The following is a 72089-nucleotide window of genomic DNA, read 5'->3' as shown; positions in this document are numbered from 1 at the left end:
TGACTTAGGGTATGGCTGATTGTCAAATCCTATTCCCTCATTCGATTAGTACTGATGTGCAATCGGGATCCCTAAAGAATGCGTTCTTCCATATACTCACTACCATGGCCAGGAAATTTCTACTTTGTCTTCTTGACAACACAATTATCTCTATGAACTCCTTACTACATTTGATCTATGACTTATTTCAATCCCATGATTAGAGGCTTTTAAGTCATAGTCAAAATGTAGTCGTCCATCCATGAGATGTCCTTGGTGTCTTAGGTCAATAGATCACTTATACAACCATGACATGAATCAAGCTGATTGACATTTAGATATAATACCATTCAGGGATTTCATTGGGATCATTTCAGACAACTCTTTCTCGAAAGAGCATCCACTATCTTTCCTTAGTGTCACCACACTACAAACCACATGATCAAATATGCTTATTCTATAAGTAGGATCACTGCATGATATTATATTTGGATAATCTGATGTCCATCTGAACTATACATTGAATATGAATATGTAGAATACGTGTTTTAAAACTAGTTATCACTGTCTTATGATATTATCATAATTCACTATGTCATTGTATGTATTCATGAACTTGATTATAAACATTTCACTGTAATAATAATGAATATAATGTTTTATTCATTGAACTTAAATAAAATATTGTGGTGCAATTTGGCTTGACAACCACATAATATCCATCCATCAGAAATATGACAGGTAGGACAGGAGTAGGGTAGAGAACAAGTCATATATGATAATGAACAAGTGAATTGTTTGACAATGGTAAAACAAGGTTATGTGGATATATCGAGGTGGTGTGATATTAGAATGTGATTGTGGAATCAAACTGTGCTATCAATGATATCGAGAAACAATAATGTATGGTGAATATTCTTACCATGGATCCTTACGTTCCACTAGGATCACGGAAATTTGTGAGTGCCAGTAAGCTACTCCTCTTCTCTAATGCTTCTTCCCACACACCAAGAACATGCTTGATGGATCTCAAAAACTCGCCATCTTTCAAATAACACACATGAGTGGGAAAAAGTTTAAGGATGATTTTGATAGTGAACCAAGCCTCTATTTATAGATTAGAGGGGATGGAAATAGGGTGAGACAAAGCAACCTTGAAAATTTCAGCTCAATCAGACCTGTGGATCATCAGATATAGCAATTTTAATTTGGAGCAATCTTTGCCCTTGATTTTTTTCTCTGTCCTTGTCATTGGCGTTGCGGCTTCCTTTTTTTCTATTTTGGTTGCACTATCAAATTTTCAAATAATCTACATTGCCTCATCTTTCGCATTCGTGTGCTTCAAAGCTTCCACATATACTTGTCGAGAAAAAGGACAAAAGCCACTTTTTGATTAATCGATTATTCCATGATGTGGTGTCGTGTCGCAGGCCGACAGTCCATTGAATAGTCTCCTTTTTTCTCTTTTTAAGTGAATGACACGTTGACACACATCATTCTTATCATCAAAAAAGGAATAGTACCTTGTCATTGTCTGACACTGCACGTGTTTTCATGTGCTGCATCAACTTTTGTCGATTTTAATGATTTGTGGTGGTACACATGCGCGCCATGTGTATCGTCCAAATTAGATTTATTTTTTGGATTTTTGTTCTATTTTTTTCTCAGTTCTTGATTGCATTTGCTGTGATTGAAATGGCTTCCTTTTTTCATTCGTCCACATTGCCTTCTGCAAAAAAATGTGTTATCGTGTCACATTATGATTGGTACATTATGGCATTGTGATGTACGATGACATAATTGTGCCTTTTTTAAAATGATTGGTCACGATGGGATGAATAAAATGGCAATGGGTGGCTAGCATATTTTAAATCCAAAAAAATGATTAATAAATTATGTCATAAAATATATATTTTAATAAGAAAATTAAAATCTCTCTAGATATAAGTCCAAAAAATTTGGACACAAATATATTCTGAATTGTAAAATTTATTTGATTCGGAATATGATGTAGGAAAATTCCTTAAAATTTAATTAAATCTGAAAAAATTAAAATATCAATCTAAAATTAGATTTAACTGTCCTAAGCTTGATAACACACCTATTTAATTATTTTAATGCATAAAAATGTGTACATATCACAAAATGAATTATCAACCAACCTTTTGTGTGTTATCAACATGCGACCACTCAGTATCTCATATAACCATACTATTCCCAGATTGTCTCACTTTTCCTTAATGGATCTGAAGATACATTCACAACTTATGAGTGCACATATTACCTACGAAAAGACCTTTGATAACATGCATATTTAGTACTTTAATATGATCTTATTTACATGTTTATTTGCACTAAATCACTCATATTTGATGTTATCAAGCTTAAAATGATTAAATCTATTTTTAGAATGATTCTCTGAATATTCTGCATTTTAATGCATTTTTGGAGATTTTTCTAACAATAGATTCTATAAGCAAATAATTTTTGAAACAGAATATGATTATTTGGAATTTTTTACTTTAAATTTGGAAAGATATGATTTTTCTTAGTCAAAATTTATATTTATATGTATTTATGGGTTAATATGAATTTTTAAGATATTGTTTACCCCTTTATTTCACGCTGCCACGTATCACCGTTCAATTCGTCAAATGGCGATGAATTATAGCCATGATGATGATTGGTGACATCCAATCATTAACTTAGTTAATGATTGGCATCAGCCAATCATTTTACCGGGCAATCATGGTTTTGTGATTCGCAAAGCCATGATTGTATTTATGACTAACACAGATTTGCGAGTTTTTCTGGCGTAGGGTGACGTGGCCCAATCAAAAAAAGGGACGCATTTTTTGCAATAAATGCCACGTGGACCGAGGGGCACGAAGACAAAAAAACATTTTTATCCTTTCTCTCTCCTCATCAGCGACATTGATAAGGAGAGAGAAGGAAATGAAGGGCTATGCTTGGCTCAATATCAAACGGCCATAACTTTTGATCTACAACTCCGATTGAGCTGAAATTTTCTGTGTTGCTTCATCTTTCCCTTCTCTTTCTATCCCTCTGATCTATAAATAGAGTGATGTAACAGGACGGTCAGAAAGTCATGTCGTGTTACGATTGGACTGTAGACTTTAAATGTGATGAGATGACATGAAATAAGCGTATACGATTTAAGAAAATATTAACGAGAAACACGACAGTAGTCAGATGAAATGAGACGTAAATCAACAAATGACATGTGCCGGGTTTTTTTACAAGCAAGCTCCCAATGATCTGTGTGAGCAGATCGAAAGACGATGTGTGGGCAATGATCTTGTCCGAGAGTGTCCACGCCACCAACGTGAACGAGTCGGTCCGATAATTCCTATTCCTAGTACGGTGGCTAATTCCTATAACCATGTTTAGAATCTCTCGAGGCAGCAGAACAGTCAGTAATCGGCACTGAAAAAATGTAATGAAGCTATAAAGGGGTTAAGAATATGGACCTGGTATATTGAGCCAATTCACCGGACGAGTGTGATCGGAGCTGTATTTAGGGCTGGTAACAATTCTGGAAATTTCCGATCTAACTTTGGAATAGATGACCACGCACTCCAAAGGCATCTTCAAGTGTTGGCTAGAGTGTTGTAATACTCGAGTAGAACTTGGGTGCAGACACCGTGGTCAATAATATTCAAGCGAGGGGAATCAAACAAAGTGTCGACGGCCTCATAATCCAATCAGCAGCGTCGATCGGGGTGTCCGTGGCCTTATTCAAATCATTGACAAGAGAAAATCCAAATGTATGCAGTCCTCTCGACGGCAAAATCGGATGGAGGGTCATTTGCCGATGAAGTTCATCGTTGTAGATATCTATAGACAATTTTGACCATGAATCTCTAGTAACAGGCAAAGACACTTCAATGGACAACTCAAACAGTAGCAGTGGTTGACAGGGGCATTGAATTAATCAGCAGTTGGGCTCAGCAAATCTGCTTGACATCAACACTCTGATGAATTAGTGCCCAATCGAACTAGCAGTACCCAGGTGGAACAACGACAATAAGAGTTTGGATTTTCTTCATCGGTATGAAACATGGAGATAGATTGATGTCAACAATAATAAATCAGAATCAGGATGGTTGAATTTTCAATCAGCAGAACCACCAAATCAGCGGCGGAGGATCAGTGACAGATTGGATTCCCAGGGAACTCAACGTCGCTGATTTGTGCACAATGCTTAATCAGGGGAGATAATTCTTGTGTTGAAGACAAATTCGTTCGAAGATGATCCTGCTTGAAGAAGATGGACGGAGCTTGAACTTGAGGAATTATATCGCCGACTGAGTCATTCACGGTTGATCAGCTCCACAATGAAGCAGAGATTCAATTCGGCCAAATAGATTTCAAATTCCCCTTGAATTGATGAAATGTCAAAAATGGCAGTGATGGATCGAGTCTTCAGCAGATGAGTGCTGGTAGGATCTGGAGATGGTTAACACCAAGAAACAGATGAGATTTCACAACTTTTTCCTCCTCGAGGAGTTCTTCTCTTTCAGCAACAAGGTAGAGCGATGAACAAAGAAAAAATAACTACCATACAACACCAGATATGGAATTTCAAAAAACAAGTCTGAACTTCCCACGTCCACCCTTCCTCCTTATAGAGAGGACATGGTGGTTGTGGGAGGCCCAATTGGGCCCCTTTTTAAGGGGAAAGCCTGCTGTGCTTCCCCTTAAAATGAAACTTTAGGGGTGAGAAGAAGCCCAATATGGATTCCCTCCCCCTAATAATGATAGCTAAATCACAATTAAAAAATGAAAACAAATGCAAGAGGCCGGTGCTGATGCAGGAGGGGCCTCCGATAATCCACGGATAATGAAAAGAAAAAGAACACAAAGACAACTCGAGATGCTCCAAGACAATGCAAATGTTGCCTCAAACCTGATAGTGGAAGTGTTGGTTCTTCACGTCAGCTCGGGCTCCGCGTAGGGGCTGGCAACGAGTCTGGACATGATCAGCTGGATGGTCCTCCATCATAGAGGCCTGGATAATTGTGAAATTCATCTTGAACTTGCTTCCTACTTGTGTCGGCTGATTGAAAGATAGTGAGTTTTGAGATCCATCAAGTGTGTTCTTGGTGTTCTAGGTGTGTGGGGAGAAGCACTGAAGAAGAGGGGGAGCATACTAGCACTCATAAATTGTCGTGATCCTGGCAGAACGTAAGGATCTAAGGTAAGTGTCTTCGTCATACGTTGTTTCTTTTTCTGGCATCATAGTTCACTTAATTAGGGTCTTTCATCATATTTTCATTAACATTTTACTTCTTTATAACATCTCATCTCGTCTCTCCACCCTCTCCATCTTACCGTTCTTCATTCCAATACTACCATCGTCCACACACTCGACCACCATAGTGCCCCGTCACATTATCTATCTCATCCGCATATCGCTACATGAAATTCTACATTCACCTACTCTTTACTAAGTTAAAATTATGTCCTTCTACTCGATTGCTCACGCATTTTACTCTCGCCTTCATCTCTTCTAACGTTGACCATCAGTACAATAAGAAATCAATTCCTTAATCATCGTTCCCTGTGGAGACGATCCGTCCTCATCACTAACTTTCTTTAGTTGGTTAAATATATTTATATTGAATAATCTCAATTATCAATGAAAAATCAAAACCCCTAAATTTGATATTATCAGCCTTGACCCAGCCCAATTAATGCCTCAAACAACATCCTTATCGTATGCCCATCTACTATCACAAAATGCACACACATTATCTAGTACTATACATTAAATTCACGAGGGTGCCTACCTTTTGACAACCTTCGATGTCCCATCTTTCATGGCCCCATACAACATGATTATATTGATACCATGTTGGACAAACTGAGAAAGAAACTTAGAAGATGGAAATTCTGTTTTCTCTCCTTGGGGACAAATGAGACACTACTGTGTTATGGGAACTACTCTTATGATTTCTCACGGGAAAAATATCATGAGTGATTACATACGCAAAATTGGGGTACATCACATATGGCATCTAGAAATTATCACTCGTGTCTCATTCTTCCTTTGGAGATTCATGGAACACAAACTCTCCATTCATGATTGAGTGACTCGTATTGGTCACTACATCAGTTCATGATGTTTTGTTGCCTTGTCTCTCCTCAGGTTGAAACTATGGAACAGCTCTTTTCCATATTGAGATTGATGTTGAATGTTAGCACTAATTTATTCATCATTGGTGTGTAATTCTCCATACCCCTTACTACTATGACACAACCCAAGTTTTCATAAAGGATCTTCATCCCGTTAATACACTCTAAGCTTAGCACTTATCTACACATCACCATAGTCTACATACTATGGGGAATAGTGAAGGCGCAATACTATTATCACTTTTTAAGTACACCAATGAGCACATGGGATCTCATGTGACATGTCAAGCAATGGCTATGATGCACCCATCACCTAGTCCCGCCTACTGCGCGTTGCGTAGCATCTATGTATGAGTCTTTTATGGATCTAGGGCCTCCCAACCACTTTCACATACATAACCACCCGGGTACATATTGTTAATTGGCACCCCAACTGATAGACTCAATTTTGGCTCTAAATTTGCATTAGTGTTGATTTGAGTTTAATCCATAAAATTTATAAACCAACACTCATGAAATAATTCTAGCTAGTGATTCATATCTTAGGGATTTAACTATCTCTTGAAAGTGATTTGGGATAAGATAGAGAGGGATGCCTAATTACTTCTTTATATCATCCTTGACTATCTTTGATGCCTAATTCCCATGATTATGATGAATCTTATCATTCCTTTATGATAATTTCAACACTACCATGTCATTCCACTAACTCCAGTTTTTACATTAATTAAATATTAATTATATATTTTTATTCATGTTTAGCCTTTCTCAAGTCAAACTGTTTGAAATTAACCACATTGTTGAGTTTAGTTCTGTACAAGTTAAATAGATGAACAAGGATGGAAGAGACTAAGGCGAAGACTAGAAGCATCAAAGTTGTCTTAGTTTGACTTCTCGAGTCAAATTGGTGATTCCTATAAAATAATACTCTTATGTCTTATTATTTATTCCTATAAAAAATACCTTATAAATGAAAAGATACACATTTTCTGAGCTATATTATTTATTTTAGAATTCTAATAATTTTTACAACCTAAAAAGTAAATAGAAGTATAGGCAGGGTCCCATGCTAGCAAATAACATGGACACAACAATGTGGAGGCATTCTAATGAGCTAGCACAACCACACAGGCCCCATACACTGCCAAAATGGCATGGTCTGGCCCACAATGGCCCAAGAGGATTTATTTCATACTAACATGAAAGAAACAACCTTTTCTGCTCTTCTAGGAATTCCAATATTTCCATATGGGATTATTATTTGGATGTTCTATACAAGTACGCATTGAAGAATGTGAGTCATTAGATGAGGATCTTAATGATCAAGACTTGGAACCCACAGCATGCATCATGTGGCATTTCTTGTTATGCCACGTGGCTTCAACTCGGCCACCAAAGATTATTATAAAAATGGATGCCTGAGAGGTATCACACTTATATGAGTTTATTAAAGCTTCTTTTCTCCCTTAACAAGAGAGATACCTCCGAAATACTTGATCGATCAAGTGTGTAGTAGTATTTCTTTTGTCAAGAATAGAGTGACCTGCATTATTTACTTGGTGTTGCTTGTCTTGGTTAAAAAAATCTCATCAATCCACAAAACAAAATGGAGATTCATTACCGACATGCCAGAATACTCCAAAAGTAAAGAAATCAGATGATTAATGAGCTGTGAACTTGATTTAAGGCCAAATTTTAGAGAATAATGGGTTGAAAATATGTACTCTTTGTTGATTTTGATTTAGAATGAGTTTTAAAGTACACTAATATTAGAAAAAAAATGAGATTTTTTTATTGAATCTTCACCATTTTTCCTCATGTTTGTAGTGAATGCTTTTACTCTAATTGCAGACAGAATTTTCTCACTTTCTACTCAACCAGATCTTACAATTTTTTGTGGAAATAGAGCTGCCTTTGAGTATCTTTTCATTGATATACTGTAATAGAAAATATTTTGAGATTAGACTCCTAAAATTCATTTGAACATCACATCCTCATGTGAATTGCAATTTTTGGGCAATGAATTACGAGATCCATACGTGGGTGCTCGAATCTCCATCTTGCATTATTTTTTCTATCTTTGGAATCCAGTATTGATCACCTTTCCAACCATAACTCATTAAAGCCAATTTTGACATCAATAGCTTGATCAATTTATTCACTTTGATCACATGTCATGAATTGGATCATTTCCAAACCCTTGTTTTTGGAAATTGATACTAATTTTGAACCATGTTGAAAGATTCCCAAATTTGTATGATAATTATCCTTCATATATCTAGTTTCTGAAATATATTTTTTGTAAAATTATATTACCATTTTGACCTTGAGTTCACCTAAAGTGAATGGATTTGTTAATGTCAGTACTTTGAACTATAAATTTCTCCCCTGAAAATGAATCAATTCACTCAGTCAATGCATTTGTGTGAGTCAATTTTTTTATTGATTTTCAGTTAGATTGGTACCCGATTTTGATCTCCTTTGATTTAATTTGAATATAATGTGTATTGAATCTACTAGGATTTTTTTTCTTAATTCTGGCCTCCCTTTTTATCTAATTCTACCTCATTTGGTTAAGTCAACCTTTTCTTTTGTATGGGTTAGATGTGTACCCGTGGTCATACAGATGAATACACATTTGAGTAAGTTCAGAACTGTATATGTTTTTAATTTACAAAACATGAGCTAAAAGGAGTCCCTGTTTTGTTTCCATTAATGAGACAACATGAATAAGATGAGTGGAAATGAGGGAGTCAGAGAGGTGAAGATGTAATGTGAAGATGTTGGATGTAGGAGATGAGTGAGGAGATAGATGAATGAAAATAGTGGTTTAGTGTTTATGATTTAAAACTAGAGAAGATGATGATGACATAAAAGATATGGTGATGGATGAAGGTGGATGGTTCTGATTCTAATTTGTGTTTGTGATGGAGAAAAACCAATGTTACGAAAGCGGCTAACCTTAGATCCTTACGTCCCGCTGGGATCAGTGCAATTTCCTAATGCATAAAAGTGCCTCCTCTTCTCTGTTGACCTTTTCCGAATACTCAGGACACCAAGAAAACCCTTCATAGACCATCAAAACTTCACTCTCTTTCAATCTGCCTTTGTGATTTTTTTAAAAATTCAGTGGCGCAATGTATAGATACAACCATATGGATGGATAGAGGAGATATAGTTAACCTGAAAGTATCAGCTCGGCTGACCTCTTGGATTGTTGGATATTAAGCCCAAAAATTAGATAATTCCTAGCCATTGAATTAATCCAAATATTTCTCTCTCACCCTCATCAGCACCATCATGTCATTTTTTGGGTTTTGTCTTTAGCACTCCATTAAATGTAACGATTGGCTTGGATTGTCACGCGTCACACTTGATCAACAGCTCTCGTTGCCCATGTGTCACTACCTGAAACAGATGAAAGGAAGGAATGGCGGTATGCATATAAATAATAATATCAAATAAAGGGGGAGTGTGACGTGGTGGTGCATCAAGGACATGTCAATATGTTTTTTAAATACTCCAATGATAAATGGAAAAATAAATGCCACGTGTACACAACGTCCCATGTGTCCTGTGACATATCATTGGCCTTGCATATTTTTACCATTCAAACTGTATAAAAATTTATCTTTTAAAAATTCGCTGGCCTTGATATATTCGCACATTTATTACATGAAAAACTCTCCATTTTTATTCGTCCACATCAGCGTTAGCAATAAAACATAAAAAATAGTATTATTTAATGCCATAAAATTTTCATCTTAATGATTGCCATATGCCAATCATTAATGGGATTTAAAGATTCGTGGGCACCAATTATTAACAGGAATCTTCTTTGCCATTTGATGAATCAAACATTGATACAAGTTGCGGTGACTTTCAAACCTGGATTTCACACATGGAGCATCATTTTTGCTCCTTCTAACTTTTATGGTGTTCATATTAACGCTACATATGAAGTTGTATGGATACATCGATGAGTTGCTCCTTTGTGAGGAGCAGAACCTTCATAGTCCAATCATAGCATCAAAGATGTAGTTGCTAGTTGATACGTTATGTGTAGGCTAGAGCTCCTTGTGGCATCTACACAGTGTCATCTGAGTATGGCAAGACATTAGACAATGTAGAATAGACCTTATTAGTATTTGCCACCACCTGCGAGAGGGAAACCAAATGGCCAACTATGTCATGCATCCTCACACCCATTCCTTATTTACAAGTTAGTAGAACCTTCCCTGGGATGCACGAGGCAGCTATCACATTGAACGCCTCGTATTTTATGTTTTTAAAATTTTAAAATATAGAATTGTGCAATGATGGGCGCAAATCATGTGGTAATTGTAACAAATGATTTTGTACCTCACTCCAGTATAGACTATGATGATGAACACCACTCCAAAACACAAAGAGCTAGATTTAACCTTTTTAAAATTGGTTAATTGTATCAAATTAAAATAGATTAAATTTAGCAAGTATCCAAATCTAGTTAACTCAAAAAAGATAAAAATATAAATAAAAATCTATGATCGAGTAACATCTTGCCAATCTCTCTTTAATTTTTAAGAGAGAAGATTTAAAAATTTTATATCTTTAAGAATTAGGTGGTGAAAGTGTTATTAAAAGTACTTTTGTAATTTATAATGTTGAAATAAGAAGAAAACCAATTGGCAATTCAAAGCATTGACTTTAGCCAACCCATAACTTTAGGTGAATTGAGACTTCAAATTAGAGAGATAAATGATAATTATCATATAACTAAGGAATTTTTTGGGATAAGATGAAATTAATATCAAGTTTTGAATTCTATGCTTTGAAAAATACCTGATTAATGGCGTCCAGTCAAACTCAAGAAATTGACAACACAATTGATATCAGAATCAGATGAATGAGTTATGGGTGGAAAGTTTGGTAATAGAGGATTACATTAAAAAATCATGAAGGTTCCAAGTTATGGATCTAAAATGTCCATTCCCAAAATCACGACTTGCATGAGGATGTCGTGCTCAAAGAAAGATTTGGGAGCCTATTCTCAGCATAATTCGCATTATTATATATCAGTGGAAATAGGGCTAAAAATCCATGATTCTCACAAAAATTGTGAGATTTGGTTGAGTAAAAAATGAGAATTCTGTCACCAAAATTACCATAAAACTTGAAACAAATTTTAGGAAAAACAGTGTTGATTTAATCAAAATATCTAAATTTTTCTAATATAAATGAGAATATAGCTGATACTAAACAAAATTAACATAGATTACATATTTTTAAAATTAACATATATTTTCTAATATAATCAACTTCAACACTTGCTAATCACCTCATTCTTCACTTTTGGAGTGTTTTGGCATGTTGACCACGATTGTCCCTCTTCTTTTGATAGATCAACCAAGTAAATATGAATACACTCTTGACCAATTGAGGTTTTCTCAAATATCTCTAATATGACAAGAGGGAAAACCTTAAGTAGATTCATATGAATGTGAGAGATCTCGGCCTTCCATAACTTTTAATAAAATCAAACGGCCAAGATGGCACTACATGGTATCACTAGAGAAGCCAAGTCTCTTACGTATCTTGGGTCCATACTGGTTTCCTCTTCTAACAAGTCTTGATCATTAGATCATCCAATGACTCATGTCTTCCACCTGTATCTGCATAAAACTTCAAATAGTAATCTCATATGAAAGTATTTTAATTAATGAAAGAGTATAAAAGGGTGGTACTGAATATTGTTATGAAATAACTCCACTAGGCCACCTATGGGGCATCCTGTGCCACATAGGTAATGTGTTGGACCCTTGTAGTTGTGCTTGCTAGTTGGAAAGCCTCCATAGAGGTTTGCCCTGTGTCTATATTTTTTTAAGTTGTCATAGTTTTACATTAAGTCGTACTAGTGATTTCTATAAGCTAACCCTTTTGTGTCTAGTAATTTATTCCATACATATTTGAAGAAGATGAAACTTATAAACTAATGGAGAAATTTAAATTAAAAATTCCTTAGGTTATTAACTACCAAAGCCAAGAAAAGGTTCTGCAGGAAGGGTACTACGAGCCCTCATTCCCAGATTTCCTCCTTGCCAAGAAATCTAGACATTGATTCCTCTAATCTTCGACTCATCTCATTGCTTCATGGTTCATCCATTTAAGTCCTGAAAGCACAAAACCCAATAAAAATGGTTGCTTTCAAACAACTTTGAGGGATGGTACATCGCTATCAATCCAGTCACACGTCCATGATTTACATAAGTTAATGGGGAAAAAAATGTTTCTTCATTATCATTATTTCATGATATTTATGATAAAGTTTCTGAATTCATCAATGACCTAATGAGTTATGATGAGATCATTATATAAGGATCAATAGTCTTCAAGTGTGTATTCAAAATATTCATATTTATTGGATACCTGATACGGAATACATATTATATGAGTAGAATAACTCTATCTACTCCTACCAATACTATAAGTATGGCTAATCCATGCCAGGGTAGTAGGGATATTGGAGAAGGTGTTCCCTAATGATCCATGTTATGCATTAGTACTAATTGAATGGTGGATTAGGGTATGATGACTTATCATACTCCAAGTCATTCGGGAGTCTTGCGCTAACCAATGTTTATAAAGATTTAAAAACAAATGACAGTAAACTTTCCATTAGAGAGTTCTTACAATTCTTGGATCTTCTAGAGCACGAGATATATTGTGGAAAACCACGTGCCAAATAGTTAACTAATCGATAAATTGACCCTTGATTAATGGATCTAAATGTTAATATAGTTAATTGATGAGGTTAGTCAATAATGGACCTCTAAAGTGATTAAATGTTCTGATGTATTGGGTCTAGAGTGTCATGCACATAAGATTAAAGGATGTTGGAAGATATACTTTATTAATGAGGAATTTTATGGAAGTTCAAAATAAGTATAAATAAAGGGGGCATCCATTTTAGGTGACCATGCCAGACAGACCTGGCCACCCCACCCTTTCTCTCATTCTTCTCTCATTTCGCAAGTAAATCTTGGCGGTGAAGAGATTAGCAAGGTCTTCAAGAAGAGTTAGAGAAGAAGGAGAAGATATCCAACAGTCCTCTGGTCGCCATGGATATTTCTACATGCCAAGCAGGTGAACGGCTTCAAGACACTCTTCAAAGGAGCAAGCCAAAGGTGGAATGACTGGTAATGGTGAAAATATCATAAAATAACGTAAAAATTAAGACTGTGGAATGGCATCGTAATGGTGAAAATATCATAAAATAATGATAACATGCATCACGATCATCAGAATGAGGCATTACATGTATTGTATGATGATATAAATTAACATCCATCATGACCGTCAGAGAATCATTAAATTTACTGTATGATGATATAATTTAATGCATAAGATACATGTTCTCTAGAACTTTATATTGATATTCGATCTTTGGATTCTCTACCTCTCTTCAATGCACCTTCTTCTCCTTGGAAGTTTGGTATTCTCGTTTGCTTCTTCCATGCTCAGCTCTCATTTAATGATTTTAATTGGTGTACAAAAGGAAGGCAATCAAGGACTGTACCAGGAGGAAGTTGGATGCTCAAGTTATTCCTCCTACAATGCTTATGGGAGAGAGAGGATTGGAGAGATCTTTGAATACTTGTGAGAGTCTTCTCTCTTATTTTTTCTTTCTCTTGCAGGTGGCAATAGCTCGACTTAGGGTTCTTTCTTGAAGAGAGGTGCCCTAGGATGTGCCCATGATGGCCCATAAATGGGAAGAGAATGGGACAGATTAAGATGATAAATCACATTATTACTGGTGCAACTTCAATGTTTAATGCCTACGCTCATTCATTTGTGAATAAGAAGTGTATCTTTCTTATTTTCCCTGTTGGCTCCTTAATTTCATAGTTAACCATTTCATTCTGTGGCTTACCTAGAATTAAAGTATCATGTTGTACCTTTAAGACCATTCTATCTCTCACCAGGTCATAAATGTTCTGGTGACACTTCTGGTACACTTTGGAGGACCCTCTGACATCTCCAAGATGATGTCATGCCTTCCATGTTGTCAAAAAAACTTTATATAAAATGTTTAAAATATCATATTTCAATTTGCATGTAAAAATCCAATCAGTAAAGTTTCATTTGTAAACCTACACATCAAAATATGTGTCATAAAATTCCAAAATAAAATTTCTACAAAAAATTATTCAAATTTTTAAAATTTTGATTATAAGATCAGTTAACAATGTATTTGGGGTTCTAGATGTATGATAATCTATTTGGATATAATATGATTATGTTTCTAAATGTCCTAAGATTATTTTGACCATGAATTGATCATGATTTGACCACAAGTTGACCAAAGTTATGCGTGCAATTAAACTTTTGTATTTCTGCCATGAAGTGACATAAGTGGTCTTCCATCTTTGGATTAATCAAAATCACTTATTGACTTGAAGGCGATGACCCCACTTTTCATAAAAATTTCTATGTTGTATTCTTTAATGCATATATTAACTTTACAATTTTGAAATAGAAAAATAAAGGTTTCTAAGAGGATTGAAACGAGGTCAAACACATGGATATTTGATCAAATATTAACCATCTTTATGCCATTTTTTTTGGTGGGAAGATGTACAAATTTTTCAGGAATTGAACCAAACTGGGTGTTCAAAGTTTTCTAATCACCCAAAATTTAGAAAATAATAATAATAATGATTAATCTATGCGTACAAGTGGTTTTTAGTCTACATTATGATATTTATTGAGGGTAATTGAGTTAGAAAAAAAACTAACATGGATGCTGCTGGAAAATTGATGGGATGGCACGAGATCTCAACTTCCTATCAATTCCGCTAAATGGTAGAGGCCTTGATTCAATCTCGATTTAACAAATGACCAGTTCACACAAAATTGCACCCAAAAGAAAGGCATGGATCTCAGATTTCCATAAAAAATGTTTTACAAGGTTTGAATTTGTTTAAGTCTATCACGTAAGTATGAAAGGTGAGAAACGCTCTTAATGTGAAAAATGTGATTGTCTGATCAGAATTGTAAGACCCATATTTATTGCATTTGTTAAAACCCTAGACATTGTGATGTAGTCCCATACTCATGGACAACTTACCTCGTACTCTTACAATTCTGATCTAGAAATATATATGACATATAAGCCAATTACACATTCCACAACTAGTTCAATATCCATTGATGCAATATATTCATAATAATACATGTGTGATGCTAATAATTGATGTCCATGAATACACACAGTAACTTAATGAACGATGATGAGAGCATAATATGTTGATCACTTGTCTTTAAACATATGTTCTAAATATTTCCATTAAAGGATATTCAAGATGGACATCAAAATATCCAAATAGAATCATGCTATCTAATCCTCGCATATTATGAGTACGGTTGATCCTATAGTCATTTATTAATGTAGAGACACTAAGGATGAATTGTGGGTGTGCTATGTGAAAAACAATTAATTGAATTGATCTACATGAACCCTCTAATAGCTCTATACCTTACGTTAATCTGGTTGATTCCCAGGATGAGGTCTTCTATAAAAGTTTCACAAAGATTATAATAGGAGGGGGCACCCTCTTCTCATACCTATGCGAGTCATCTTAAGTGCTCCTTATTTTAAGATCAAACTTTGATTTTATACTCCACTATAAGCAAGACGATGGAGGCTGTGATTCCCTATAGTAAGTGAACCAACCGACCAATTGAAGCCTGGTTTCCATTTTTGTTGGCTGGCTTTTGAGAAACTGATCAAAATCCACATCTCCCATTGTTATCCATTTGACCCTCTCCTGCTGGCCCATTATCCAGCTTTCATTAGCCCACTAAGCATGCTTTTTTCTGGCCCAGTAAGCATCAATATGCTATCACTCCCCAACCTACTCAAGGATCTGATATGATGGTACGATTAACCTATAATTCTATAAAAAAATTGAAGAAAGTATTTATACTAATTTGATATTCATCTATATGCATAATATTTTATTATGCATTAAACTAGGACAATATAAACAAATAACAAATATTTTTTATATTTGTTATCTAAAACAATATAAACTAGGACAAAACATGTTTATGAAAGAATAAATAGAATACGTATAAAATGCTTTATTCCACTAATTCTCATTCATAATATGGTAAAAAATGAGGCACACATGCTTGATATGAGTTCTTGTGTTGTAGACATGAGAAGAGGAGACGGTAGTTCCCAATTTCTAGAAGAACTAGATTCATGTTAGGGAGATAGTGTAATAACAAGGATCTAGGATAAGATATCTTGTTTCGGATTCATATTTATCTCAAACTAAAAATATCAAGGATATGCATATCCATCTGTTGATCTCTTATCCAAGATCATTATCCTAGAATAACAAGAATCTAGGGATGGGAGAAAAAATTCCTTCCAAAGAGTATTAAGAGAATCTAGGATGTGCATTAAAACTTTGTCCCATATCCATATTTAATCCTCCACTGCATAGTACATATATATATGTACATTATAAGATAGACAAGCATTAGATCAAGTGATTATCCTCTTCATTATGGACTCTTTCTCCTTTTCATAAAAATATATAGACCCACAGTTTTAACCGATGAAACTAAGATCTCACAAGTTGGATAAGCCCAGTCAGAAATTATGATTCATTACTAATGATGATAGGGAATCTATGATATCTTATTCAACGACTTTTAATTAGGGTTATTGTATTCTAATCTTGATGGGACTGTCATCATGAAAGGGAAAGGCATGTTTCAAAAAAAGACTGCCTTTAAACTATTGGGGCTGTCTGTCTGTCTATGTCTGTTCTATGGTTCCAAGTGTCCCACTTGTCTTCCATGTGTTGTGGGGGCCCAATAATAGCCCTTATTTATGTTCAGGACAGTTTAATAGACATTTCTTTAATAATAATAGTTCAACGGTATGCGTAATAAAACCGGATATAAAAAATACTTTATTTAATCTTTATTCTGTTTTAAAAATATTATTCCCTGTTTCAAAATTCTCTGCTGGCCGGAAACTGGAACGGTAATCTAACCGCCAATCCCACGTGGCGCCACCTGGACAGATCCTGGCCGTTGGAATGATGCATTGGACGGTAGGCCCGGGTCCAACGGTGGTCCTAGCTGGCCGGCTAGCCGTCCAGCTGTCATGTGGGCCCCACATAGCACGGCGGACTTTATCCGCCGTCAGATCTAATACGCGTGATCTACGCGTCAAAACGGACGGTCCAGATTAATCGCAGATTCCCAAATTAAAAACCGAAAAACACCGTTATTACGCTAAATCAAATTTTAAATTTTCGCCAACGCAGGTCGCATGTGGTGGGACCCGCCTGAGAAATACCATAAAAAGCCAGATAAAACAATTAATAGCAAAAAAACACCAAAACGTAACTTATTAATTTAAACCACCGCCTCCAAAGAGCTTTTCAAGGGACGACGTTGAATAACTAAAATGAAAGGTAAGGAGCGCAATTAATGTGAAAAAAGAAGGGTTTCCTGAAAAATAACAGTCACATTTTCTGACAGTCTTCCTCCTCCGTCGTCTATCTCCTCTTTCAATTTTTTCTTGTCTTCTGCGGAGATCGCCGGAAGACAGTGACAGAGATAGAGAGAGAAAGAGAGAGAAGCTAGAGAGAGGTTAGAGAGAGAAGGGTAGAGAGAGAAATCGTCTTCTTCCTCGTCTTCTCTTCAATTGGGTCTCCGTCAACAGTGGCAGTCAGCGTGCAGCCCCTGTTGAAACCGCGTACTGGGAGGAAGATTTCCGGTTCCTTCTTTAAAAGGTCCAATTTTGAGCAATCGAGAGCGAATTTAGTATTGGGTTGTAGTCAGATCGAAAAAGGGTAGTAGGAAGCGAGCTTTAAAGGTTTGATTTTGATCTCGAGCTTGGTTTTAGGTTGAACTTTGTGCTCAGTTTGAAAGAGGATTGGTTTTTGAAGACCAGAGGGATTTCCATGGGAAGTTGGGAATATGGTTTCTGGGTTTATTTGAATTAGTATGGCAGTGGTTCGGTTTGGTGGAAATGACGTTTTACGTTGCTCGGGAAACTTCCAAGGTTTGTAGAATTCTGTTGTTTCATTTTATTTTAATCGAGTTTTCCTCTGATTGTTCATTTGTCGGTCTTTTTTTTTCGAATGATTAGATTTGGCGGAGGATTACGACTGAGTTGACGGTGGAACTGCAGCATCTCTCGGAGAAGTGGAAATTCATTCTTGCTGGACTCATCTTCCAGGTTTTTTTTTTGGCAAAAGTTTCCTCAAGTTTTCTTTTCTATCTGTTGGATTCGTATAAGGGAGTTGTAAACCCCATTTATCTCAATCCCTGAATTGCTCTATTTTTTGTCCTTTTTTTTATAGTAGAAATAGAAATGATTGTCTTTTCTCACATTTTCTGATGATCCTTGAATGCTGACTGTATTCCTTTGTTTATTTCATGAAAAGTTCAGCGACGTAAAGTAGTTTTGTTTTGAGGAAGAATGATCTCCGCGAAGCCTGGGATGATTATTCACTTACAGTCGATTTATTATTCATTATTCATTCTCTAAGGTCTAATTTTGGTATCCTTCAAGAGTGTACATTTTGTGCTAATAACTTTTTCTTGGATTTTAATTTTTCGTTTCTTATACAATTAATCTTTTGCTTTTATCTCTTTTTCTTATCGATGCTGAAATTTTAATCAACTGACATTTTTGTTGACCATTTTATCTTGTGATTATCTTCTTATTATGAACGCGCATTAAAATGATTGTAATATTTTCTAACCAAAAAAAATATTGCAGTATATTCATGGATTAGCTGCTCGTGGAGTTCATTATCTACACCGCCCTGGCCCCCTACTCCAAGACATCGGTTTTAAAATTTTACCGGTCCAGCAGAATTTCCATCTGTCTTCATTTAAAACTTAATCATTTTCTTGCTTAATTAGATCCTTAATTGTTCTTATGGATGTTTCAGGAACTCGGAAAAGAGAGAGGTTACATTAGTGAAAGCCTTTTCAGCTTCATTTTTTTTTCATTCTTTCTGGTAACAATCACACTTCGTTTTTTTAATTGTTGTTTCTTGATTGCCAATTTTCAATTGTGTCATCATTTCAAACTAGTTTGTTTGAAAAAACATCGAATTTTCAATTATCCATATTCTTGTTTGTATTAGGTTCTGGATTACATACCCTTATGATTCTATTTTCCACTGCAAAAATTTTATTTCCTCGTATTTTGACGAAAGCTTTATTGATTATTAATTTTGTTCTGACTCATCATTCGAAACCAAACTATTTTACAGGAAATCGATTTTTTTATACTCGTTAAATAATTTCTATTCAGCAGTGGATGAAGTGCCATGATTATTCTGTTTTTCCATTTATTTTCCGCAGCTATTGCTTTACAATGGCTTTATTGATTATGGATTTGCAAGTGACCCATCATTTGAAAGTAAATTACTTGAATGTTCTTAATTTTTCGATTATCTGTTGTTCGATATGAGTGAAGCTGTAGATTAATATCCCGATTCTCTTCTTTTCATCGCAGTGGACATTCCATCCATTTATTTTCCACAGCAAACGCTTCTATACGGTCCTCATCTGGTGCCGTGTCTTAGCGTTCCTCGTTGTAAGTCTCCCCGAAACAAATGCATTGGCTGTATTGACTCTTCTTCCAATAGCCCTGACATGTTGACACGTGTCACAGGTCTCACAGGTTCTTCGGATCTTCACCTTCTACTCCACCCAGCTTCCGGGCCCCAATTACCATTGTCGAGAGGTAAGTAATAAATTTGTTAGGTTGGCACCATTTAACGGTGGTCTTCCTTGTTTTCTTAAAAAAAAAGTAATAAATTTGTTAATATTTGTATTATCGAAATGGGCGTTGACCAATTTCTCATCGGGTCAACTTTTAGGGCTCCAAGCTTGCGGTTCTACCCCGCCCGGAGAATGTTATGGAAGTTCTCCTCATCAATTGTCAGTATCTCCCCCTCAATATTATGCATCGTAAATTTTATTATATCTGTAAATGGAGATTTATCTTCTCTTAGAGTTTTTTTAGATAATGATTTTCTTCTCATCAATTGTCAATATCTTTTCTTCAGAAATTAAATTAATTTTCTGCCATATTTTTTAAAATTTATGGAAATTTTTCTCATCAGTTGTCGGAATACTCCCCTCAAAAAGTGTATTAATAATTTTACTATCACTTTTAAAACGAGATTCATAGTCCGTTTTGGTATTCATAGTCCGTTTTAATTTTAATGGAGGTTATCCTCATCAATTTTCAGCATCTCTTCATAAAAAAAGTAATGGGACTCTTTTATCTTTGTGAAATTGAAAATTATCTATTGTTTGTGAATGTTTTAAAAATATGGTATATCTTTAATTTAAGAAGGCACTTTTTTTTCGATTATTAGTATCTCTCTTAACAAAATACAGTTAAGACAAGATAAATAATTTTAAAATTTAATTATATATTTTTGTGGTACAGTTCCTCGCGGAGTAATTTATGGGTGCGGTGACCTGATATTCTCGTCTCACATGATATTCACGTTGGTTTTCGTCCTCACCTATCAGAAATACGGTTCTAAAAGGTGAGAATAAAATCTGGGGAGACTTTGACCATCCTACGTGGCACCTTCTTAGCCGTTCGATTCGTCTATCACAGGATCATCAAACACATGGCCTGGCTGGTGGCCATCCTCCAGAGCCTCCTCATTGTCGCCTCCCGCAAGCACTACACCGTTGACGTCGTCGTTGCGTGGTACATCGACCCTCCTTGACTTTCACATCATTTTAACCGTGACGTTGACTTTGACATCGCCTAGTATGTTGACCCTCGTTGACTTTCATGTCATTATTAATGTTGACCTCGACGTTGACTTTGACGCCATTTGCCAGGTACACGGTAAATTTGGTAGTGTTCTTCGTCGATAGGAAGCTCCAAGGCGAGTTTTCTCTCTCCCAGCCTGCAGATTTTTCACTTGTAACCAAAATTGAAGATTGTTTTTGGAATTAATGGCGTGCTTGTCTTTTTCTGATTCAGAAATGCCGGACCGGAGCGTCAGTTCGCCGGGGGTGTTACTACCGGTGAGTTTGAGGGATAAGGACGAAAATCATCGAATGCTGAATGGTACATCCTTGGAGACAAACGATAGGGTACTCATTTTACTTTTGACTTTGGTCAACGATAAAAACCTTGGTAGACTCTTGAAATCTGATGCTTTTTGCGTTGACTTTGGTTGACCCAGAGGGGGAGGAGTCAGGTCAACGGGAAGACTCTGGATGATGGGGCCCACTTGGGTTCAGAACCCACTATGAATGGCAAGTAAGCTTATCATGGGGCTTGCTTATGTTGTCTTCCTGTTGCAAAATTTTTAATCTGAATTCAAATATTTTTAAATGAGTTTTTGGCTTCCCAGCTCCAAGGTTTGATCCTATATCCATCTTCCAATACATAAATAAATCAGGAAATGTGTTTGTCGCTCCCTGAAGCAATCTGCCATTCAATATTTCAATGAATCAATCAACATCTCATCTTTCCCATTTATTATTCAACAAATTGATTAATCTATACATCTACGTATACATCTAGCTGTCAATAAATGTATCTATCTAATTGGCTTCATAGTTGACTTTCTCTCGATTTCTGCATGATTATTCATTTAACCATCTTCCTAATAAATATATCAATAAATCATATTTTGCAGGCTTACATTCTGTTGTCGATGGTTATCTTTATTTTTATTCTAAACATTTTAAATGATTTTGGCTCTCGGACCCAAATTAGGATTACGTATTCATCTATTAGGGAATCAATAAATCAATCTAAAATGAAAAAAATAAGTCACGAAGTATATCTATCAAACTATCAACAACCCACTTTCTTTGTTAACCTGTCTGTCTTTGTCTGTCGCCTTTATCTTTGTTCTTTTTTTACTTTATCTTTATGCCACCTGTGTTTGGATAAGCACGAAGATAAATGTTTATCATCAATTATATTTTATTTTCCATTTATTGATAATTATAGGTATAAATAAAGAGTATCTTCATTTATCTATACACTGAGATATACTTGTCTCGTCAAACACCCAATTTTACTTGAAATTGCGCAAAAAAAAAGAAAGATTAGTTTGTTCAATATACTAAAAAAATACTTGTCCATTTTTATATTTATATGTACCAAGACTTATGTTCGTCCAGTTTCGCAATTTAGAAAGTTTCAGGGCAGTTTATAATTTTTAAGAGCCGGCAGCTAGTATCTATAGGCCCACACAAATTGTTAGCATAATCCCAGTTTGAGAAGTAGTTTGCTACAATTTGGGAGATTAAAGGGTCAAAAAGGGAAATAAACTAAAAAAATTATTAAAAGGAAAATTCGGCAACTAGTAATATAGATTTATATTTGAGACTCACTAAAACTCTGGCATAATTGCAATTTGTGAGGTAAGATTGCCACAATTTGAGGCAAGTTTCAAATAAAAAGTCAGTGGTATACACAAGTATAGTGCAGGGACGGGGACGGGACGGTTTTTTTGTCCCAGGATGAAAAAGCCGTCCCGTCCATGAGATTGGACAAAAATGGGGCGGAAATTCGTCCCAACACCTTCGAACGGGATGGTTTTCGTCCACTCGGACGAAAAGAACATCACGTCCGGAGGTTTCGGATGAAAATACCGTAATGTCTGCGTCCCTGCACTGATTCCGGACGTCGGCCTCGTAATCTTTGTCCCGTCCCGTCCATCCTCCACGTTCTGGACGATCCTGAACTATACACACAAGGCGTGAGAGGGTAGATACAAAATTTTATGTGTTACAGCCCCCACAGTGTATGTTGGGAACTATTCTAAATTAGCTGACTGTCAACTCAAAACTTCCAAATTTGTCCATAATCACAATTTATGAGAATTCAGGACAATTACAATTTATTTAGTAAATTGAATATCGGCAGCTACTATTCTACATTATATCTATCCAGACACTGAACTGAGACCAAAATTGCAATATGAGAGGTTGCATTACCACAATTTGAGAGATTTCAGGGGCTAAAAAAGAAACAAACTTCAAATAAAAACTCATTTATAATTTGAGGGAAATTTCGAATTTCCATGAGTAAATGGAATATTCGTCAGCTACTAATATACATTTATATCTAAATACAATAAACTGAGGGGTAGAATCACAATTTGAGAGATGTCAGGTGCTAAAAAGGAAAACAAGCTTCAAATAAAAACTCATTATATTACTCTGCTAATTTATACTGTTAACTATACTGCTAATTTAAACTCACTATACTGCTACTTAAATAAAAAAAGCGGCCCTCAGAGAGTAGATAAACAATTTAAGGAGTTTCAGGTGCTAGAAGTGTAGTTCGTGAACAGCATAAATAGGCAGACTGCTCATTCAAATCTTGCGAATTCCTCAATAAACACAATTTAGAAGAATTCAGGGCAATTTCGAATTTTGATGAATAACCAGCTAATTTTATACATTTAGGGCATAATCCCAATTTGAGAGGTAAGATAACCATAATTCAAATAAAAACTCATTTATATACTAGAATAATGAATTTTTATTTGGAAGGCCTGAGAGAGTATATAAACAATTTAAGGAGTTTCAGGTGCTAGAAGTGTAGTACGTTAACAGTATAACTTAGCAGACTGCTCATTCAAATCTTGCGAATTCCCCAATAAACACAATTTGGAAGAATTCAGGGCGATTTCGAATTTCGATGAATACTTTTTTATAAGGAATATCCGGCAGCTACTATTACACATTTAGGGCATATAGCCCAATTTGACAGATATCAGGGGCTAAAAAAGAAAACAAGCTTCAAATAAAAACTCATTTCTATACTAGAATAATGAGTTTTTATTTGGAAGGCCTGACAGAGTATATAACCAATTTAAGGAGTTTCAGGTGCTAGAAGTGTAGTTTAAGAACAGTATAAATACGGATCCGTAGTTAATTCAAAATCTTGGGAAGTCGGCGATGGGGGGAGGAGCGGCGGCGAAGGCGGCGGCCGGCGCCGGTCGGGCGGCGTGGTTCGATCGCGCGGCGGCGATGGTGGCGGGGAGCAGATTTCCAAGGCCGACGGCTGCTGCGATCTCTGCGGGAGGACAGATCGGGGAGGGATCGGTTACGTCTTCTGCGGTGGCCGATCATGCCCCTGCGACGGAGAAGAAGGGGAAGGTTGAGCTCGGGGAGTGGGAATTGGCTGGCATCGCCGATGATCGAGTAATTTTCGGGCCGGTGCCGACTTTGGATGAGGCCAGAGAGGCGACCGCGGATTTGAAGAACGCTTTTGAAATGTTTGTGCCTTTTTTTTATTTAATTTGCGGCGTTTTGTTTTTTTATTTGTGTTTTTCTCTTTAATCGTGGATTAGGTACGGATTTTTCCTATTTTTCTATGAAATTTCTATCGATTTCTGCTTAATTTTCGTTCTTGAGCTTCGAGTTTATCCGCTGTATGAAGCGGTGATGCACGGAACACACCTGCAAGAGTGTTTTGTTCTCCGATTTGAAACCGCTTCTACGTACGCTTGTTTTTCGTCTTTTTATGCTCATTCCATCCTTGTTATGGTGGCGAGCAGTCAACACGTGGCTTTGGGAGTGGAAATTGGCTAGCGTCGCCGATGATCGAGTGGTTTTCGAGCCGGTGCCGACTTTGATGAGGCCAGAGAGGCGACCGCGGATTTGAAGAACGCTTTTGAAACGTTTGTGCGTTTTTTTTCATTTGCGACGTGTTATTTTTTTTATTTTCTTGTGTTTTTCTCCCTATTTTATGGATCTGGTACGGTTTTTTTGTATTTTTTATTATTTTTTCTATCGGTTTCTGTTTAATTTTCGTTATTGAGCTTTGAGATTATCCGCTGTATGTTGCGGTGAAACAAAGAACATATCTCCAAGAGTGTTTTTTATTCTGATTTCAAGCCGCTTCTTTATATAGGCCTGTATTTTCTGTTTTTACGCCATTTTTGTACTTGATATAGTGGCGAGAAATCAACACGTGGGTTTGGGCTTAAATCAGGGGAAACTTGAATCTCTTTGGGATTTTTTCTTCCAGAAACTTTTTCACAAAGATTTTTTTTTTTTTCAAATATGCTTCGTGATCCTCGATTTGAAGTTTGCTCTGTTAGAAAGTTGGCTAAATTTTCTGAATATGCTTTGTGAGCATAATTCACAGATATTAATTTATTCTGGTCCTTAACAATTGTGATCCTTGATCATCTTTCAACAAAAAATGATTGTGGTCCTTGATTCAAACTTTAATCTAGGAAAAAGTTGAATACATTCTTGAATATTCTATGACTATGCTTTTTGATCCTTGATTTGAACTTAAATCAGTGGAAAAGTTCAATAAATTGTGATTATGTTTCGTGAACAATCTTCCCAAAAACATTATTTTTTTCTCATTTTTTCTGGCAAAGTATGCTACATGATCCTTGATTTGTACTTAAATCAAAGGAAAACTTGAATAAATGTCTGAATATGCATTGAGAACAGTTTCCCCAAATTTATTTATTTTCTTTCTTCTGGACAAATATGTTTAGTGATCCTCGATTTTGGTTCTCTCAGAGCGTACCTCACTCCGGCTGCCGGTTATAATGGCTCAGCAGATTGTACTGTGGTTTCTTCCGTGGATACCGGCTGCTTGGAGAATTCAAATTCTGGAAAGGAATTAATTGGGATCTTGCCTTCCTACCCTAAGCACGTCTTTCAGGCATTTTCAATGCTCCAGGAAAACCCTAAAGCTCAGGTTAAAGACTGACCTATGCAAACCATGAATAAATTTGAGGTTTTTTAACGTAATTATATTTCTGGAAAATTCTCGGTCTAATTCTCTTACAGGATTTCCCGTGTCATGGGCATTTTTATTCCTGTATTTTCAGATTTCGGTTAAATAAGATTATTTTTCGAAGAAAATGTTCCTATTTTTGGAAAATAATGGGCGTGATCGAGTTTGAATAAAACAAGAGAAATCCGTACTTTTTCTAAATCAATTTATAGTTTTTGCTTTTTTCTTTCCTCCACAAAAATCAAAATCTGTTGATTTGGGCGGATCTGGGGTAACTAGTGTTCACCAACAATGAATGGTTCATCATTTTACAAGGAACAATGACGAGAACAAGTCATCGCTGTCATCATCTGAAATAGTAAAAATAGAAAAAGTGATAAGAATATTTACGAGTTATCATCGTCCTCTCGTCCTTGTCCCCGTGATGGAGAACCCTTATTACTAACCATGAATAATTTTTTAGATTTAACCTGGTGGTTTTACCAGGTAATTCTTGGTCCGCATTACAATGTTGCATTTTGCTTGAATTCCAGATAATTCTTGGCACTGTGCTCTTATGCATTCTCATTTTGAGAACTCAAAAAGTTTTGATTTAATCTTTATGGTTTTCTTTTTCTCGTCATAAATTCAATGCATAAAAGTATCGAGATCGTATCAGCTCGCCAGGCCAACAGTTTTTCCCCAGTGAAAAAAAAACTTTTCACCGACTTCTATCGATATGTTTTTGACATATTTTCTCTTTTTTCCTTTTTTTTTCATTTTTATCATTTCTTTCCCTTATTTCTTCTTTTATCACTTTCTTTCTCTCCGTGTTTTTTTCTTAGAACTTTAAGTTTCTTTATGGTATAGTCGTTCGTTGATTTTCGTGTTCATATCTAATTTATTTTGTTGTTTTCCTGTCATTTTTTTTTCTTTTTATTGTTTTTACATGGTCATTGACAGTCAGTGTCCGATGCAGGAAGTTGTTGCCTCTCTCGCTTGTGATAAGAACGTCTGGGATGCTGTGATGAAAAATGAGATGGTTGTAGAATTCTACAAGACCCACCGCATTGGTGAGCAGCTTCGTCTTTTCTGTTATCTCTCTTACATCTCTCACTCTCTCTCTCTCGTCCTCGTCTCTCTTTTCTGCCTCTCTCCTCTTTTCGACTCTTACCCTTCTCCTTCTCTCTCTTCTTCTTCAGTCTCTCTTTTCTGTCTCTCTCCTCTTTTTTACTCTTACCCTTTTCCCTCTCTCTCTTCTTCCTGCCTCACTCGCCACTCTCCACTATGTCTCTATTTCTCTCTCTTCTTGACACTCTCTATCATCTCCCTCCCCCACCATTCCTCTCTCTTTGGACTGCTCACTTGTTCCCTGTCTTCTGCCTCAAATCCTATTCCTCTCTCTATCTTCTTTTCCTTTTTCTATCCATTTATTCCGTTCTCTCTCCTCTCTCTGACCCTATATCTTTCTCGCTCTTCTCGTGTCTAGAACACTATTCCTCTCTCTCCCTCCTCACTCTATACTCTCGTGCCATTGCCCTCTCTCTCTCTTCTCAAACCCACTGCACTCTTCTCAATTTCTCTTTCTATCTCCTCATCTGTATACATCTCTCCTTTTCTCCTATATCCTCATACATCTCAACCAATTCTTCCCCCCCCCCTCTCTCTCTCTGTGCTCGCGCTATGCGCACTCTTCTTGATTTCTCTTTCTATCTCATCATTTGTATACATCTCTCTTTATTTCAAAAAAAATCTGTATACATCTCTCCTTTTTTTTATATTCTCATAACTCTTAGCCTACTCTTCAATCTCTCTCTCATCTATCATAAATCTGACATTAAGCCCCATTGTTTCACAGAGGCTTCTCCAGAAGAACCCGAAACCCCGAAAACAGGTACGCACTCGAAAAGAATCAACAATCTGATTTTAAGTATCACTCACCTGATCTCTAATCTTTTTCTCTCTCCTGCAGAGACCACTCTCAACACCCCAGAACCCACAATTAAAACTCAAAACCCCGAAGAAAATAACCTAAATGAGGAAAAAATACAAAACCCGGGGGACGCCCGTGCCCCCGGGTTGATGGGTTTCGTAGAGTTCATTAGGGTTAAGTTTGAGGAGATGGCTGATAAGCTATCTGGGTTTGTGAAGGATATCATGGGTGGGTCCCACCCTAACAGCCCAGCTGTTAGTTCCCTCAGTGGTAGTGCTGCTGCTGCTGAGTTCTCTCTGGGGGCTTCCTTCATTGCTCTGGCCATTGCCACCATATTAACCATCCTCTTCAAGAGGGGTTAATGAGGGGGATTATGCTTGTTTATAGCTTAATGTTGTAATATATTCTAAGGCAGATGATGGACAGCTTGTCTCAGCCAATGTTTAGAAGAACGTATTGTTTTTAGTATAGTAGCCTTGAGAAAAACTAGATCTGAGAAATGGAGATTCATTGAGATGTAATCTGATTTCTTGGGTATTGAACAAGGATAATGTATTATATGTGTTGGAGGATTTTTAAAAGTGTTTGTGTTGGTATTGTTTCTTTGATTTAGGGTGATATTGTAAACTAATGCTGTAATATATTCAAAGGCAGATGATGGACAGCTTGTCTCAGACTGTATTTAGAAGAACATATTGTTTTTAGTATAGTAGCCTTGAGAAAAACTAGCTCTGAGAAATGGAGATTCATTGAGATGTAATCTGATTTCTAGGGTATTACATGTGGGAGGATTTTTAAAAGTATTTGTGTTGGTATAGTTTCTTTGATTTAGTGGTGATATTAAAGTATGACTTTAGAAGAACATGCTACTTATAGTATAGTAGCTCCTCAGCCTAGAGAAAAACTAGATATGAGCTGTGTCGAAATCATTCACAAATAATGTGGCATTTCATCCTAAAAGAAGCTCAGTAATGGAGGATTTTTAAAAGTATTCGTGTTCCAGTTTATCATTCCCATGGTTTGCACCAGGATATTTCATACATATTGGAGGATTTTTTAAGGTATGCTTTGGTATATTTTCTATGAATTTTTGGTGACATTAAAGGATGAATTTAGAAAAATATTAAGGTATTTATGGTTGTGCTTGATATGAAAGTATTTATGTTTGTCTGCTTTATTTGAATATGTGATGATATTAAGGGATGAATTTGTTTTCATTTAATACTGAAGTTGAGGATAAAGTATGGTTGATGAATTGTTGGGCTGATTCACCTTTTGAACTATTGATGGCATGGATAAAATTATCACAATTAACATGAGCAAACTGATTAATAATTTTGAAATAAATTTATCACTGTTGGTGCAGCATGAGTTGTAAAGTAAATGTTTAAAACTTAGGGAGATTGGAGATGTACCCATTATATTGTTGAAATTTTGTCCTGTGTCAAAAAAAGCAATTATTCTCCAACTTAAAAATCGAAAATTCTTTTGCCAAATCAGGTTGGGATCCACAAGAAAGTGGGGTTAACTTTCATATCTCACTTAGAAAAAATGTGATGGAATTCAGTGAATCTTGTATGATAAAATGAAGAGAAATAGAGGAAAAGAGACAGATATGAAGGTTAATCAAACCATATACAGTGATTAATTGGAAGATAAACAATTGATTAAAATGAAATTTAAGAATTTGAGGGGAGTTGCATCAACATTTAAAATTAACCTAATAGTTTCATAGCATAACCTAAGTTTATATCAGAAATGAGCATAGGTACTAGCAGATGATTATCAGTGGAAGGATCTTATGTGGCATATTATTAAGGCTTGTGTCAATTATTCTGGCTAGTACTGTCCTTTGTATTCAAGCTGCTATCCTTGTGAATGATAAATTCAGAAGGCTGAGTTTATCAAGGTATATTTGAAATTGTCTCTGAAGGAGAGGAAGGGTGTGAAAATAGAGGAAAAATGAAATAAAGGAAGATTTTTTCCCAGGTGTTGAATATGGCCTAACTGATGATCAATCTTCCAATAGGGGACAAAAACATCTTCTACATATGTGATGCATTTGGGCTCATGCATGGCATCAACATCAAGTAGCACATGTTATTTTTCTGTTCTGACAAAGGTATAGCATGGCTAATGCATTAGAGTAAGCAAAGTTGGATTTTTCCTTTTTATGCTAGGAAAAAGGGAATGAGAGTCTACGGAGAAATACATGATTTTGATTTTTGGTATTTCATTTTTATATGTATATTTTGCCTTGATGCGTCTATCCATGATTTGTTTTATTATTAAGTTTCTGCCTTTCTCTCCAATTATTTCTACTATTATTTGTACTATTTTTCTGTGATATACAAGAGACTTGATGTTTCATTGGTGCTTTTATCAATAAGGGGTTTTCATATTTAAGCTACCATGGGATTGTTTGATAAATACCATGGATTTATATTAATTATGACAATGTTATTGATTTCACGAAATTGTCACAACGTGAATCAGCCCAACATCAAAACTTTCGCATCAAGTCATCAAAGAAATTATAGCAACAAGTACATACCTTAAAATATTTTGCATTATGTTTATGATGTTATTCTGCATTTTATGGCTTTTCCTGTGACACCATAATAGTCTTCATTGTCTGTGTTGTTATAATTATCTTTTTTATCTAACCCACTGATATTGTTGTAACATTTTTTTTTCCATAAGCCTAGATTTTTCTAGGGAATGGTAAGGTGACTTCATATTCTCACTTACCCAGTAATTATCAAGTACAACCTCTTAAGTAAGTCTTTAAAATTTGAAACCCCTATCTTTTAGAGATTCACTAAGTCATCAAAACCTATAAATAAATTTTCTTCATTGTGAAACGTTTGGAAACTGTGCACAGCTTTTTATTAGAGAGAAAGCTGAGCAGTATGGAAATCATCCACTAGTAGACCCATTGCATTATTAATATATCCCAATTTACCCTGAAAGAAGCTTGGTAATAAAGAAGCAGGGATATGGAATCCAATTGTGATCCCACTACACCTGAATAATATTGCAAACATATTAGAGAAAAATTTAAAGAATGTATTTTGGTAATTTATTTTATTTGTGGGTGATTTTAAGAGATGAAATCATTTTCATTTAATTCTGGAGTTAAAACTAATGTCTGGTTGATGAACTGGTGTGAAAGTTTTAATGGTTTGGGATGATTCACCTTTTTGAACTCTTGATTAAATGGATAATATTAACACAATTACATGTTGGATTCTAGGACTATAGTTTTAATGTATGAAAACTGAGTTTCACTAGCAGGAGTAAAAACATTTCGTAAATGATCTATTAAAACATGTAATAGAATGATTACCTTGTTTCCACCCTTGAGTTGCTCCTAGGGAGATTTTCTACAAGGCGATCAGTTGCTGAACCTCCAATAGTATCCATGAGTCTAGAAGGTTTCTGGATCTCCTCTACTTTTTTGCCACTCCATGAAGATCTTGCGATTCTTCTCACCATCAAAGAGACTTGAGGAATTGATAACCCAGAAAAGAGTACAAGTCATCATTAATTCTTGGATTAAAAAACAAATATATAATGCTTCCTTACTAAGTATAGATTTGAGTAAGGGTCAAACCACAGAGAACCAGAAATTAATGAGAATATTTTTCATGTGATTATATTATAGTTTTTTAGATAAAAACAAAAACTGACTCTAAGAGAAGCAATAGTTTTCTTTTTTTTAAAGAAAATGCAATGAAGGAAAACCTAAATAATGTTGAGAATAATGTCAAAGATAAACTTTATTTGAATCTTATAATATTAATAAATCAAAGAATAAAGTATTTTTTCGCAGAGGGCACCAGGGTTTCTCACAAGAGCACATTGGACTTGGTGTGATGGCGTCGAAAAATGTGTGGCGGATCTCCAGTTTTTAAATTCATTAAAAATACAATAACTTGAGCTGTAGGACATTTTTTAGCACCTTTTGCAGCATTGGAAAGCCTTGGGTATTGGCTATCGTGTCATAACCAACCAGAAAAAATTGAGTGTGGGAGGAAGGAACCTCCAAGAATGCACGAACCTCTGGTGTCACTCCCATTCAGGCCAAGGATGCATTCTTCTTCATTTTCTTCCAAAATTGACATGTGATTCCTTTATTCGCTCAACCTGACACTCAAAAAGAGTGGATCAAAGAAACACTACTATTCTAATCTGTCATAATAGATTTTGGGACAAAAATTCAAGAATAGTTACAATGTGGAAGAAAAGGGGTATACATAAGGATCCTATATTCTCAATGTGAGAAACCTTGAATGTGTGGTGAAAATTTGACAATTTGGACAGTCAATTACGTGCCGCCCTTTATATAAAAGAAACAACAACCACCCACTTAAATTTCTCCTTAAAAATAGGCCTCTCTTTTGATTGAGCTTAAGCTCCTTTTGGGATACGGATTGGGCCTGCTCCATAGCGGGCTTCATTGTGCTTTAGGCCCCTCTCTTCTCCACCATTAATATTCCAATTAACTAAGTCATGTTATAAATGAAGCTCCGAGGAAATCATGAGAAAAATATACCACTTGATTCAAGGTAATCAAGTGGGGTTAGTTCATGATTCGCTGAACCATATTAGTTAGAACAAATTACAAAACTGAATATTAATTTCATTTTTGACATCAAATGAGTGATAGTTTTTGTGCATATTATTGGTATAAGTAGTAATACAAATCATGAAAACACATATCACTACATATTTGATGTCATGAAATGCCCCCCAACTTAAATAATTGCTAGTCCCTTATCAATGTGCCTTAATTATACTTGAGAATCCAAACTATTCTTGTACGCAAGAAAGGTATGAGTGAAGTAGTGTAAATATCATCACCATCTTAATGTGTGGTACCTTTGAGTACTTAACTCATTCAAGGCATGTAAGTCAACTCCTCTAACTTTGGGGAGCGCTCAAGGTGTTGATATGGGGAAATCTACTTGTATTTGTGGGGTATGATAGTATGGGCAGATGTTATCTCACAAAACTCATTCAAATATGGGCCTCACTGCTTAGTAGAATCTTGCTCTCAAGGCACGATACTTAGCACTAGACATCTCCACTATCTGTCATCCTAGGTGAATGTAGGGTCATACAATTTTCCTTTCCTGTATTAGTACAAAATACCAAATTGCTTATCAAACAAATAGAAGTGTTCCCCACCTACCTAATCTAAGGGTAAAGATAGAAGAGAATGGAAGGACGACCTAACGGAATGTGTGATGGTAGATATATGATAAATTTTTGGAAATAAATTTCTACTACTAATAGACTACACAAATATTTTTGAACGAAGTCGAGGATGGTAGAAGTAGAGACAAAAGAAAGATGCGCTCAACATAATTTTCAAGAAAGAACGAATAAAATGATAATAGAAAAAAAGCAAAGCAGTCTCATCATTTTATTTTTATTACTTTTATTTTTTACTTTTCTCTTATTTTCTTGTTTTTTGCTCCTCGGATTTTTTTCCTTGATGTTGAGGACAACCATATTTTTATGGGGTAGAATTATTGTACATCGAGACTAAATTGAAGAAAAAGATGTGAAACATGATAAGGTGAGAATATGATAAGATGTTGAGAAAATAAAGTGTAGTAGATAGAAGAATAAGATTAGGAGATGAAGAGTGAAAACTTAATTGATCAAAGAAAAGAGGATTGACATCATAAGAGAGTCACAAATAGGGAGATATATGGAGTTGGGATGTAGGCATACTAGTAGTTATAAGGGCAGGTATAGAAGTTTCCTCTCGTGCATACACAGAAATAGGATAAAGGGTGAAGGGAAGGTGTTAGATAGTTGAGTGTAGAGGATACATAAACAAAAGTGCTCAACAATATATATTTATGTCGCCAAAGAGAATAAGAATTTTGAACTTTTTCATGCCCCTACCCCACTTTGGATTCCATTCAATTAAAGAGCTAAATACATAAGCAGGATCGGATATCCACCATTTGACTGTAAAATGGTTCTTATCTAATTCACTCACAATCGTCACTTTCCACCCATACCACCCTATCCTTCAAAAAATTTTCAGCCCCCAAATCGAACCATTAGATATCCTGGTTATGTGGAGAATCCTACTCAAGGAGTACTATGCAACAATAAGATGTGAGAGGCTGCACTCTAAATATCCTAGTTTTGGTGTTTATCTTTGGAATGTTCATCATTAATTAATTTTATTGATCTTGATTTTATTTAATTCTCTCAGCAAAGTTGTACATTTTTCAACTTTGGCATGTCCTTGACAAATTTTTTTTTTCATATTTAATTGATATTGCTCTGGCCAGGGCGACCTCATATTTAAGCTACTAGGGTTGTGTTGATAGATTTCTCACATTTACTTGGTCAGAGAAGACTTGAATAGGCCTATTCATGCTCAATTTGAAGACTTGAATAAAATAGTATTTAATAAATAAGTAATGTGACTTAATTTATCCTTGTTGGGAATAAACCTCCAGAATATAATTTTTTTCTAAAGGCTTGAATATAAGGGTCCACTCGTAAACTCTCGCCTGTTGTTGGACCTTTCTTGCAGAATAGTGTTTGCTCCTTAAGTCGCTCCCATAAGAACCTTAACTTACTGCTTAAAGGTGGAATAGTTAATTGAGGCACCTACCAACTTTATTCACTATGTCAATAGAGGACCATAATAGGCCTATTCTTCCACCTCACTTATTAATATTTTAACTCTTCTATTTTCAATAAACTACGAGTTGAGTTCACTGGCACTCTGCACATTCATATAATAATGAGTCGTGTTTACTTTATCTCCCTTTATTTTTTGCTAATATGAGTATAAGAAAGCAAGAAGATTTGAAATTTGATATCTTCATTTGTTATTGGGTGGAATATTGGATACATGTTGAAGAAAAAAATAAGGTATTCAATAATATAGGTACAATAAATGTCAATAAAAAATGAGGTCCTAGGATACATTATTAAAAATTCAAGAAAAAGTTTTACGGGGAGGTGGTAATTTTATATTGGGGGATGTAGATAGCGCATGAGGTTTATCCCATCTAGATTTTAACTTCTCTCAAAGGAGTCTCAGGATTAAGTTATATATCATATTTGTATTCTCTTAAAATCATGAGAATCTCAAAACAAAGTGGAGAAAACCAATCCACTCTGAATCACCTTGAATGCAGTAATTTTAGAGTTGAAAAATACCAAAATAAGACGAATATTAATACTCTAGAATAATACTGTGTCTATATGTCTCTATCTTAATCTCTATTTGTGTCTCGCTTTCTATCTTAATCTCTTTCCTGTCTCTTTTTATTACCATATCTACTATGTTTCTTTTTCTCTCTCTATCTATACCTCTGTCTCTCTCCCTCTCTTGATCTCTATCTCTATCGATATCTCTATCTATCTGTATCACTATCTCTATCTCTACCTCTGTCTCTACCCCTTTCTCTATCTCTATCCTATCTCTATCTCTACCTCTACCTCTGTCTCTATCCCTCTCTCTGTCTTTATCTCTATCTCTATCTCTACTTCTGTCTCTATCCCTCTCTCTATCTCTATCTCTACCTCTGTCTCTATCCCTCTCTCTATCTCTATCTCTACTTCTGTCTCTATCCCTCTCTCTATCTCTATCTCTACCTCTCTCTCTATCCCTCTCTCTATCTATATCTCTATCCCTCTCTCTGTCTATATCTCTATACCTCTTTCTGTCTCTATCCCTCTCTATATCTCTATCTCTATTCTCTCTCTATCTCTACTTCTGTCTCTATCTATCTTTGTTTCTATTTCTATCTCTGTCTCTATCTCCATCTCCATCTCCATCGATATCTCTATCTCTGTTATTAAAGTTTAACCATAAGTGAGACTAATCATGCACCTAACAGCTCAACTTAACATAATTCAAACAAAACGCAAGTATACCGCATACGCCTACATGATATAGGAACCGGAATTCGCCATAAAAGCCAGCACAAACTCTACGAGAAAGCGAAAGTTCACGAAAGCTCGAACAGAGATATTTCATTTTATTTTTTTTTATTTCTATTTCATGAAGAACACGTAAAACAAGCTACTGCAATGGCAAAGCAGATGAAACTCCGATTAAGGCAATTCAGGCGGCGCTCTTGAGCTTCTTAGCTATGGTGGCAATGTACTTACCTTGGTGGAAGGCCTGGGCGAGTTCGAGCTCTGTAGGGGCCCTCGAGCCGTCCCCCGCGTAGGTTCCGGCTCCGTACGGGCTTCCGCCCTTCACCTGCTCCATCTCAAACATCCCCGCCCCGAAGGTGTATCCGATGGGGACGTAGATCATCCCATGATGTGCAAGTTGCGTGATTGCCGTCAACCTGCTCGTTCAATGGAGAGACGAAAAGTCAACGGTCTGGTGAAGTTTCATAATTAGAATAATTGAAAACTAATAAAAAATCAATTAATAAACAAGGACTGAGCAGAAAGACGAGACAACAAGTATTAGAATAGTTCGTAATTAAAAGTCGAGGCATCACGGGTGACGAGAATTCATTCGATGGAGAGACGAAAAGTCAATGGTCTGATCGAGTTTCATAATTAGAATAATTTAAAAATAATGAAAATCAATTAATAAAAAAGGAGTGAGCAGAAAGACGAGACAACAAGTATTAGAATAGTTCGAAATTAAAAGTCGAGGCATCACGGATGACGAGAAATCATTCGATGGAGAGACAAAAAGTCAACGGTCTGGTGAAGTTTCATAATTAGAATAATTGAAAACTAATAAAAAATCAATTAATAAACAAGGACTGAGCAGAAAGACGAGACAACAAGTATTAGAATAGTTCGTAATTAAAAGTCGAGGCATCACGGGTGACGAGAATTCATTCGATGGAGAGACGAAAAGTCATAGGTCTGATCGAGTTTCATAATTAGAATAATTTAAAAATAATGAAAATCAATTAATAAAAAAGGAGTGAGCAGAAAGACGAGACAACAAGTATTAGAATAGTTCGAAATTAAAAGTCGAGGCATCACGGACGACGGTAAATGGCGAAAGACGAAATCAAATAATGTCAGCTAACAGTCAATGTTATCATACAAAAACTGAGCAGTGGAAAAGTGTAAACTAATTATGAAAAGTCATTGCCTCTGAAGGAACGGTCAACGCCTCTGAGGGGAAAAGTCAACAGCCAAGACATACGATGAAGACGCATGAGAGGAAAAGTCAATGGAGAAAAGATGAAAATAAGTAAAAGTAAGTAATGAAAGAAGAACAGAAAAGAGATGTAAGAAGAAAAGTCAAGAGAAAGTCAAGAGAACAGATTACGAGCAATCGGATCAATGGAGACCAACTATAAGAGAACAAGTGGGCAAATGGGGTGATTCAGATAAGCTATAGAGAAGGAAAGCAAGATAGTATAAGACCGTAGCACGGAGAAAAAAGGCGTGGTCAACGAGGATAGAAAAGTCAACGGAGGGAGCCAACGAGGATTGAAAAGCAGAGTCAATGAAGAACGGTGAACGGTCAACGCCTCCGAGGGAAAAAGTCAACAGCCAAGAGGTACGAAGAACACGCAGGAGAAAGTAAATGAGAGGCCCAAGGCAAAGGCACGACGAACAAGGAAAAGTCAACAGAGTAAAGAGGAAAGCCAAGGGACAATAGGTAAAAGTCAGCAATGAAAGAAAAACAGAAAAGAGATAAAAGAGGAAAATCAAAAGAAATAAGAGATGGATTTAGAGCAATCAGATCAACGGAGACGGACTACAAGAGAACAAGCTAGAGAAGGAGAGCAAGATAGTATAAGACCGTAGCACGGAGAAAAAAGGTGCGGTCAACGAGGATAGAAAAGTCAACGGTGCTTACGCGGTGGTCTCCTGGCCGCCGCCCTGCGAGCCAGTGCAGTAGAAGATGCCGGCGGGCTTGCCGGCGAGCTCCTGGGTGCGCCAGAGGCCGCCAGTGCTGTCGAAAAATGCCTTAAACTGCGCCGCCATCATACCAAATCGTGTTGGGAACCCGAAAATGAGCCCGTCCGCTTCCGCCAGCTCAGCCGGACTGATCACCGGCACCTCGCTCTTCGGCGGCGCCCCCATCTTGCCCAGGATCTCCGCTGGCAACGTCTCAGGCACCTGCCCGTCTCCAATTTGAGAAAATTTTTTTTGAACTATTGTTTTTTTTTAACTTTTTGCTCAATTGGCTAACATTCACAAGCCCTGGGAGGCTATTTTAAGAGATCTCCGCTTCTGGCTAAAATCAATTTATGATAGGTGCAATCAAAGGAAAAAAATACTCATCAATTTCGGAAATTCAAACAAAAAATTGGCTAATTTCAACATTTATTATTATTTTTAAAACTTTTTGCCGTGTACTTTGATCAGTTGGCTAACATCCACAAGCCCTGGGAGACTATTTTAAGAGATCTCCGCTGGGTAAAATCAATTTATGATAGGTTCAATCAAAGGAAAAAATACTCTTCAATTTCGAAAATTCAAACAAAAAAAAACTAATTTCAACATGTATTATTTGTTTAGAACGAACAACAAATGTAGAATAACTCCTGCATCCTAGTTCATGATGCAACTTATATAGAATAAACATTACCGGTAAACAAAGAGTGATAAAGTTTTAAGGAATTGGACAATTTTTCAAAGTTCTATCAAAACTTTTCTAATTACTTTCTCGAGAGATTATTTAGAAAGGATTAGTTATACATTTAATTGGCTTGAAAATATCAGCGGTGGATAATGTATATAAATGAATCATAATTTAGAAATGGTTTCAACTAAGAGTTGGCTGACCTGCCACAGCTTGGCTTCCACCCCTTCAACAGAGGCTGCGCCCTTTTTGATCTCCTCGGCGAGCTTCTCTACGTGACCGTACGTAGAATAGTACCTGACAATAGGCAGCACAAGACCAACTTATTAATTAAAAAACTTCCCTGAGTTTTCAGTAAATGGCTAGATTTCTATGTCTACTACGAAATTAAAATATTTCAAGAGGGTGTTCTAAAGTTCTGATTGTGTTTTCTTATATTATAGGGCAAAAATCATTTACAAAATTGTATCTATCAAGCAAGATGACGGATGAATAAATCTATGGAGTTTCTGGTTATCCATGAATGGACTTGTATTTTTTCCAAGATAATACGCCAATCATATTTTTCTTGCACATATATGCTATGGCAGGACGCCATTTTGACTCTTGGATTAAATGACACCGAATTACCGTGTTCCCAAGGCCTCGTAATTTAGGAAGTTTATATACCCCGCATGGCTTTAAATAATCCATGAAGAAATGGCTCAATAAACATAAAAGTCAGAATGTAGACATTTCCTCAAAGATTAGGTACTTAATTCAAAAGTTTTCAGACTAAATCATTGACCCATATGTTCTCCTTCTTGAAGTTATTTCTAAATTTTCTAAAGTACACGAACGAGCTCAAAGACTCCTTTCCCAGAGAAATATCGTTTACATATTTTGATTTCTAATCAGTGCTGCGAACTAATAACTCAAAAAATGTCATTTTCATTAGAGAGTAAAAAATGCTCTGAAATTTGATCCGAAGTTGAACACCACTTTCCCCCACAAAAAAAGAGGAAAAACTTTACGCCGGGCTCAACATTTCATGTGAGAGGAATTTCAGGCCTTAAACGCTAGGAGCGTAATGTAATGTAATAATGCGAAAGATTTGATTCTTCAAGACCAACAATTACTGCGGCGAATTAACAATTCAGAAAATCAAAATTTCTATTCGAGAATAAAATAATACTCTGAAATTGATCCGAAAAGATCAATTTGAATTCCAAAAAACGAATCAGCACATAAAATGTCCCAAAATAGAGGAAAATCTTTACGCCGGGCTCAACCTTCAAGGTGAGACATATTTCAAGCCATAATCTCTACGAGCGTAATTTAATCCAATAATGCGCAAGAATCAGAACGGCGAACTCAATTCTTCAAGACGAAGAATTACTCCGCCGCAGTAACAACTCGAAAATAGAACTCTGAAGTTGATCCGAAAAGATCAATTTAAATTCCATGAGACGAATAAGCATATAAAATGTCCCAAAAAAGAGGAAAATCTTTACGCCGGGCTCAACTTGTAAGGTGAGACATATTTCAGATCATAATCACCAGCAACTAATGCAATGAAATCTAACGATGCGAAAGAATGACAACGGCAGGTGTGATTCCTCAAGCCAAGATCGCATTTCTATAGAAACAGCTTCGTAGATTACACGAAGAACAAACAAACAAACACATCGGCAAAGATCACATACACTATGTAAACCTTCGTCGCCATTGCAAGACGCGACAATCGAGATCTGCACAGGAAATGACGTTATCTTCTCGAACTGAATCCCCAAGAACTGAATACACGAAGTCTGAGTCTCCATTTCCCGTATTTATAGCCACTTACCACGTGAAATCGCGCTTCCACGTGGCCGTCTCCGAGCCGTCCGATCAGGATTTTCAAACTTTCCGCCCATCCGAGTTAAAGTCAACAGCGGGCCGTTTTAAACCGCTGACGTCATTAATGACGTGATATCCTTACGTGGACCAATGATAGAGCGAGGGGAGGACAGCTGTTTGGGTATGACGTAGAAAAGTCAACGGATTTGTTTTGGCGGTAGCTTAGACTCTCTCGTCAGCTTTGCGTGGCATAGACGTCAGCATTTTAAAATGGCCTACCGGTTCGGCCCAGTTTCAAATAATAGAGGGATCAGGCCCATTAAGATGGGTCCATCCAATCGACGGCTATATTTTCCTTCAGTATCTCGATCACTCAAATCGGACGGTGGAAAATTATTGCAGCCCATTAAGACGGTTCCATCCAATCGACGGCTATATTTTCCTTTATCGTCTTGATCATTGTAATCGGACGGTGGAACAATGAACTTCCCATCTCTAAGGGACGGTGGAAATCAGGGCAGTACACTGTCCTGGTCCCACCGGTATTAACATCACAAAAACCAAAAATAATGTAAGCATGATGTAATCTATGCATTGAATCACTAAGGAATCACACCATTGGGACCATCTACACATGTCAAAAATGTATTGACCTGGGAGTTCGAGGTAAGGAGAGCAATATACTTTGAGAGTGGGAGGGAATAATATTTATCATTTACGTCAAAGGACATATCAAATCAAATGATGGAATGGCAAAGATGACGAAATCGACATGGATGACGATGAGGATGAAGTGTCAGTGGCCATTATAGTTCCGGACGTGGACGATGGACGGAACGGGACAAAGATTGTCCCGTCTGACATCCGGATATTTCAACTTCGTCCAAACCGTCCCATCCAGGGATTCCTCCATTGAAGAAAAAAATCGCCCACGTCCCGACTTTGCCAGATTCGTCCCGTCCGGAGAAAAGCTGTCCTGTCCCATCCCTTGTCCTGGACGAAAAAAAATCACTTTTAAAAATTTTAATATACTTTTCCAAGTTTTTGGGAAATATGGAGGGAGAAAACAGAGGGACATGTGTAAAATTACTTTTGGGCGGCGTCAGTGTGCGCGCATGACAAAAAGCAGGGACTTTGATGCAAAATGTCGAGGAATTAATTAAGCGAAACCATGTGGCAAGATCTCAACCGTCAGTAGAGAATCCAACGGAGTTTCGTCCATCCCATACTGCCCGTCGTCTGAGACCTCCGGACGGGATGGTTCTTTCGTCCGACGATAGGAAAACCGTCCCGTCCGTTCGTCCCTGGACGAATTTCCGTCCCCGTTTTGTCCAATCTCGCAGATGGGATAACGGCCATTCAGTCTCATCCCGTCCGTGTCCCTGCACTAAAACGGCCATTCAGTCTCATCCCATTGTCCCATCGTCCCTCACCGTCATTCGTCATCCCTCCGCTATCCCTACCTACCACGCTGGCAGCTTGTACCGGATAATTGTATAAAATCACTTAAAAAGAATTTTAATTTCATAAACTACCTCTAGTCGGTCTAAATACCTAAATAATCCATCAGAAAGGGTTCATCTAATCGACGGCTATAAACGCTTCAATCGTCTCATTCCATGTAATCGTACGGTAGACACAATCTGTATCACATGACGTCAGCATCCAGCTGCATCGAGCCTTTAGATATGAACACGTGTCAAGTATTTTTATTTTGTCACCTATTCGTTCACAAAGCTAATTAATTTATAACTGAAGGGAAAATGTTAATTACCGTTGCCAGAACGCATCCCGAGGGCGACCTTTGTCCACGTCATCCTACCCGGTAACCTTACCGCGCTATTTATACCGACCATATGAATACAGGGATATTTCCGGTGTTTCCTCTTCGTCCTTTCTCAGGCGACTGAAGTCTGAGGGAAGAACTAGAGAGAGAAATAGGGAAGAACTAGAGAGAGAAATAGCGAAGACGTAGAGAGAGAAAGGGGAAGAACTAGAGAGAGAAAGGGGGGGAGATGGAGTACCCAGACGATTTCCGGTGCCCGATCTCGCTGGAAGTGATGGCAGATCCTGTAATCCTCTCTTCGGGGCACACGTTCGATCGAGCTTCGATTCAGCAATGGCTGGATTCCGGAAATCGGACGTGCCCCGTAACGAAGATCGTTCTTCCCGAGAAGCCCTCGCTCATCCCCAATCACGCCCTCCGCAGCCTGATTGATCGAGTTCGAGGCACTTATACTTCGAATCGATCGAAAACCGCGGCGGAATCGCTCGATTTGGTCGCCGGATTGACCTATCCGGCCGATCCTCGGCGTTTGGATCGAATTCGAGCTCTTACAGCGTCGGATCCGAACTTTCGCCGCCAGATTTTGGATTCCGGCAAGGCGGCGACGGTGGTGCTCCGCCACGCTGCCTCCGCTGAGTCGTGGCAGCTCCAGGAGACGGCGCTTCGCGTCGTGCTCGATCTGACCTTGCACGGCGACGACGCCAAGGTCGGCCTCGTCGCCGATGGCGCGACAGAAGCGCTCGTCGCGGCTCTTCGCGGCGGTTCCTCAAACTGCCAGGTACGTATATAATTCATACGATTATTCATGGCGATGTATGAATCACAAGTTCATATAATCTCCCAAATTCATATAATTGTCCTCTCATATGTCTCTAGTATCTTGATTCAATTCTAGTTTGCGAGGACTAGTTGCAGAAATTATCCATCTTTTTGAGACTTTACGGGGTGATATATGGATGTTGAATTCATATAATTTCCCATCTCTGGGGTGATTATTGTCGTTTCATCTGATTTAATTCTGCTTTGTTAGGATTAGGTGATGCTATTCATCCAACTTTATGTGATTACCCGTATTGAATATAGAAATTATGCAAGGTGATGGATGGATTGATGGGAAATTCTTTCGATTCCCAATCTCTGGAGTGGTTCTTTTCCTTTCATGTGTCATTACTGTCATGATTTAATTCTACTTTGTAAGGATTAGGCGCCGAGTTTTATCCAATTATGATAATTTAATAGAGACATTATGCAAGTTGGTGGACTGATGGCAAATTCATATAATTCCCAATCTTTGAGGTTATTATTGTCGTTTTATATGTCACTACTATCGTGATTAATTCTACTTTGTTAGGATTAGGTGCATATATTCATCCGACTTTATGTGGTTACCTGTATTTAATAGAGAAATTATACAAGGTGATATATGGATGGCAAGTTCATATAATTCCCAATCTGGGGTTATTTTTGTCGTTTTATATGTCACTACTATCGTGATTTAATTCTACTTTGTTAGGATTAGGTGCAGAAATTCATCCAACTTTATAGGATTGCCCGTGTTTAATAGAGAAATTATGCAAGGTGATGGATGGATGACAAATTCATATAATTTCCAATCGCTGGTGATTATCGTCGTTTCATATGTCACTACTATCGTGATTTAATTCTACTTTGTTAGGATTAGGTGCAGAAATTCATCCAACTTTATAGGATTGCCCGTGTTTATTAGAGAAATTATGCAAGGTGATGGATGGATGACAAATTCATATAATTCCCAATCGCTGGTGATTATCGTCATTTCATATGTCACTACTATCGTGATTTAATTCTACTTAGTTAGGATTAGGTGCAGAAATTCATCCAACTTTATAGGATTGCCCGTATTTAATAGAGAAATTATGCAAGGTGATGGATGGATGAAAAATTTATATAATTCCCAATTGCTGGTGATTATCGTCGTTTCATATGTCACTACTATCGTGATTTAATACTACTTTGTTAGGATTAGGTGCAGAAATTCATCCAACTTTATAGGATTGCCCGTATTTAATAGAGAAATTATGCAAGGTGATGGATGGATGACAAATTCATATAATTTCCAATCGCTGGTGATTATCGTCGTTTCATATGTCACTACTATCATGATTTAGTTCTACTTTGTAAGGATTAGGGCCAGAAATTCATGTATTTTTTGTAATTATGGATATTTATGGCTGACAAAGTCTAATGATTCTCAATCTCTCGGTGATTATTGTCATTTTATATTTTACAACTGTCTTAATTTATCTCTTCTTTTTCATCTTTTATCCATAGTACAAATAACGGTAGAATGACAAACCCTTGTAATTCCAGATTTCTTCTGGTAATTACTGTCATCTCTTATTTCAAAACCAAGATTGGATGGTACTGAGTAAGAATTAGGCCCAATAACTCATGATTTAGTGCTTCTTTACAAGGACTAGGCACAGATATTCATGCATCTCACCATCATGATTTAATGGTACTTTTCAAGCAGTAAGTGTCGGTATTCATGCATTTTACTATCATGATTTAATGCTGTTTTTTAAGAATTAGGAGACGAGATTCATGCTTTTTTACGTGATCATCGCCAGGCACTGGCGGCGACCGCGATCACCAGCCTGGCCGTGCTGCAGGTGAACAAGTGCACGATTGGCGGGCATCCCCGGGCTATTCCAGAGCTGGTGGGGGTGCTGAAGAAGGGAAAAGGGAGAGAGAGGAGGGAGGCGGCAACCGCACTGTACGTGCTCTGCACTTTCAAGGAGAACAGGGCGAGGTGCGTTCGGGCGGGGGCAGTGCCGGTGCTTGTGGAATTGGCCGGTGACGGGCTCGAGAGGGCGATCGAAGTGATGGAGCAACTTGGGAAGGGAAGGGAAGGACGAGAAGCGATGGAGAAGGCGGACGGGCTTGTCGCGGCGTTGGCGAGTGTTTTGGTTAAGGGGAGTGAGAGAGGAGTGGGTGATGCTCTCAGTCTGTTGAACTTGCTCTGCCGTAGCAGCCGGAAGGTGAGATCGGAGGCGGTTCACGCCGGGGTTTCGGAGATTTGCACGAGGATGGGGAAGAATGCTTCGGCGTTAATGGAGACATTGGAAACTGTGGATTGGAGCTGAAGAGGTAAGGTTTGATTGTCTTCTCTTCTTGTAGAAATTAAGTGTAAAAATTGATGTTGTTTCTCAGTTGGATCATGTACAGATAGGGGGGGATAAAGAGAGAAAAATCAGCAAAAAAATGAAAAATTTCTGTTCAATCTTGAGTACCCAGATCAAGGATTTGAAGTTTTGACATTTTTTTTCTTGAATTATTTTTAAGGGTTTCATTACTTTGGCTTGGGAACATGTATGAAATGTCAATACTTTCTCCTATGTTAGTTTCTAATTTTTTGGTTCCGCAGTTTAGGAACTGATATGAATGCTTGATTTATAAATATGAATTTCAGCAAATTTCATTTGCTTTGGAGAAGGCCCGGATAACAAATTAACAATTATATCTTCTATTAGTTTCAACAATTTGAAGGCTTCTGGCATAAGAAGAGATGACTCTGAATTTCATGGAAGATGTGAAATTGAGAAGGTTTTCATTACTTAGGTTTTGGAACAAATAGGAACTTTAACAATATTATCTTCCATTGTTCTTAACCATATCCTTTCTTCTACTTTGGAATTAATGTATCATTAATTTAGCGATGTTACATTTCAAGAATGTAATATCCTTTAGCATAGTAATTGATGTAATTTTTATCAATGCTCTCTACCATTTGTTTGAACCATTTCATTCCTTCGGCTTACGTATAGGTATGATATTTAAACAATTACCATCCATTTATTTTAACAGTCGAATGATATTATATTAAATTCAAATGCTTTCAAGGTATCAAATTTATACATTTTTAATTACTATCGCTCAGAAATAGATATCAAAGTCTTCTTACATTTGTTTTAACCATTATTGTCTTCGGCTAAGTGATACAAATGAAAATCTAGCTTTCAGGCACATTTATTATCATTAACAACAGTCTAGCTAACAAGATGATGATACAATTATTTTAAGCTATTTTTGAGTCATCCTATTTAAATAAAATATTGTTTTATCAATGATCTTATTTTGCATATAGAGTCATTACCTTGGTATGATTTCCAAAAGGTGAGAGGAGAAACAAACAGAACAACAACAAATAGATATATTTTTAATTATATCTACGGAATTAGAGCTCATATCATGTTCGAATATTTTTCTGGAGATCATTTCTGCCTTTGTCTAGTATGTGGCACTTAGTAATTATGCATTGGGGTATGCTTCTGATACGTCGCTTATCTCGTCGTCAAGGTTAACTGAAAATGGAAGGGAAAATTGATGTGATTCTGAGTTATAACCATTGAATAGAGGGAAGATGAAAGAAAGTGATGGACAAATCAAGAGAGAGAATACTAGTAAATTGAACCAAATATATAAACTAACACCTTGGTCTTACTCTTATTATACTTTGATTTCAGTGGTATGAGCCTTTTGCCATGTACTCCACAATCTCAAAAATGCCTTTTGCCCCTGTATCAGATACAAGGAAAATAATACGAACATCCTAGGAATTTTTTAATGAATATCTACATCACCTGATTGGAGTCAAAGTACGAAGAATATATTTGCGAAGAAATTTAATAATTCAGAGAGTTATCATGAAACACATTCTCAGGTGCTAATTATTCTATTTCATTTCTCTATTAAATCATTTTTTTACTTAATTGAGTATGAAAAAATGGGAGGTATTATTGAGATGAGTTCATATCTTTCTCGAGCGATGTGTTTATTTTTTTGTGAGTTTAGGCAAATAAAACTTCAAATGTATTTTTGGCTTTGGACACAGAGGATTGAAATAAATGTCTAATCCAATGCTTCAAAAATAATGGGAAAAAATTCATTTTTTTCCCATTATAAAATATTGGTGTCCTGTTGAAGCCAATTAATGTGGAGAATGAACTTTTATTGTGTGAGATGCAACACTCGGAATTTCCTCCTCATCTTTAAGATATGAATGAAAAAATATTAAGGCTGGTAAAACCCTTGTTAAGTTACAACAGGGTTTTGCCATTTTTTTGAAGGCTAAAGAAAATCTCAGACATTTGTTTTCTCTTGATTTTTTTAAAAATTGAGAGATACCGATTGTGAGGTATTTCAAAGTCTTTATTCCCACACTTGTATGAGAGCTGCAGGGTGACTACTCAATTCGGGTCTCTGTAGGAGTGCATACCTACTCAGATCCCTTAAGTTTGGTTTCTCGAGCTCCAAGATCTACTGGAGAGCCCATGCCCTCTACTAGGTACCTGGTATTGTCCAAGACCAACTATACAGACTATGTAACAATGCTTGAAGAGGTGTACAAGGATGGAGGTGTACACTTGTGTCTTGAATGGAGGTGATCTAAAACCTGATCGACCTGTCTGATACAAGGATTTGGAGCTAGATCATATGGATTTCAATTTAACTTTATTTAGTGGAAGCATTTAACATAATTTATTTTATGGGACAAACAGATGGCTTCATCCACAAAGGGAGAGCTGGATATGTGTTAGAGTCGAGGAAGGCTTTACATGACGGCAAACGGGGTCCACGTACATTGTATACCGAATTAGATTTCTGGCTAGCCTATCTCAAGATCCACATGAGTTCAAGTGAACATGAAATGGAAATGAGAATTTCAAATGATTATTATCTTTTGGTAAGATTGTAAGGTGACGGCCTCATAGTTAATGGAGGCCAAAATTCTCATATTGTCATCTTAAAGATAGAAAAAGAGAATTAAACTATGTTTTTTCCAGCTCCTATTTGGGGATTGAAATATCTCAAGAAGAAGCAATGATCAAGCTGATTTAGCGAGCTTATCCTTGATCATTATGGTGCTGTTGATTCAAATGATGTGCAAATACTTGTGGATGCTAGATCTATGCCTCATCTATCACATTTAGATGCCAGTTTCAGAAGTCAGATTCAGAGGGTGAAATATTTGACTCATAATCAAATTAACATGATTTATTCTGTTGGGCTGTTGAGAAGGTATATGTGAGAGATTATATCTATGACATATTTGTGAGGCATGAAGGGTATGTTGAAGTAAATCAAAGGCACAAATGATACTTGTCTCTTCTACGAGTAAGGTCAAATTTGATTAAATCTTCTAGGCTATCTGACAATGACAGTGAACTTCTTCCTAATCTCTATGGTGACTTCTTCAAGTACATAAAAGAATAAGACAATGTCTTTGTGTGAAGTTGAATAAGTTTCTGCTAGGGTATGAGTCTGTTAGGAGATGTATGAACTCAATTTATCAAGGGAGATTAGGAGTGGAAGTCCCAAATCAGTGAAGATACTCATGGAAAATAGATCTGCATTTACTCTCCATAAGAACCCTATGTTCGCCAACCATTCAAGATACATTATATTTCATCATTAGATAATGTTTGAGGTAAGAGATGGTTCAACTCAAAGATGGGAACTTGGATTATCAGGTGGCAGATACTTTCAAAAAGTCCCTTGGAATGCTTCCCTTTCTAAAGACTCAATATAAGCTGAGACTTGAAGTTATCAGTGAGGAAGACATAAACAAGGGGGAAAATGTGGATTTAACCATCTTTGAGGCTCAAATATACATTTTTATAAAGCTTTGGTTCACCTTTAATATAGATTTTTAGTCTTTTATGTTATGCATGGTGTGTCGGGATCACACAATCTTATGTATTATGCTATTCCTTTTTTAATTCCTTCCTATTTTTTTATTCCTAACATGAGAGATCTGACATCGGTGAAATAGTTCAAAGGTTCAGTGACAACACCTCTCACTGCCATTTTAATAGAGGAGCAGTTGGCTGATTATTTTTGTTAAGCTTTGGCCTATAGATAGAATATGTATACAAAGATCTAAAGGGTGGTAATAATTGTCATTTTCCATTGATCTATCAATGATAGTGATCCTGGTGTTTTTTTGGAACTTCTATGAGCAGGGGTTGTTGTGAACCGAAATGGGATAAGTCGCACCACTTAAAGATGGCCCACAGGTAGTGGCGGCACCTTCTAGCAGATCCAAAGCACCTTGAGGACCACCATAATGAAAACAAAATAAGACCTGGCTTTCTCAACATGGAAGGGTCATGTTTTTGTATTCATAAATGGTTAAATGATATTATCTCATAAATTTGATGAAGTTGGACGAGTCATTTTTCTATGTAGCCAATATTAATTTTCTGATGCCACATGTTGTATGCCCATTTGTTTAAAACAAAAATAATAAATTTGGGCCAGCTCTTTAGGTGCTTTATCTGGATAGATATAGTGAGATATGCCTTATTGGGTTAGTCTGCTTATGATGTGCCCCTAAAGAATTAATGAAATATATTCATTAATGTTCATTTAATAACTGAATGGACAAAAAATGCTGCCTTTATCTATTAATGAATATTAATGAATATGAATTGTATTAATGAATGCTAAACAAGATGTGAATTATGTGATTGGCTTGCATGCCCTATATAATTCTATCACATCTTATGAATGGATGATGGTCGTCATTTGACTAAGCATGAGGAGTCCCTAATTTCAGAATTTAAATAAGCGTAGCATGAATGTAACAACAAGCCCATCAGAGAGACTGAGTGTTCAAGATCTGATAGTCCACCTTCAATATGAAAGGAAGCATAATTATGGAATACGGAGTGAAATCTGTTCCTAAGTTAGCGCAAACATTGGAGACATAATTATCCCATAAAATTTTCATACATCAATCCTAATGCGGATAGGGTTTGATAGCTGACCATACCATAAGTTATCCTTGAGTGTTGATGAATCAAATAGTAGGTGCTACAATAACATACTTGAGTGAAATGTTTAATGACTACAAATACTTGAAATTATCATTTAAATATCATTTAGCACTTAATTCATGAAGTTGGCCTAAATTAGTAATTGAATATTTATAACTATTTTTTAGACTAACCCCACTTGACTCATAGAGTCCATTGAAATGAATCTCACTTCTCTTTTAGAGTTTTTTGACATTTTTAGATTTAGATCTCATTTGAGGGTTATTAGGTTAAAAAAAAGAGGTTTAAGAAGGCCCAACCATGTTCAGAGCTCCAGGAGTGAACCAGAGTTACAACTTGCATGACTTTAATGAGGCTTTAATCTCATTAAGGCCAAATCTTCAAAGAATGGCAAGCCAAGTGAGCAACCATAATGAGGAGCAATCAGAGGATTCAAACCTGATTGGAGGACACCCATTCACCAGGATTGGACCATTCAAGACCTTCGGAGATCCAAGGGTCATCATTTCCCTCTCTTCCCTATATAAACCCCGCACAATCCAATGTAATACTCATTCTTGTTTCAATCTAAATCCAAGATTTAGTGGCCTGTGTGCAATTATTATTGAGTCCTCTTACCTTTAGTGAGAGTTGGGTAGAGTAGGGGAGTTCTAGAGCAAGAGCTGCTAGAGAAGTCGAAGAGTCTTGATCACCTTGGGCCTTGGCAGGTGCGACAAAGAGGTTCCATCAACAATTGTACACGGTTAGTCTTGGATCAGTCTTGGAGCAGCTAGCCAACATCCACACGGTTCCAACGCCTCCAACATCCAGTCGGTTAAATTTATTTTATTTTAAATTCAAAATAATTCTGAATAAATCCTTAAAAAATTCCCAAAATCATACTTTTATCTAATTTTTCCTTTTAGGATTAATTTTAATATATAAAAAAATTTCTTAATTATATTTTTATTAAATCTAATTACTTTTATTTATAGGATATAAATTATAAGTACAAATCTACCAAAAAAATATTTTAAACTGAAAATTCACTAACTATTACTTTGCTCTCTGAGGATCAACCGTTACTCTCCCTAGGCTAGTACGTTTTATAAATATTATTATTTTAATTCAGATTACCTAAACGACTATAATTAGTGATTGTTTTATCACTGGTATACCCCAAAATCTGAGTTATCAAGTATCACGCGGCTAGAGGATTTTAAATGCACCCTGATTGGTGATAGAATAGTTTTATAAAAAAATTAATTCAACTATAGAATACCTTACATATCACAGGATACAGCGTAGCACCTTTGCTATTTGCGATCAAACCTAATGACTGAGTTAAAGGGATCCATGAGTAGTAGATCTATATATTTTTTATATTTACTATCTAAAATTACCTAATACTTTTTGCATGATGGAGCCATTAAATAAAATGCTATATGAATTTATAGGGCCATACACCTAAACCTTATTGAACTTAGGAGGAAAGACTTAAATTTAAAGGGCTAAAATGAAAAATTATAATTAATTATAAAAGGATGAAGTGCCAATAATAATATATCAATGATCATTTCTCTTGGGCATCCCATCCCTTTTTTCTTGGGTGTCTACCTCCCCCGCACCTCTCCAAAATAGTGGAATAATTAGGAGAATTTTTGTGTATTTGGCAGTGTTGTTCAAAATAAAAATGAGAAGATTATACATGCAATATATTGCATGGATAATAAAAATATAATAAAAATAGGCCCAATATACAAGAAGTCCATGCTTGAAGCCTAATCAAGCCATCGTTAAGGATCTGGTCAACTAAAGGCAACAATTGTGGAACTAACCCACAATTAGTGCATCAGATTTATTTGATCCATTCTTGTCTATAAGAGTCTAGGGGGAGAGAGTTCAAGTGTGTTAAAAATCTTGAAGAAAAAGCATCCCTTGGTCCTTGGGAGAAGTGACAACAAGGTTTGTGTGATCTCTTAAATGGTTGATTTGAATTTTCTCACCTTTTTCTCTTGGTAAGTATCTTAGGGGATAGCCTAGACGTCCAGCTTTCTAACACATAAAGTGACACTCAAAACTCCTCTTGTAGTAAAATAATATTATTTTTCATCCACTACCTTTTGGTGCCCAATTCTACAACCTGGCAAATCACTGCCACCTGCAAATTGCACGCTGCCGACTTAGCTTCTTGCAAGTTTCACCCCTAGAGGGGGGGGGGGCAAAGGTACTATTTTTTTAAAAAATATTTCTTCCCCTACAATAACCCCAAAAGTCCTTAAAAAATCATTAAAAATAAAAATAATTTTATTTTATTGATTTAAAATAGTGTTGACTTGGTTTCCTTCATTTTAGTGATTCTTTTTTCAAAAAAATACTAAAAGTCCATAAAAATATAAAATCACCTTAAGAAAAGATACTAAAATATATTTTACCAACACCTTTTTCTCTCATTACCTGCTCATTGTGGATTTGACCCTTAACCTGTACTAAGTTAGGAACCTTTTATATGTATCGTTACATAAATCAGAGCCTTTAAATGACTGATCCTAACCTTAATTCTATTCAATCATATATACCCTCAGCCATTGGCCATGCTTTGTTATGCAAAATATTCCCTTCTTTATTTAGCTTGTTCTTGAAGATCCACTTGGTGCCAATAAAATTTTGATATTTTTATTGGAGAATGATATGCTTCATTGTGTGAAAACTGGTTCAAATCCTTGCGTTATTTCAATGTGACATTCATATCTTCTCTATGTTGGGTCCTGGTTTAGATGCCATCTTCAAAATTTCATATAATGTTGGAGTGTGGATGACTTTTAGAAAATCTCCTTGATTAATGCTATGTCACCATATTTCACAATTTTGATCTTCACTTGATGTGGCATCTTTGATATTTGAAGACCTAGAATGTCTCTTATCTTGGCTTCTAGTGCCTTGATTAAATGATATAAATCATTTTTTAATCAACAAAAGCATTTGTCGATACCAAATCGATCTGTAAAACATTATGCATCACATGTGCCTTGTGGGGAACTTGTTATACCCTTGACTTACCCAATTTTATATTTCTTTGAAGTTGTTCACCTGCCCGACCTCGAGAAGTATCCAAGAGATCAATTCGCTCATGGCTCTCCACTTCTTCTCAAGCTTTTCTTGAAAACCTTTTGATGGATGACCATTCGCAAGCTGAAGCACAAGGTCAACCCATGGCGACACGTCAGCAACCACGCTGCGAAGCCCGAGCCGATGAGAAGGACCCTGCATTCAAGTATACAGCCTGACATGGTCCTCCCGGCGAGTTCTTTCTTTTATGCATTTTAATTTCCCCTAGACTTGTGTGTGTGTGTTTTGGGAGGGCCCCCGTCGCTTTTGGGCCCCTCCTGGTATTTCTCAGACCTTTTTTGGGGGTCCACTAGGGGGGGACTGGCCTTTTCTTTGGGCCACAACTTCCCCTAAAATTACAGGGTTATCCTTAGGGTAACCCTCCCCTTTCTCTCTCCTATATAAGGAGAAGAGACTATCGAATAGAAGAGAAGATGTTGTTTTTTGAAGAAAAGGTATTGTTTGATGTGATGTCCCCATGAGAAGGAACGTGAGAGAGAGAGAGACGAGGAAACCCTCCTCCAGATCCCTCTCTAGGGAGACCCCTGCCACGGCCGTCGTCATCGCCACCGCTGCCGCCGCCAGACACCTTCATCGTGCAGATCCTTACGTTCGAGCCGGCGTCGCCTCGAGCTGCCGTTCGTTGCCGCCAAGAGGAATCTAACTCGGCTGGACCGACCAACGATCGGCGCCACCGCCGTCATGTCAGACCCGCTCGGATCCGGGGAGCCGCCACCACAATTCCATCTGCCCATCGCCGCCGCTCACTACCCTGCCCGCCGCCGCCACCGCTGAACGACCTAAGTGCGGGTGCAAGGGGGACTCGGGTTAGTCGCTGAGTTGACTCAAGGCGACTGGCCAATTCCGCCGCTGAGTCAACTCAGTCCGACCCGGATTTAAGTACTGGCGAGTCACGCTGAGTTAACTCAGCGTGACTCGGATTTAAGTACGGGCGCCGAACGTAAAAAAAAACGTTCCAAAGGGGCAGTTTCGTCAACACAAGAGGGGACCTAGGGCTTCAGCAAGCCGCCGCCTCCTCTAGTGCCGCCGCTGTCTCCGCAGTTGCTTCTGCACGCCACTCGCCATAGATTGCCGCAGCTCGCCGCTCCCACCTCGGCCACTATCGCCCTCCGCTTGCTGCCGACGCGGCCATCGCTCGCTGCTGCTGCCGCAGCCGCTCGCTCCTGGCCGTTGTCGCTAGCGTCGCTCGTCGCCCCTCGCCGCCATCGCCGCTCGTTGCCACTGCCGCCGCTGCTGATCGTCGCCTTCGCCGCCGCCCCCGGTCGACCCGTGTCTGCCCCAGGCTGCCGCTCGGCCTGTCGTCCGTCGCTCGGACGTCGCCAACCACTCCGCCATCGTCCCGTCAAGCACCTCGGCCCGTCATCTGTCACGCTGCATTGGCCCGCCACGCCAATCAAGACTTGGCTTCGACCACCGTGACTACCGGACTCTCGTCCGCAGGTCACGATGCTAACCCATCTCGCGCGTTATTATCTCTTGCAATAGTTTACTCATGTGCTCTACCATCGAATCTTGCCTTCTTCTTTCCCTTATATTGGGTTTTGGGGTAGTGTTACTACTTGTTTTCCCTACTCGCCATCTCGTTCTGGGGACAGATAGTTGGGTCGAAGATACCCCCACTACGGCATCCTTCGGTTGATCTATCGGGTTATTGGGAGTTGAATCGTACGTGTCACGTACGGAAACTCTTTCAGTGTGCCGTCCTATTTCAGTTATAGCCGTACTTCATGTTATTTTCGTCAAAAACGTGCATCCTGCATTCCTTGTCAAACTACGTGTTATTCATCGCCGCCCTGTGTTGCAACGTGCGCTGTCGATCCCGGCCGTACGTGTTGCATCACCTTTTAAACCTTTTTGACCATAAATACTCCCTTCTTGGATGAGTGTAGAAAGCTTAGAAGGAAGAAAGAGAGGGTTGCCCAGCTAGGGCTGGCCTGGGTGCCTAAAATGGGTGCCCCTTCCCCATTTATATTTTATGATTTTTCATAAAAAACCATTAAGAAGAATATATTCACCAATGCCCCTATGATTTCATGTATGTGACCCTATAGGCCCTTATATCATTCTAGTAATCACTTTAGTGGCCCAATAAAATTATCCACCAACCATATAATGAACTATATCAACTCATAGATTAATTAACTAATGATCTATTTAACCCTATTGATAGGTTAAGTTTCTAGCATATGGGATGCCAAGCTACACCTTGTGCTCTAGATGTACTGCGTAGTATTCAAAAACTCTCATAGAACCTTTATTGTAATCGGTTACCGTATATGTAGAAAAATTCATCCATGTAAGACTCTTGAAAGACTTAGGATACATTTGATTTTTAAACCCTAACATGTCATTCCGTTAGTGCTGATACGTAACGGGGATCATTGGAGAAATCCTTCTCCAATATCCTCATTACGCTGGCCATGGTTTTAGCTGAATTATCTTCCTTGAGTCAATTTTTCCTTATATCGAGTGCGGATGATTTTGCCTTGACCACTCAATCATCTCTGTGGGCTTCTTCCTATATCCGAACTATTGCTTGTTGGAATCCCATGGTTAGAGACTCGTAAGTCATAGTCAAAGTATAGTTGTCCATCCACGAGATGTTCTTAGTGTCTCAGGTGAATAGATTGCTTATACAACTGTGACATGAGTCAACCTGATTGACATTTAGGTAAATACCATTTAGGGATTCATTTAGATTGACTCAGTGAACTCTTTGTCCAAAGAGCGCCCACTATCTGTCCTGAGTGTTGCCACATTAACATCTACATGATCAACCATAATTACCGTATTAGTAAAATCATATGGGGCTATTCTATCCAGATATTTCAAAGACTGTCTTGACTATCCATCAAATTAGAATATATAGAATACATATTTAGGGGGGATGGACCAAATAAATTTAATGTTCCAACATTACAAGGGAGTCTTTCATGTGCACTCTACTATTAGATGGGTATAATCGTATTTACAGGAGTGGTTGATATCATAATCACTTTAAGCCCATGTTTTCAAGATCATTAGGTGAATGGATGACCCAAGAGATTCTAAACCACATTGCTAAGGAACTAATAATGATTTCAAATGGGGGGGGTCTGATAACATGCATTTTTAGTAGCTTAATTTGACCATATTTACATGTTCATCTACATTAGATTAATTATATATGGATGTTATCAAGCTTAAAATGATTAAATTTATCTTTTGGATGAGATTCTGAATTTCAGAAAATTTTAGATATTTTTATGACATCAAATTCTGAAAGAATATAATTTTTTGAGTCAGAATATAAATTTTCTGGAATGCTTCGACGATAAATTCGTAAATATATGAATTTTATAAGCCAAAATAATTTACTTATATGTTTGGGCCTTTATTTAATTTAATATGAATTTTGGAATATGTTTAACTTTTCACGATGCCATGTGTCACTATTTGATTTGTCAAAGGGCGACCAATCATGGTTAGGGATGATGATGATCAAAATCCAATTATTAAACTCAGTTAATGATTGGCATCAGCCAATCATTATTCTAATTCGTCAGGGCATCATGATTATTGATGCCATAGTGGCGTTTAAAGCTAATGAATTTTCATTTTGCTTGTTCTAACGCAGGGTGATTTCACCCAATAAAAAAAGAACACTTTTTCTGTAACAAATGTCGCACAGAGATCACGGAGTGAGAATTAAAATTTTAAATTTTGTTTTTCCCTTGACTGGTCACCAATTATGGTTGTCCCAACGTGTTAGCAACACATGGTGTCACGTGTGCACATGGTTTGCATGTGTACCCATGACTCTCACGTGTACATGTGGCGCGCTCGTGTACACGTGGAGCTCAGATGTACAGGTGGTGTCACACACATGTAGATGTGGCACACATTTGTCAGACTTATTGGATTAAAGGGGAAACTTACTGACATGCCGCCACGTTAGCTACAACCACATTTATTTATAGTATATTTAATTGATATACTGTTATAGTCTATTTTCTCTTTTTCCATACGGTGACACATGGTGGGACGAAAGCCTTTGATTGTGGATGAAGAGGAAGAGTATCAACCAACCATAATATTAAATGTTTGGATGAGACAAAGCCCTAGCTCAATGACTTGACGGTGCTGACGAGGATGAGGAGAGATAAGTCTTTTGATTAAATCAATGTCTAGGATTTGTCCAACTTCCAGGCTGGATTTAAGACGATTAGAAATTGGATCGAGCTGAAATTTTAAGCGTAGCTTTGTCCATCCATATTGTTGGATATATAAATTGAGCTATTGATCTTTGTAAAAAATATCTTTAAGCTCACATATTCCTAGAGAGGCAGATTGAAAGAAATTGAACTTTTGAACGTCCACGAAGGGTTTCTTGGTATTTGTAGTGCTTGGAGAGGTTCAATAAAGAAGTGGGGAGGTTGGAACAGAGAGATACCTTAATCTTTTCAGAATATAGGGAGGGATCTAACAACAGCCTCTTGCCTTACATCGACTCTCCTTTAACACACTTAGGTAGTTCAACTATCTTCGTCATCCATAATTTTCATCCATCACCATCACTTATCCACCCCCATATTCACCTGCTATCTTCCCTATCCATTATCATCTATCATTCATTTTAAGTGTCCCCTACACTAGTAAGATCTCTTCATCTACCTCTCTCCTTCCCTTTTGGAAAACATATCTCGCTATCTCTCCCATTTTTACATTTATTCTACCTTATTTTCACTACCCGTCACATCCACTACTGTCCATGTCACTACCACCGCCACCATCACGATCTTGTCTCGTCTTCCCATACTCCTATATTATAAGCTCAATTCATAAACCCTAAGTTGGATACCTCTTATGCTTCACTCCCATCTCGTCTCAAGTCACCGTTTCACACTACCACTCACTTCTACCTTTATCTTCTCATCCTACTCCATGATCCACTACTAATACTAGCACGATACTCATCTTTCTCAAATTCTTCTTACCTCTATAGTAATATAGGAGTAGCTCGTACACTATACATAACTCTTCTCATATTCTCGACTTCACACTATCGAGAGAGTTCCTTCTCTAATATCCATTCCCTGTGGAGATGACCCTTACTCATCTGTTATTTGTTTATAAATAACTAAATTACTATAGTAATATAGGTTTATAAATAGTAATGATTAAACTCAATTTTAAAATGATGTAGATTTACCTTAATGAGTTTATCACTCCTCTTTCTAGAAAGATTGGGTAACCACGGGTGAAGCCATTCTGATTTACCAGATGGAGGATTATGGGAATGTGAAGGCACCAAATGATTCTATGGCTCTCAGAAGGTTACATTGATGTGACTCATGCCATCAATAGTGCATAGAATTCTGTGTTGGCCAATTCAAAGTTGTTTTTGTAATCTTTCAAATATCTTTCAATTGAGAAATTCAAGAGTGGCAACCTACCCGGTCTGGGATTTTTCCTACACAACTGAGAGTTGTGATAGCTCTATGATGGCTCAGAAATCTATGGGAGGCACCAAAGATGCTCGAGGGATACCAGACTGTGCTAAAATGAAGGACGTAAACTAGGGCTGAAAGCAAGACTCAGGGGGTGGCGTTCGATGCCTGTCCTTTGCGTAATGATGCTAGGAAAATTGGTGTTATTTGGAAATTGGTGCTTGCTCAAACTAGTGGTACTTCCGCATATTAGTAAAAATAGATATTTTATTATTTTAAGATGATATATCCTCTCTTTCCTGAATTCAAATAGTTAAGTATTAACTCATTTATTATCTATTTATTTTTATTATATGCCATTAGATAAACTACTCCCTTTTCAGTATGTCAATAAACTTTTGAAATATTTCTACTCATTAATATTCATAATAAATATTATTAACCACTGTCTTAACAAATTCTTTTTCATACCATTATTTTTCTATTCCTTAATACTTTTACAATAACTAAATTGTTTAGGCCTGGTTATCCAGGTTAATACAGGTCATCCTTGATCTTATCATATTCTTATCTTATTCTTGTTATTTCTAAGTACTAGTAAATGAGGATACACTTCAGTTACCACTAAACATGCCAAGTGATTCAAAACAAATATAAAATTCATCAGATTAAAGTGAATTAAAATTACAATGCCACAGTAATCTTCACCTCAATTGTATTTGATAAACTGGTTGTACTCATCATAAAACTAATCACGTGTTGTAATATTAAATTCCATATATTTTATCTACTTCTCAAGTATCCACTGAATAAAAATGTTCAAAATGCATTTAATGGTTTATGAGATTATTATAATGATGTTATCATAATTCACTTAATCATTACATGTATTAATTGATCAACTATGAAAATACACATGCACTATAATGAATAAATGTTGTATCAATGAATAATGAAAGAGATATGAAATGTGTGACTGTTTTCCAGCCTGATAGGTTTTTGGCACTTAGTTTGGGAGAAACTTCTCATCCCATACCATAATAATTATCAAATAACCCTCCTAAAATTGTAGAAAATAACAGTGGAAATCTGACTCTTGTTTACATGATTCACTCCTACTCATGGTGCATTCATGAATATGGAAATGACTTGCCCTCATATGAGAATTCATCATGTGGGGATATGAGAATCAAATCTATTCGTTTTCAAAGGGGTGACTGTGCAATTGTCTCTCAAGGAATCATACTGGTGGTTTCGTTGATGATGTGATGCAAGGAGACTTGAGACGTGGGGCAATACTTTCAGGATATTGGAACTTATCCTCAACCACTATCATAAATTTTACTAAAAAAATTTATTGGACCATCAATTAAAGAAAATAGTAGTATATAATTTAAGTCCAGCTCCTAGAGGATGTCCAAAACATTTTAAAAAATTTAGAAAATGAACATATCTATTGATGTCGGATGTCGTCCGGTCGGCACCGAGTATGATGGCTCGGTACCGAAATAGATAGTGGTATCTAACGTCGACAGATAAACCCTAATGGGTAAATGTAATTACGATGCAAAAGTGAATGCCCAACATGTTGTACGTGCAGGCTCCAACTTGAGGGAGGCACCGAGCTCCTGGTCTCTCGAACCTCGTCGGAGCGATGTAGGCGTCTACGGCAGAACGGAATCAATCCGTAGGGTTTGCACGTAATGGATGGTCTTGTCCGTACTGGTAAGACACTCAAAAATGTTTTAGTTTCTCTCAAAACCTCTCTCACATACTAGCCCGAGCGCAGTGGAGTCAATACGAAATTACACTGCAAGAAGTAATTAAACGAGCGACGCATGAGTTGCTCGAGCTATGTCGCCACCATGGTCGCTTCCTGACTCGTCTCCTTTACCCCTTCCTGCCTGGAAGGACATTGCCGCTCGCAACCGCTAAACGAATCGGCCGGGCTGACCCACGCGCGTTAGCTCCGCCGAGCCCAACGGAGTTGCTCGAGCTATGCTCCACCATCATCGCATAGCTCGTCGAGTCACCGTCCACTCTCCTGCGCCTCTTTGCCACACTCGCTTTGACCGCCTCCAACTGTCGACGAATTCTGCACCACGAGCCACACGCCGACGAGGTATGCAGCTGACGCGCGTGGGTCAGCCCGGCCGATTCGTTTAGCGGGTGCGAGCGGCAATGTCCTTCCAGGCAGGAGCGGGAATTCTGACAGCAGCTGGTAGCCGAAGGCGAGTGTGGCCGTTATGGGCCAGCAGGTGTCGGGGGCAGGGCCATGGTCTCAATGACGCGGTCAGGTGGGAGCTCTCGGTCACAACATCACGTCGAATGTCGATCCTGGTTCAGTGAATCCTCGACCCAGGGCTCCGTTCAGTTATTTCACGTCTGAGGCGGTTACCCTAATCAAGAGAACTCAAAGGTTTGCTAGGCTTTGACTGGAGGATTTCTCGACCATGTCGGCCCCGATTAGGAGATCGTGACCAAGAGAGAGGGCTGCTGGCAGGACGTCGACCGGTTGGTTCCACAGTCATGGCAGTCTCTAGTCATTCGGGCCCTCGCTTCGCTGATTCTGTTCGTGAAGTCGACCAAATCGCATCCTTTCCGGCGAGGTATCGACCACGACGAGTCCCGATCAAGGGAACCCGCGGTCAACAATTTCTTGGGTGGTGGAGTCATGTTCGGGGCAGAATCTTGATCAGACAAAATTTCCACAGATCACGTCTAACCTGGTAAGTTATCGACCCAGGTGAGTCTTTGATCAGGAGAATGACAAATGTTGGATCCGTTCGGTAAATTCCCTTTCTAGGCGGCTGGCATAAAATCCAGGCGACGGCGGAATCAAGCATCGATTCGAATTCCTGGGGCAATGCACACCTGGATAACCAACGGAGTTGAATTTTCTCCCAGCAATCTCTCTTCCCGACTTCTTCTGTGATCTCCTCTTCTCCCCCATCTGTTGAATTTTCTCTCAATAGAGGGGGGTGAGACCAAGAACGATATCAACAAAAAGTTCTTAATTCCTGGTCTAAGGGGGCTAGGGCCCTCCCCCTTAGTGGGTAAACAAACAGAAACTAAGATCCATTAGGGGCCCTTATAGAATGGGCCCCCATTACACATAGAAAGGGGAGGGATTTGAAATAAAAAAAAGGAAAAGGGGAAAAGGAAGGCCCCTTCCCATGACGATGAAAATGTGGGCACGATACGTGTCGCGGCGCGACAAAAATGGGACAATGAATACGAACGGAAACACGAAACATGACTAGGAAAATGACGAAAATCAAAATGCGATAATCAAGCACTTTCACCCGGTCCTTGATGATGGTGGTGGGCAGCGCAGACGTCGTTGTCGATGATCCTTGATGACGTGCGCCATCATCTATTTGACACAATAATATTGCCATGAAGATAAATGGTTTCATCAAAATATAAATGGATAACATGAAAGGGACCAGAAGTTTCAAAACATAGAATAAAATGAGCAATATATACAAGTGATCTACGAGAAAAATAATGAAATCATGACATTTAGGTGTTGGTTGTAAAAGATAAAACCATCTTCAGGAATATAATCCTTTGTCATCTGCAAAGGGCCATCTAGAAAAGACTAGATGATAAGGAATAAACAATGTCATTTTGAATAGGACTCTTTAACTTTTCAAATCCCACAAGTTTAGCTCTCATAACATTCAGCAAGTAAGTTCACCTATCAATGCATCAGAAACTCAAATCTCCCCTCCCCTCTTATGCTTCAATAAAAAGGTATATGACTAGATATGATTTAAGTTTTTCTGAAAATAAAGACAGTAAACACCTCATGATTTGATAGATAATAAATTACTTTGGAATAAGATAATGGCATTAGTGATGAGAGGGCTATACAGTATTGTATAATTTTCCATCATTGATGTAATACAATCGTTTTACCCTATTCAAGTTCTCATTTAAAAGCTATGGGATGATTTTATTAACTTTTAAGGCCACCAATACCCAATTCAAATGCATCAAATTTAACCCCAGGAATGACAGTGAGAGTAGGTAATCAGCGGATGAGTAGCTAAGTCATCTTATTTGTCAATATAGTCTTCTTAAATTCATTACCCTTCAAGCAATCAGTCATAGGAGCCATAATAATACTAAAAGTAAGACTAAAGTGGTCATAAAAGGTAGTTAATCCATAGAAATTGTGAATGAGATGGACATTTCTAAGTGTGGAGTGATAACATGACTTTTTGTAAGGGGCTAGAGAAATGCCAGATTATGATAAAATCAATCAATGGAAATAAAACTTATAGACCTTTAAAACTTTGCATACATGTCAGAGATGGAGGGTGTAATATTTTCTAGATTTTCTATAAATGAGAATATCATGATAAATATACAATAAAATTTATAAGGACATGATTCATCATTCACTCAAAAGTGTCACGTGCATTACACTGTCCAAAAGGCTCAATCCATCATTAATTTTGAAATCTGTCTTACACTCATCTAAAGGATGTAATATGACATGATGATAGCTAATATTACATCCATAGTGGACAAAATCACTCCAATTGCACAATGATAGCTACTTCTTCTCCCGACAGTATTTGGCCAAGAAGGACACAAGAATGCATTTGAAGCAAGTTTGTCTTCAATTTTTTGGGTTAATCTGCTTAGTTTGTTATTCCTTTTGTTGATACTTTTATTTTTTATTGTCAAAACACCACACACGGGAAAATATGAATCCTCAGTGAGAGGATATTTAAGGAGAGCATCACCTTAGTAAAAGATTCCAAATTACAATCCAAAAATAATTAGATAAATTTTGTCTCTTTTTTAGGATCACAGGTATAGCCAATCTATTGGTATCTACATATTATTGGGCATTTCTGTTAAATTCCTCTTCTGGATCTTTCCCCTACAAGTGAGGAGAACAATCAAGAATGATTAGGAATTTTATACTTCTATTTATGCTCTTTAGTCTTGTTTCAAGGGGGATCATGCCCTTACCATAAGTGATATGAATCTCCTGAGAATGTTCATGAGGATTGAATCACCTCTTTCATTTGACATCCTTTCTCTATTTCTTAGGCATTCCCTTTCTTCGTGCTTAATTTCTCTTTCTTAAAACCATAAATTGCATTTCAGATTTTATGTCCTCTCTTCCCTGTGGATCAATATTTTCTTATTCTATAATTACCCTTTCTTATTGCATAAGTTTAATTCCTAACAAAACAACTAACACATATTCAAACAACACAATTATGTGCTTATCTTGGATACATATAAATGTTTGACATGTGAACAACTTAAATGTACTCTTACAAAGAACCAAGTGAGAGAAGAATCAGTTGCAGGTGAGGTGATATGTTTATAGTATGTTTAATAACTTTAATTTTAATTATTATTATTTGTCTCTCATCTATGAAAGATCACTTCAGATAGTAAAGCAATCCCATAGAATCAAACAACCACTTTGGAAATCTCATGGTCTGCACAAAGGTAGTTGGGAATAAAATAAGTTGTTTTAGTTGATGGAAACTGGTAGATTGCAGATGGGTAGATGTTACTTAAATTATGTCATTTCATAAGGTTAGAAAACTGATCAGAATACACAAGAATGGTGTGAAAAACAGTGATAATGTAGAATACACTGAAGGTACTGGATGAAATAAACATATAGCCACATACCCCAAGGGATCTCAAGTATGACCAACAATTTCTATAAAAAAAGAGAATTATGCACTCAAAAAAAAGCCTGGTATAAAAAACATCATACTATGCTTAATTATATGAGATGGATGAATTCTAGAGTTAAATAATTAAGGGTATATTTTTGCATCATGGTATACTACATATTCAGTTTCACATTGAAAGTATTCTCCAAAATACTATATGTATTGCCTCTATGTAAATAATAACAAAAAGATGAAACAATATATACAAGGTGAGCTAGAGTAGATTCATATTATCCGATTAGGGTTGGATTTAGTGGAAATGTTTGTATGCCAAGTGTTAGTTTAAGTGGCTAAGGAATAACCTAATAATGGGGTTGCGAGATAGGTTCTATACCTAGGATTTTCTAGGTAGGAAATGAGGTAGAGGAAATGGAAGACACATCATCACCTCGGGACAAATACCCCTGAATATGTTTCTTGCATGATGCTGTTATGCCATTTGCATTTTCCTTTTCAAGAGTTGGAAAAATGTTATTTGTGTGGCTAAAGCTCTGACAAAGGGAATAAAGAGGAAAAGGATGCTGAGAGCAGTATAAGGTGAGATAAATATAGAAGATGAATCCATCATTTTATTCATATTATGGCTCAGCTACCCCATGTCCTTACTCATCTAGTCTATATCCCTTTTTAAATTATATTTTTACTTATCAGATTCTACTACGTTAACATTAATCAGGCTTCCACATTTTGCTGATCAAAATCTCTAATTAATACTCAAGCCCTCGCAATATCCAAAGACCTGTAGCTTCATCAACCAAGTTCTCAATAATACCTGTAGCTTCATCAATTATTTTATCTATAAATGTACTATGACTAGTACTGTCCACTCTACCTCTCTCATGATCATTCAACCCATCATGCAGTTTGCACTTCTCCATCTCACTCCAATTCTGAAACATGTTACCACGGTTTTAAACCAATATTTGGCTCTATCTTTCAGTTTATGAGCCTCATTGTGTTTTCAAGGCATCTGAAGTCACTCCTGCAATATCATAAGAGTCACATTTCTCCAAAAACTCCTATTGGCACTCATAAGTATTCTCATTATCCATAAAATGAAGGTACAATATGGTGAGGTTGGCTTTTTTAAAATTCACAATTGAGTCCATAGCCCCATAGGCCTCTAGGTTGGATCTTACTCTCAGATGGCTCGTAAAATCCTCACAATTCCATCAGTATATTAGCTTCATTCGGAAGATTAGCCATTCCCTCGATTGTTTTACGTAATACGTCGATGCAATCAATTGATAACTTGTTGCGTACGTTACACAGACATGGACAAGTAGAAATATGTCATCCACGGCAGGATATCAAACATCTTGCTAAAGCTTTTCATATGTCCGGGTGAATACCATGTCAAATATTTCTATGAGGAAGCTCATGGTCTTGAGCCGATCAATTAACCTTGGAAGTATATAGCACTTCGGTGGTTTAGCTGCAGTTGATCGACATGTTGAAAGTAGAGAATGATTTAATGAGATGAAGTTCCTCTGGATCCCATCATTTGATCTTTGCCTAAGAAAAGTCGAATTTGTGATCTGAAACCAATATGTTAGCCATTTTCACATCTTCCCTTCCATTTATTCCCACATAGTACAATATAGAACGCAAACATTTCAGGTGTCGTGTCAACGACAGGTTAAAGTATTTAAACGAAAATCATCTTCTAATTGAGCTCTGCTGGAGCAGGTAAAATTTACAAAACGATGATTCATTTAACTTTCATCCCATTATTTATAATCTTAAAGCGTGGAGTTTTGTGAGCTGGGTTTCTAGAGTTTCAGCTAATGTTATGCACTGTTTTAAGCTCTTTTCTGATTCACACCTGAATGTAATTAAATAATTTTTTTGTAGACATCGCGAGATATTTCTGTTCACCGGCATTTTGACTTTCGGAACACGGGCGCGTGTTTTGTTGAGATTTTGTTGGAATTATCTCCATATATTCTCTTGCAACATGGGCTTCCGATCGTCCGTAGGAGCTGTTTTCTAAATAATAGCAGGAAGCCGCCACTATAACGACTGCTCGGGGCCCGTTGGGACCACGACTCTAGCATAATATTTACGAGCATTTACTGAGGCAGACAACTGTTGAATATACAACTCCAAACGGTCTCTTCTACATCGTCGAATTTACACGGAGACAGTGATGGCATGGAGCGAGATAGCGAAAGAGAGGAAGAGAAAGAAAACGAAAGAGAGAGAGAGAGAGATAGAAAATGGAGTTACGGAAAAGAGTGAGGAAGATGGAGATAAGGTGGAGAAAGAGACATTACGGAAACAAAGCTCGGAACAGAGGGAGTGAGAAATAGTGGGTCAAGGATAGAGAAACCTAAAGACGATGAGAATGAAGAAAGGCAGCCAGATACCTCTACTATAACCGTAGCCTTCAGAAAACGAAAACCGATGGGGAAATGACCGAGAAGAGCTCCGCAGACGCGACGTTCCTGGCAGATAAGAACAGGTTAGGTGAGATGCGCCAAATAACGCCAAAAGAAGTACGAAGCAACTGGTATAAAACTGACTTTGACCCAATAATGTCTTCCTTCATCCACACTATCGGTGATGCCCAAAGATTTTAATCAATATTTTTCTAAAAGCTATGGAATTATCCCCTATAGACTCTAAAGATCCAAGGCTGTCTCTTCTATCCTCTGCGTGACTCCCTGACTAGATTGTGGCAGATACTGTGCTTGAGAGCGAGAAGATAGATAGATAAATGGATAGATAGCTAGATGGATAAATGGATAGATAGAGAGATGGATAGATAGATAGATAGATAGAGAGAAAGAGAGAGCGAGAGAGAGAGAGAGAGAGAGAGAGAGCGAGAGAGAGAGAGAGAGAGAGCGAGAGAGAGAGAGAGAGAGAGAGAGAGAGAGAGAGAGAGAGAGAGAGAGAGAGAGAGAGAGAGAGAGAGAGAGAGAGAGAGAGAGAGAGAGAGAGAGAGCGAGAGAGAGAGAGAGAGAGAGAGAGAGAGAGAGAGAGAGAGAGAGAGAGAGAGAGAGAGAGAGAGAGAGAGAGAGAGAGAGAGAGAGAGAGAGAGAGAGAGAGAGAGAGAGAGAGAGAGAGAGAGAGAGAGAGAGAGAGAGAGAGAGAGAGAGAGAGAGAGAGAGAGAGAGAGAGAGAGAGAGAGAGAGAGAGAGAGAGAGAGAGAGAGAGAGAGAGAAAGAGAGAGAGAGAGAGAGAGAGAGAGAGAGAGAGAGAGAGAGAGAGAGAGAGAGAGAGAGAGAGAGAGAGAGAGAGAGAGACAGAGAGAGAGAGAGAGAGAGACAGAGAGAGAGAGAGAGAGAGAGAGAGAGAGCATGGCTTACCTGTCTATGTTTTCCCTTTCCATGTGACTTTTCTTCGTTGTCGTTGGCGCCCTTCGTTTATGGGCTGCAATTATCTTCCCAGGTCTCAACTCAGCTGCGCTCGCCTTCAGCGTTCGGTCCTCTGAGATTACAACCAGCGTCGGCTTCCATCGCGAGGCTGCCCTTCCCCCCTTCTTCCGAAAATCAGATTCCGCTGGAATTGACTTTGAAGATATCGGCGAAAGACGAATCAGCGCGGTCGACTCCCTCCTTGCAGTGTTCTGGACGCCGCAGAGAACGTACTCAAGCAGCCCCATCTTCCTCTCCGCGCTTCTACCGCTCCCCGTATCGTAAATAGCCTATTTTCTAGTCTCTCCACAACTGCGATGGAGAAGTAACGCACACTAATATGACATGTCCTGACATCTCATTATAGTACCTGCGTTTACTGGGTAGTTGTGGGAGGATTTTTTAATGTGCCGGCTGGGCGGCTGTATCTCATTGGCCGTGCTTATAGCGAAGACACGGTCGTTACTTCATCCCAAAATGGAGTATTATATGAACAACTAGTTTTTACCGAATCAGCGGACTGTTTTCACCCTGCGTTTGCTCGTTGGATTTTTTTTAACAGTCCAGGAAGTAGGTACATGTTTTAATCAGAGTCGAAGTTGCTTCCTTAATAAAGTTTACAAGACCGACGGTTTAATTACGCAGACGTGTCTTTGTCTGAATGTAGACGCCTGTTCAAGTGTACATCGTTCGATTTGTCTATTTGTTTACATGAGTGTGTAGTATGTAAATATATCTGCGTGTATTATATATATCTGCCCATGGATATACGCATATACCTTTGTATTTATGTCCCTATCTTGGTACTTTTGTCTTTGTATATCCCTTTCAAGATGTATGCAGGTACCCTGTCTTATTTAAAAATATCAACGGAGGGCTATGCATTATAGGAACTTGATACACACTTATATCCATGATTCATATTAAATCTATTCGCTTTTTCTCCACTAGGAAAAAAATAAATTATTCGTGTTATCACTTATTTAATGCATGCACCATTCAAGTCTAATTTTATAATGCACCCAATCTTAGCCAAAAGACTGAGAAATGGTTCATGACATAAATGCATAATTTTGTAGGTTTTCAAATGGTTGTTAAAGTTATTTATGGAATGGAGATGATTAGTGTTCTAGGAATTTTATAAAGTAATCATGATTTTTTTGTTATGTTTACTTAATTGAACTTAATTATTGCATTCCAATAAAAATAACGGAAATAGTATCTGATAACATTTGTGATAAGGTGTTGATGAAACATGAGTAATAAATCGTATCTGTTATTGTCATCAGATATTCTACTGAAAGAAGGATAAAGGATGATGAAAATGTCCCCGTATTGTATCTGATATCATATTTGTAATCCATGAGCATTTTGACCTTCTGTTGTTTCTCAGATTTTTACATCTGACACTGGAAGCCAGATAAAGGATTCAGGGTAGGTCGATCATGTTCTGCTCCACCTGCTTCTGACAGAATAGTGTAATCATATCACAATCTGTTCAAACCTAATTATCTGATTAGTTATATTTGTCAAAGTGCAATCTAATATCTCATCTATTAATATTATCATAAGTGAACAGAAGGACCACATTTTGATTGGCTTGCTTTTGATGTCATAAAATAATATAATATGAATGCGATCAATTTATGATCACAATGATGACTAAGACATCTAACCAATCGTAGTACAATTAATTTAATGAGATTCTTAAATGAGGTCAAATTGTGGTTAGTCAAATTTTTATTACCATTCTTCTAACATGTTCCTAGACAACAATACTATCAGGTTTGGCTCATTATTGATGGAGCTGACATCTAGTCATCAGCATAATAAGATCAGCCATTTGATATACTCACAAATGTGATCCAAATGATGGGAAGAGACTTCTGATTTTCTTATGTACTTGATACTGCAATGTGTTGAGAATTTTTTCCTTACCTCCTATACTAGTCTGAATGAAATGTTATATTTCATCCAATCAGATTCTGATAATTGAACAGATGGACCCCATTCTGATCAGTTTGCTTTTGATGTCATATTCTGTAGTATGAAAATGATTAATTAATGCTTACCTTTTTATGTAATTTGATTAGAATTACATAAGAATTCTAATCAAAATCCAATCAGACTCTAGTAGAACATGTTATCATATTCTTATGTAATTTGATTAGCCATTTGATATTATTTCATTTGTGATATAAACCAGGCCAAGAGACTTCTGATTTTCTCACTTCTTATCTGATAGTGTAATTTGATTAGAGTTAAGGTCTTCTGCAGACAACAGATGATAGATCACAGAACAGATCCTATCCAAATTGGATACACAATTAGATAAGTTTCTCATAACTGATTAGAATCATCTGATTTCCATTTACTTACCTTACGTCCATTATAATACTAGAATTTAATTAGAATACAATAGTATAGTCACTAGGGCTGACATATAACTCATATAGTTCCAATAAAATCTCATTCATCGTCTTAGAAGTTTCTCATAATTCATCAAATACTCGTGAACCCCCTTTTGATTTTAGTACATTTAACTACATAAATAAATCATAAAATAACATAGTGAAAATATAATTTATAATGTTTCACACTTATTTTAATCCAACTGATTACATATGTGTCTTGTCAAGCTTACAAAATTAAATTAAATTTGATATCAATGTCAAGATTTCTCTCTATTATGAGATTTATTTAGAATTTTTGAACATAATACTCCAACATAGAATAAATTCATAATATAGAATATTTATGTTTAGAGTTTTTCTTATAAACTTCATCAATAAATAGTTTTTTAAGTTAGAATATATTTTAAAATCATTTTTTATGGGATAAAATATTTTTTATAGTGTACAGATGTTATTGTCTTTTTTATGATTTTCCATTAATTCCAGCCATGCTGATAATCCGTTTATTGAACCAAAGAGGAGAGAGAGAATGAGACAACCAAAAGGGATTTAACTTCAAATCCTTTCACACATTAGAATAGTTAAATGCATATTCAGGGCATATTTGTTTCTTTAACATCCATTCATGCATTAGAATAGTTAAAAATGCATCTTATATACATAAAATTAACATTGAAATTTCTCTGAGATCAGTTAAGAAATTGAAAGAAGTGCATGGCTTTGATTAACGATATAAAATGAAAGAGAGGGTGAGGGGTTATTCCCTTATCATAAACCACCATGATCCTTGTGAAACACAAGGATCTTTAGTGTGTCCCCTTCACTAAAGTCATCATCATCTTTTCAATGGCCATTAATCTATCAATTCATATTCATTAATCCACGTCCATCCATCATACTCTACAGATTCCTATGTAAAAATATATTACAATCCTCCATGTATCCCTGATGGGAATAAAGCTTGAAGTAATTTTAACACAGCCTTCATCAGCCAAAAAATAATAATCTGAACTCAATTCCAACGTGTAAACAGGGGTATGATGATGAGTATGGGTCAAATCCACAGAGAGAAAGGGTTGACTATTGTTTAATAGTTGATTCTCTCAAACTGTACAGAATTGGATTAAATTGAGTTAATAGTTATTATAATATTTATCTTATTACATTTTAGAATTATTATAATCCAATTAAGTATGAACATATTAAAATGATGAGAAGTCAATGATCAAGTGAATCCATGCAAGTTTGTTGACCAATTAAACTAATTAACTGTGAAGTGAGGTTATTAATATTTTTATATTTTTAGAAAGAGGATATTATAATGTTAATAAGAAATATAGTTATAAAATTTTTATAATGTCTAAATAAGAAGAAAATCGATGGGCCATTCAAAGCATTGACTTTAACAGCCCATTGAATTTTGGGTGAATTGAGGGTCAAGACAGTAATATAATTATATGCAACTTATATTTCAGAAACTTTAGGGAGAAAATATAATTAGCATATAAATTTGGGAATTTTTTGAAATGAGAGAAATATCATATCAAATTTCAAAGTTAAGGCCCTGGTGTTGGCCCAATTAATGACAACCAGTCAATGTCAAGACATTGAACAAAACATTGATGTCGGAAGTTGGATGAAAATGTTATAGATGGAAAGCTGGTGAACAGAGGATTCCAAAGGCATGAAAATGATGCACTTTGGATATTCCTGTACCAAGATATGGATCTTACAATTCAATGCCCAAAAATGGGAAATTGCATGGGGATGTGGTTGTCAAATCTCATAAGGATCACAATTGTTATCTATCAGTGGAAATAGGACTCAACAACACATCTATTTCTAGTAAAATGTGATACTGAGGTTAGTAAGGAGTTACAAAAATGCATTTAAAGTTACCGCAAAACATTTGCGGAGAACTTGAGGAAAAATGATGAGGATTCAATCAAAATTTCTATTTGTTCTAATCTAAATGAAAATTTCCATCATTACGAATCAAAATCAGTAAATACTACATCTTTCCAACTCAGAATGCCAAAAATTAAGCCTTAAATAAACTTCAAACTCGTTAATCACGGCACTCTTTAATTTCGGAGTATTCCGGAGTGTTGATGATGATTCTCCCTCTTCTCTTGATGGATTGATCAGATGTTTGCACAAAGACGAGCATCACAAAATCAGCAATAAAAGTCACTCTGTTATTCATCAAAGATACACAGCTACACA

General features: G+C 37.1%; 5 protein-coding genes across 6 annotated transcripts; 3 read left to right on the top strand and 2 right to left on the bottom strand.

The window, feature by feature from the left end:
- Positions 1 to 17732: 17732 nt before the first annotated feature.
- Positions 17733 to 21541, top strand: LOC144707753 (phosphatidylinositol:ceramide inositolphosphotransferase-like). Of its 2 annotated transcripts, XM_078580990.1 has the most exons (13): positions 17733 to 17939; positions 18053 to 18211; positions 18299 to 18388; positions 18935 to 19021; positions 19110 to 19178; positions 19682 to 19762; positions 19841 to 19912; positions 20049 to 20109; positions 20627 to 20729; positions 20804 to 20899; positions 21037 to 21083; positions 21182 to 21294; positions 21387 to 21541. In XM_078580990.1, the coding sequence occupies exons 2-13, from the start codon at positions 18179 to 18181 to the stop codon at positions 21465 to 21467; spliced, it is 933 nt and encodes a 310-aa protein (XP_078437116.1). In that variant the 5' UTR covers positions 17733 to 17939; positions 18053 to 18178; the 3' UTR covers positions 21468 to 21541. The 2 variants fall into 2 exon arrangements, with proteins under 2 accessions (XP_078437116.1, XP_078437115.1); XM_078580989.1 differs by lacking the exon at positions 17733 to 17939 and having other exon boundaries at positions 17954 to 18211.
- A 2560-nt stretch (positions 21542 to 24101) lies between these two features.
- On the top strand, positions 24102 to 28426 carry LOC144707752 (Uncharacterized conserved protein (UCP012943)). The gene is made up of 5 exons (XM_078580987.1): positions 24102 to 24446; positions 25714 to 25894; positions 26892 to 26985; positions 27771 to 27806; positions 27885 to 28426. Exons 1-5 carry the CDS (start codon positions 24127 to 24129, stop codon positions 28205 to 28207), a joined length of 954 nt encoding a protein of 317 aa, XP_078437113.1. The 5' UTR covers positions 24102 to 24126; the 3' UTR covers positions 28208 to 28426.
- A 7415-nt stretch (positions 28427 to 35841) lies between these two features.
- On the bottom strand, positions 35842 to 40213 carry LOC144707664 (putative NAD(P)H dehydrogenase (quinone) FQR1-like 1). Its single transcript, XM_078580888.1, has 4 exons — positions 40095 to 40213; positions 38613 to 38706; positions 37681 to 37943; positions 35842 to 36190 (listed from the first exon to the last, which is right to left on the bottom strand). Exons 1-4 carry the CDS (start codon positions 40115 to 40117, stop codon positions 35959 to 35961), a joined length of 612 nt encoding a protein of 203 aa, XP_078437014.1. The 5' UTR covers positions 40118 to 40213; the 3' UTR covers positions 35842 to 35958.
- Positions 40214 to 42112: 1899 nt separating this feature from the next.
- Positions 42113 to 45363, top strand: PUB8 (plant U-box 8). The gene is made up of 2 exons (XM_078580906.1): positions 42113 to 42791; positions 44623 to 45363. Exons 1-2 carry the CDS (start codon positions 42243 to 42245, stop codon positions 45136 to 45138), a joined length of 1065 nt encoding a protein of 354 aa, XP_078437032.1. The 5' UTR covers positions 42113 to 42242; the 3' UTR covers positions 45139 to 45363.
- A 20798-nt stretch (positions 45364 to 66161) lies between these two features.
- On the bottom strand, positions 66162 to 67800 carry LOC144707895 (uncharacterized). Its single transcript, XM_078581152.1, has 2 exons — positions 67402 to 67800; positions 66162 to 66537 (listed from the first exon to the last, which is right to left on the bottom strand). Exons 1-2 carry the CDS (start codon positions 67695 to 67697, stop codon positions 66480 to 66482), a joined length of 354 nt encoding a protein of 117 aa, XP_078437278.1. The 5' UTR covers positions 67698 to 67800; the 3' UTR covers positions 66162 to 66479.
- Between the last annotated feature and the right edge of the window lie 4289 nt (positions 67801 to 72089).

This window comes from Wolffia australiana, chromosome 9, assembly GCF_029677425.1.
Source record: "Wolffia australiana isolate 7733 chromosome 9, ASM2967742v1".
In the NCBI taxonomy this organism is placed as follows: Eukaryota; Viridiplantae; Streptophyta; class Magnoliopsida; order Alismatales; family Araceae; genus Wolffia; species Wolffia australiana.
This window is presented reverse-complemented; position numbering and strand designations above follow the sequence as displayed.

What these genes read in the sequence shown, in the direction of transcription:
- LOC144707753 (XM_078580990.1), top strand. Translation starts at nt 18,179, where the DNA reads ATGACGTTTTACGTTGCTCGGGAAACTTCCAAG. An exon ending in GTTGACGTCGTCGTTGCGTG is followed by an intron (nt 20,900 to 21,036) that starts GTACATCGACCC and finishes GCCATTTGCCAG; the next exon opens with GTACACGGTAAATTTGGTAG. An exon ending in CCTTGGAGACAAACGATAGG is followed by an intron (nt 21,295 to 21,386) that starts GTACTCATTTTA and finishes TGGTTGACCCAG; the next exon opens with AGGGGGAGGAGTCAGGTCAA.
- LOC144707752 (XM_078580987.1), top strand. Translation starts at nt 24,127, where the DNA reads ATGGGGGGAGGAGCGGCGGCGAAGGCGGCGGCCGGCGCCGGTCGGGCG. An exon ending in CTACAAGACCCACCGCATTG is followed by an intron (nt 26,986 to 27,770) that starts GTGAGCAGCTTC and finishes ATTGTTTCACAG; the next exon opens with AGGCTTCTCCAGAAGAACCC. An exon ending in ACCCGAAACCCCGAAAACAG is followed by an intron (nt 27,807 to 27,884) that starts GTACGCACTCGA and finishes TCTCTCCTGCAG; the next exon opens with AGACCACTCTCAACACCCCA.
- LOC144707664 (XM_078580888.1), bottom strand. Translation starts at nt 40,117, where the DNA reads ATGGCGACGAAGGTTTACATAGT. An exon ending in TGGAAGCCAAGCTGTGGCAG is followed by an intron (nt 37,944 to 38,612) that starts GTCAGCCAACTC and finishes GGAGACGGGCAG; the next exon opens with GTGCCTGAGACGTTGCCAGC. An exon ending in GGCGGCCAGGAGACCACCGC is followed by an intron (nt 36,191 to 37,680) that starts GTAAGCACCGTT and finishes TTGAACGAGCAG; the next exon opens with GTTGACGGCAATCACGCAAC.
- PUB8 (XM_078580906.1), top strand. Translation starts at nt 42,243, where the DNA reads ATGGAGTACCCAGACGATTTCCGGTGCCCGATCTCGCTGGAAGTGATG. An exon ending in GCGGTTCCTCAAACTGCCAG is followed by an intron (nt 42,792 to 44,622) that starts GTACGTATATAA and finishes GATCATCGCCAG; the next exon opens with GCACTGGCGGCGACCGCGAT.
- LOC144707895 (XM_078581152.1), bottom strand. Translation starts at nt 67,697, where the DNA reads ATGGGGCTGCTTGAGTACGTTCTCTGCGGCGTCCAGAACACTGCAAGG. An exon ending in GAAAGGGAAAACATAGACAG is followed by an intron (nt 66,538 to 67,401) that starts GTAAGCCATGCT and finishes CTTATCTGCCAG; the next exon opens with GAACGTCGCGTCTGCGGAGC.